Below are 72,089 nucleotides of genomic sequence, written 5' to 3'. Positions count from 1 at the left end.
CCAAATTTGAATTGAATCACCATCTGAATCTAACAAGAACACCTCTTCCCATAGTTCCTAATACAAAGACTTAACCAGTTGTATTACTCTATTCTCATGCTGCTGATAAAGACTTACACAGGACTGGGTAATTTATTTTTAAAAAGAGGTTTAGTGGACTCACAATTCCATTTGGTTGGGGAGGCCTCACAATCATGGCAGAAGGTGAAAGCCATGTCTTTTGTTTTTGTTTTTGTTTTTTGAGATGGAGTCTCACTCTGTCGTCCAGGCTGGAGTGCAGTGGCACGATCTTGGCTCACTTGCAAGCTCCGCCTCCCGGGTTCACGCTATTCTCCTGCCTCAGCCTCCTTAGTAGCTGGGACTACAGGTGCTTGCCACCACGCCTGGCTAGTTTTTTAAAATTTTTTTTTAGTAGAGACGGGGTTTCACCGTGTTAGCCAGGATGGTCTCGATCTCCTGACCTTGTGGTCCACCCACCTCAGCCTCCCAAAGTGCTGGGATAACAGGTGTGAGCCACCACTCACAGCCAAAAGGCATGTCTTACATGGTGGCAGACAAGAGAGAATAAGAGAGCCAGGTGAAAGAGGTTTCCCTTTTAAAACCATCAGATCTTGTGAGATTTATTCACTACCAGGAGAACAATATGGAGGGAACCGCCCTCATGATTCAATTGTCTCCCTCTGGATCTCTCCCACAACACATGGTAATTATGGAAGTTACAATTCAAGATGAGATTTGGGTGGGGACATAGCCAAACCGTATTGTTCCATCCATAGCCCCTTTAAAATCTCATGTCCTCACATTTCAAAACCAATCATGCCTTCCTAACAGTCCCCCAAAGTCTTAACTCATTTCAGCCTTAATTCAAAAGTCCACAGTCCAAAGTTTTATCTGAAGCAAGGCAGGTCCCTTCTGCCTATGAGAGCTTGTAAAATCAAAAGCAAACTTGTTACTTTGTAGATACAATGGGGGTACAGCCATTCCGAACAGGAGAAATTGGCCAAAGCACCTACCAGCCCAGTCACTGCTTGATGTCAAGAAGTGAGTTATAAAAAAAATGGCTGCTTCTTCAATTTTGCCCTCCAAATCTCCCATAAAAATCTCTCCTGTGGCCCACCCTAACTGGAAGTGTGCAGGGAAGAGAATTTCAGGAAATGTTGTTCAGTCTTGGCAAGGTGACATCTTACAAAGTCACCACAGTAAGTTCTCAGTCAAGACTTATTATATGATTGCATGAGTAAATAGATTGATACTCAGGTTTCCAGGTTTGTCACAAAGGTCAATTTAACTTATAACAAAGCTATACCAAAGTATTTTTAAATAAAAACAACTTCAGATTTAGGTAAGGAGAAATTTTATTTAAAGCAGTGTTGCAAGAGGGGAGAAAAAGACTTCTGCGATAGGAAGAGGGAGACAATTTCAATAGGGAGAACTCAGACCATAAGATCAAACATCTAAAAGGTCAGGAAGAAAAGAACTGTTCTTATATGGTGAAGAGTAAGCAAGGTCTATGGAGTGTCTTTTGTTTGGAGTAAGGAGGCTCTTTCTGCATGCTATTGTTGGCTCTGGCTCTGGCTGAGGGTGGGTCAAAGTTCAGGGTCCCATAGGGAGGACAGAAGGTTAACTAAAGTTTGGTCAAGTTGGTTAACAAGCACTTTGTTCTTATGGATCAGTGAGGATGAACAATTTAGTTAATCATTTATAAGGGAGGAATAAACAGGGCTATGGAGAACACCATGTGAGGATGTAGGATGAATATTTTATCCTGAGTTCAATCTATTCTTGCTAGGGGCTCTTAAGGAAGGGTTCTATGCTGACTTGGCCTTGGGGAAGAAGAGAAAATTGACCAAATTAAACAAAACTTAGTTAACATTTCTTAACTTCTCATTTATCAGTGGCGATAAGCAGTTCAGCTAATCATTTATGAAGCAAAATTGGGATTTTGGAGCTTCTGTGCCTGGTCTTGTCATAAGTAAACAAGGAGGACATCTGTGAGCCCTAAGTCAGACAGGGCCGGATGTCAGAAAAGGGGATTGATTACAAAGGGACACACAGTTTTTGGAGCATTGGAAATGGTCTATATGATAATTTTGGTGCTAGTTACACAAATATATGCATTTATCAAATCGCATAAAATTATCCACTTAAAATTAGTGAATTTTATTTTATCTAAATTATGACTCAAAAATCTGAACAATAACACAAAAAATTGCAGAGCTTTTTTAGAATACAGATTTATAGACTGCATACCCTCTCACCAAGTCTTCTAAATAAAGAATAGTAGAAGCAGGGTTAAAATATATACATATATATGTGTGTGTGTGTATATATATATACACACATATATATACATGTAAACTATAAAATATATGTAAATATATACATATGTGTGTGTGTATATATATACACACACACACAAATACACATATTTTAATCCTCAGATTGTTCTAACACATAATCAAATTTGAAAATTTTGCACTACATCATTTTAATGTCTTCTATATAAGGGCTCATAAGAAAAGTTTTTTTGTTTTTCTTTTTTGCAGGATGGGAGTCTAGTAGCAATAAAATATATGATTTATTTAAGGGATAATGCTAACAATAATTAAAACAGCTGACACATATTGAGTACTACTCAAGCCAGGCATTCTACTGAATACTTGAAACATTAGCTCCTTTACCGTATGCCAGATTGCAAAGATTACTCTTACTTAATATTTTTCAGTTTGTTTCAAATCTACAACAAATTGTTGTGCAGAAGAAAAGTCACCCAATAGACTTTTTGGGTGTGGGTTAGCTGCTGCTTTTCCCAATGACAATAATATAAAGAGTATTAATAATCATAATCACTCATGGGAGGCTTACTATGTCCCAGATGCTATTCCAAGCACCTTATAGGTCTTGATTTATTTAATTGTCTCAACTACTCTATGCAACAGATACTAAAGTCATTTCCATTTATAGATGAGGAAACCAAGGCACTGAGGAAGTAAGTAACTTGCTCAATGTCATACAGCTTCTAAGTGGCACAGTCAGACTTGTCTCGGATGGAAACCTAATTCAAAAGATGCTTGTGCATAGAGAATGTATTTGTTAATCTCAGTGCACCCTTGATTATTGGAATTCTGGGCAATATAAACATTTTGTAAGTATTTTTAAAAGTTTTAAAAATGATATTAAAATAATTTATGAAAGAGGCACCTGTACTTTCCACCAGTCTTATTTTTTCTTGGAGTTTGTGAGAAGTTTAGTGAATAGGGCACCAATAAAATAGTAGGAATGGAGGCCAGGCCATTCACTAGAACTGCCTATTGTGCCTGTGTATCTTCCAGCTCTTCTCATTCCTTGATGTTTTTTGATCCTCTGTTTAGTTAAGGTACCTGCCAAGATGTTCCATTTGCAGAGTCCCCATGTACTGCAGATGCTAGAGAAATCCATGAGGAAGTGCCTCCCTGAATCCCTAAAGATGAGAGTGGAACAATTTTAGGGAAGAAAGGACTAGTAACTACCTATTAAAAATGTGGGAAAGAGAACAAGCATTCACTGAGCACCTATTCTGAATTCCAAACATATACTGTCAACAAATTTTTGACAAGGATACTAAGAGGACACAAAGAGAAATAAAATAGTCTCTTCAATGAATGGCATTGAGAGAACTCTGGATTTTCACACCCAAAAGAACAAAATTGGATGCTTATCTTACACCATATACAGAAATCAACTCAAATGAATTAAATATATAAATTTAATACCTGAAACTATAAAATTATTAGAAAAGAACATAGGAGAAAACCTCCTGGACATTGGCTTTGGCAAGGATATTTTGAATATCACACCAAAAGTTTAGGCTACAAAAGCAAAATTTAAATAAATGGGACTATATTGAACTGAAAATCTGCACAGCATTTGCAACAATCATCAAAATGAGACCGCAGCCTATGAATTGTGAAAAATATTTGCAAATTATAAATCTAATATGGGGTTAATATCCAAAAGTTATGAAGTACTCATATGATCTTACAACTTAGTAGTAAAAAAAAAAGCAAACAAGAAATATAAAAACGACCTGAACAGACATTTCTCCAAAGAAGACATAAAAATTGCCAAGAAGTATATGAAAAGTACACAACATTATTAATCTTCAGAGCAATGAAAATTAACCTTACTATGAGATACTACTTCAGATATTAGGGTGGCTATTATCAAAAAGTCAAAAGATACAGTTTAATGAGAGCGTGAAGAAAATGGAAGCTTTGTTGGAACAAATGTATATGGGGCAGTCATTATGTAAGACAGTATGGAAGTTTCTAAAGAAAGTAGAAACAGAAATACCACATGACCCAACAATCCCTCTTCTGGATATATATGCAAAGAAAATGAAATCATTACTTAGAAATGATATCTGCACTCCCATATTTATTGCAGCATTATTAAAAATAGCCATGATATGGAAACAATCTGAGTATCCATCAATGGATGAATGGATAAAGAAACTGTGGTATATCTATAAAAAAATAGAATATTATTTCAGCCTTAAAAAGAGAGATGTTACCATTTGCCACAATATAAATGAAACGAGGGAACATTATGCTAAGTGAAATAAGCCAGACACAGAAAGAAAAACAGTGTGTGATCTCACTTATATGTAAAATCTTTTAAAAAAAAATGTCAAATATACAGAGATAGAGAATAACACAGTGGTTACCAGGGGTAGGGCAGGGGAGAAGACATGTGAGAAATCTGGGTCAAAGGATACATAGTATCAGATATGTAGGATAAATACGTCTAGAAGTCTAATGAAGACTATACATAATAAAATTGCGCTGTATTTGGGATTCCTACTTAATGACTAGATTTTAGCTGCTCTTGCCGCAAAAACAAAACAAAAGTTAACTATGTGAGATGATGGATATATTAATTTACTTCACTATAATAACCATTTTACTATCCATATATGTCCCATATCATGTTATATACCTTAAATATATATAAAATTTATTTTTAAAAAAATCACCAAATAAAACAATATAAAAATGAAATATTTCAAATTAATTATTAAAATCTAGAAATGGAATAATATTAGATCTTAACAAACACAAATTGTTACTGGTATTCTTGCTGAGTCGTGAGTGCCTATCTGTGCAAAATTTTTCCACTATTCTACCCTAGCTGGGTAGTTGTCCTCTGGGTCTTCTTTCATCTTCAAATCATCCTACCTTATATTTGTTAACTTTGAGAAGACCTTTTTGGACAAATTTTATGTTTTGATTTTGTTGGATATGTAATTTTTTTAACAATAGTGCATTGTAGTCTACGTTTTAAAGACATCATGTGTCTTCATTTTTGTATAGCTTTATCACATATAGATGAAAATTTTGATATTTTCACATTAATAATACATTTGTTCTGAAACTCTTTGAAATAGAATAAAATTTATTCTTGCAACAGAAGCATGACTTTGACAATAATACTTTTCTTTGTCCTGAAGATTACAGAATTAGAGAATAACGTTTTGTAAGCCAGTGCACATTTAGTTGACCTAAAATTGTAATCCAACTTATAAATATTTGACTCAGCAGGATTTTTTTCCACATAAGTTGAATAATCGATCTCCCAACTTAGTTTCATGACATACATAATTCAGAAATAATGATTGCACATCAAAAATTGATATTTAAGTTTGCAAATAGCAAAGTATAATAAAATACTGAATACAAATATCGCAATCACTTGGTATAAGCAATTTGATTTATTCCATGTTGCCCAAACAGGAGATGACAGATGACTTTGATCACTACACCAACAGCTACCATATCTATTCTAAAGATCCCGAGAACTGTCAAGAATGCCTTGACATGTCAGGTATCATCAACTGGAAACAACATTTGCAGATCCAAAGTAAGATGACTAAGATATATTCTGGTTTCTGGGACTACCTGTGTCTACATTGCAGGTTCACTTTCACCTGGAGAGAATTATCTTACAAACTTTACTTTCTTCTAACAATCTCCAGACTCTTAGCTTGATGTTCATTCCTTTTATCAGCTGCCACCACCTCTTCAGTAGAGCAGGATTCAAATATTGCAAACTTTGGGGTTGATATAAGGAACTATGAGTAATATTATTTCTTGTTAGCTGAGGACTCATGATACAGTTTGCAGACACATTCAGAATCTTTTAGGGAGATTAGATGTGAGAGCTGAGCTTCTTCTCTGGCCTTCCAGTGCTGGAGTAAGGACCATAGCTCATTGTGTCACACAGCACCTCCCAGGTCAGCAAGGATGACTATGGTTACAGTTATGAGCATGCCTCCTAGAGTCAGACACCCCAGGGTGGCATCCTTGCTCTTCTTCTTACTTCATTTGTGATCCTTTGCAAGTGTCTTAACTATTACTCAGTTTCCTCACATATAAACATGAGGATAGTAAAAGACCCTAATGCATAGGGTCAATGTAAGGAATAAAAGTATTAGATCAGTACCTGGGCGTGTAGTATGGGCACAATGAAGGTTGGCTACAGTTTTTTCTTTAAAAAATACTACTTCTCCTTTGATTTCACAATGATACAGTCAGGGTTTCTAGTACTATCTCTGGCCTAAAAGAAAATTTGCTCAGGGAGTCACTTACTTATAGTCACACAGTTAGTGGCAACATCCAAAGCAAGACTGTCTCACTCTAAATTCCATCTACTTCCATCAGGCAACTTCCTGTAGCTTCTAAATGGGCATTTACTTCACTCTTGTCTAGGCTCACAGTCCAGACTGAATGAGGTAATACAAAGTCTTGTAGCTGCTAAATTGGTCAAAGTCAAAAGATCACAATGCCAGCTTTATGAAATGCCTGAGACAGCAAAGAAACTGGTTCCCTTTCTGCTAGAGACAAAGAACTTATGTTATAAATCTGAAATACTTAAGGCCATGTAAGTTTAACAAAAGATGCTCTGCACTACTCACATCTTTTTCTACTAAAGTAGCCTCCAAGATTCTCTTCCTGTGTTCACTCTTGCCTTCCTAAATTCCATTTCCATGGTGATTCCTTTAGTATGTATTGTAGATTATGTCATTCACTTGCTTATAAGCCACCAATATTTCTCAGCTCACTTTGAATAAAATCCAAACTCCATTATGGGTCTTGAAGGCCCCACAAGAACTGCACCCATCACCTCTTGAACTTCATCTTGTCCTTATTGCTCATGCTCACCAGCAGCTTGAACCTTCTTTCTACTACTTGATTCTCATGCACTCACACATACCTTTGAGCCATTGGATTTGTTTTTCATCTGCCTATAAAATTATTCCCTCTGATCTTCTTTTCTCTTTGCCTTTCATAAAAATATCATTTCCTTTGACACTTCTTTTCAGAGCACCCTATCTAAAACTACCCCTCCCATAATTCACCATTATAAAACCCAATTTTTATTTTCTTTATTGCACTTATAATTACTGAAATCAGCTTACTTGTGTATTTATCTACCTATGTGTTTTGTAAATTCTCCTCCACAATATTTCAAGTCCCATGAGAGCAGAGATCCTCTCTATACTGTTTACCGATAGATCCTCATAGCCAGAACCGTGCCTCACACATAGTATGTGCCTAATAAGTATGCACTTAATACATTCATTTTAACAAAAAGTGTTTTTAGTAAAAATAACGTAAACCAATTCTATATTTTCCCCATTGATTTATAGTCAAATACTCAGTAGAATTTCAAATTGCTGACAAAGATTTCATTTAGAGATGATTAATCTCATGGTCCTCTGTGTGTTAATGTACCTGGAAGAGCTTTATTCACTTTGTAAAGCACCTTACAGCCTGAAAAGCACCTCTACATCCAGAATCACTGTATCCTCTTGTCCATCCTATGAGATAGATAGGATAGGAGACATTCTCCCCATTTCCTGACAGAAAGCAGACTCTGATGATGAAGTGGTTTGATAACCACGTACTTGGTTAAGGGTGTAACTGGGGCCTGAGTCTAGATCCAGTTCCACAGCTTGGGCTCTTTTCAGAAAGACACCCAATCCTACTCCCAATCCCCTTTACACCACTTCAGGAGCCTTCAGACTTCAGTCCTCTTTAACACGGGTCATCTGCATTCCATATCGTTGCCCCTCTCTATACTTCAGCTTTCCCATTTGTCTAACACAGTGGCCAAGGATGCTCTGACACCAACATTCTAAGATTTCATGATTCTAAGCTCTGGCTTTACTGCCTATTAGCATGTACTTTGAGGAATCATTTATTTTCTGTTTACCCATTTTTTTCATCTATAAAATGGGGCTGATATCATCTGCCCCATCTTACACAGCAGGCCACAGAAACATCAAGAAGAACAATATTTAACTTTTATAAAATTTTAATTTTTTATGCCACTGTTATAGCTCCTTGTCATGCAGTAGTTCTTATAATATCCATGTCTGTCTTTGATGGAGTCTTTTTTATTATTATACTTTAAGTTATAGGGTACATGTACACAATGTGCTGGTTTGTTACATAGGTATACATGTGCCATGTTTGTTTGCTGCACCCATCAACTCATCATTTACATTAGGTATTTCTCCTAATGCTATCCCTCCCCAAGCCCCCCACCCCATGACAAGCCCTGGTGTGTGATGTTCCCCGCCCTGTGTCCAAGTCTTCTCATTGTTCAATTCCCACCTATGAGTGAGAACATGTGGTGTTTGATTTTCTGTCCTTGTGATAGTTTGCTGAGAATGACGGTTTCCAGCCTCATCTGTGTCCCTACAAAGGACATGAAATCATCCTTTTTTATGGCTGCATAGTATTCCATGGTGTATATGTGCCACATTATCTTAATCCAGTCTATCATTGTTGGACATTTGGGTTGGTTCCAAGTCTTTGCTATTGTTAATAGTGCCACAATAAACATACGTGTGCATGTGTCTTTATAGCAGCATGATTTATAATCCTTTGGGTATATACCCAGTAATGGGATTGCTGGGTCAAATGGTATTTCTAGTTCTAGATCCTTGAGGAATCACCACACTGTCTTCCGCAGTGGTTGAACTAATTTACACTCCCACCAACAGTGTAAAAGCATTACTATTTCTCCACATCCTCTCCAGCATCTGTTGTTTTCTGACTTTTTAAGGACAGCCATTCTAATTAGCATGAGATGGTATCTCATTGTGGTTTTGATTTGCATTTCTCTGATGACCAATGGTGATGAGCATTTTTTCATGTGTCTGTTGGCTGCATAAATGTCTTCTTTTGAGAAGTGTCTGTTCATATCCTTTGCTCACTTTTTGATGGGGTTGTTTTTTTTTTTCTTGTAAATTTGTTTAAGTTCTTTGTAGATTCTGGATATTAGCCCTTTGTCAGATGAGTAGGTTGCAAAAATTTTCTCCCATTCTGTAGGTTGCCTGTTCACTCTGATGGTAGTTTCTTTTGCCATGCAGAAGCTCTTTAGTTTAATTCAATCCCATTTGTCTATTTTGGCTTTTGTTGCCATTGCTTTTGGGGTTTTAGCCATGAAGTCCTTGCCCATGCCTATGTCCTGAATGGTATTGCCTAGGTTTTCTTCTAGGGTTTTTATGGTTTTAAGTCTACCATTTAAGTCTTTAATCTATCTTGAATTAATTTTTGTATATGATGTAAGGAAGGTATCCAGTTTCAGCTTTCTACATATGGCTAGCCAGTTTTCCCAGCACCATTTATGAAATAGGGAATCTTTTCCCCATTTCTTGTTTTCATCAGGTTTGTCAAAGATCAGTTGGTTGCATATGTGTGGTGTTATTTCTGAGGGCTCTGTTCTGTTCCATTGTCTATATATCTGTTTCGGTACCAGTACCATGCTCTTTCGGTTACTGTAGCCTTGTAGTATAGTTTGAAGTCAGGTAGCATGATGCCTCCAGCTTTGTTCTTTTTGCTTAGGATTGTCTTGGGTATGTGGGCTCTATTTTGGTTCCATATGAACTTTTAACTAGTTTTTTTTCCAATTCTGTGAAGAAAGTCCTTGGTAGCTTGATGTGGATGGCATTGAATATATACATTACGTTGGGCAGTATGGCCATTTTCATGATATTAATTCTTTCTATCCATGAGCATGGAATGTTCTTCCATTTCTTTGTGTCCTCTTTTATTTTGTTGAGCAGTGATTTGTAGTTCTCCTTGAAGAGGTCCTTCACATCCCTTGTAAGTTGTATTCCTAGGTATTTTATTCTCTTTGTAGCAATTGTGAATGGGAGTTCACTCATAATTTGGCTCTCTGTTTGTCTGTTATTGGTGTATAGGAATGCTTGTGATTTTTGTATATTGATTTTGTATCCTAAGACTTTGCTGAAGTTGCTTATCAGCCTAAGGAGATTTTGGGCTGAGACAATGGGGTTTTCTAAATATACAATTATGTCATCTGCAAACAGGGGCAACTTGATTCCTCTTTTCTTAATTGAATATCCTTTATTTCTTTATATTGCCTGATTGCCCTGGCAGGAAATTCCAACATTATGTTGAATAGGAGTGATGAGAGAGGGCATCCTTTTCTTGTGCCAGCTTTCAAAGGGAATGTTTCAACTTTTTGCCCATTCAGTATAATATTAGCTGTGGGTTTGTCATAAATAGCTCTGATTATTTTGAGATACATTCTATCAATACCTATTTTATTGAGAGTTTTCAGCATGAAGCGCTGTTAAATTTTGTCAAAGTCCTTTTCTGCATCCATTGAGATAATCATGTGGTTTTCGTCATTGGTTCTGTTTATGTGATGGACTATGCTTATTTATTTGCATATGTTGAACCAGACTTGCATCCCAGGGATGAAGCCAACTTGATCGTATTGGATAAGCTTTTTTATATGCTGCTGGATTCGGTTCGCCAGTATTTTATTGAGGATTTTTACATCAATGTTCATCAGGGATATTGGTCTAAAATTCTCCTTTTTTGTTGTATCTCTGTGAGGCTTTGGTGTCAGGATGATGCCAGCCTCATAAAATGTGTTAGGGAGGAGTACCTCTTTTTCTATTGATTGGAATAGTTTCAGAAGGAATAGTACCAGCTCCTCTTTGTACTTCTGGTAGAATTTAGCTGTGAATCTGTCTGGTCCTCAGCTTTTTTGGTTGGTAGACTATAAATTATTGCCTCAATTTCAGAGCCTGTTATGGGTCTATTCAGACATTCAACTTCTTCCTGGTTTAGTCTTGGGAGGGTGTATGTGTCCAGGAATTTATCCATCTCTTCTAGATTTTCTAGTTTATTTGTGTAGAGGTGTTTATAGTATTCTCTGATGGTAGTTTGTATTTCTGTGGGATCAGTGGTGATAACCACGTTATAATTTTTTATTGTGTCTATTTGATTCTTCTCTCTCTTTATTGGTCTTGCTAGTGGTCTATCAATTTTTTTGATATTTTCAATACACCAGCTCCTGGATTCATTGATTTTTTAAAGGGTTTTTTTTGTGTCTCTATCTCCTTCAGTTATGCTCTGATCTTAGTTATTTCTTGCCTTCTGCTAGATTTGAATTTGTTTGCTTTTGCTTCTCTAGTTCTTTTAATTGTGATGTTAGGTGTCGATTTTAGATCTTTCCTGCTTTCTCTTGTGGGCATTTAGTGCTATGAATTTCCTTCTACACACTGCTTTAAATGTGTCCCAGAGATTGGTGTGTTGTGTCTTTGTTCTCATTGGTTTCAAATAACATCTTTATTTTTGCCTTCATTTCGTTATTTACCGAAGAGTCATTCAGGAGCAGGTCGCTCAGTTTCCATGTAGTTGTCTGGTTTTGGGTCAGTTTCTTAATCATGAGTTCTAATTTGATTGCACTGTGGTCTGAGAGACAGTTTGTTGTGATTTCTGTTCTTTTACATTTGCTGAGGAGTGTTTTATTTCCAATTATGTGGTCTATTTTAGAATATGTGTGACGTGGTGCTGAGAAGAATGTATATTCTCTTGATTTGGGGTGGAGAGTTCTGTAGAGGTCTATTAGGTCCACATGGTGCAGAGCTGAGTTCAAATCCTGGATATCCATGTTAACTTTCTGTTTCATTGATCTGTCTAATATTGACAGTCGGGTGTTAAAGTCTCCCATTATTATTGCGTGGGAGTCTAAATCTCTTTGTATGTTTCTAAGGACTTGCTTTATGAATCTGAGTGTTCCCATATTCAGTATATATATATATATATATATATATGTGTGTGTGTGTGTGTGTGTGTGTGTGTGTATGCATATATATGTACAAGAGCTATCATATATATGTGTATATATGTATATATGTATGTATATGTATACATATACATACATATATGTGTATATGTATATATATAAACATATATATGTGTATATATGTATATATGTATGTATATGTATATATACACATATATTTGTGTGTGCATGTATATATACATATATATGATAGTTAGCTCTTCTTGTTGAATTGATCCCTTTACCATTATGTAATGGCCTTCTTTTTCTCTTTTGATCTTTGTTGGTTTAAAGTCTGTTTTATCAGAGACTAGGATTGCAACCTCTGCTTTTTTTGCTTTCCATTTGCTTGGTAGATCTTCCTCCATCCCTTTATTTTGAGCCTATATGTGTCTCTGCACATGAGCTGTGTCTCCTGAATACAGCACACTGATGGGTCTTGACTCTATCCAATTTGCCAGTCTGTATCTTTTAATTGGGGCATTTAGCCCATTTACATTTAAGGTTAATATTGTTATGTGTGAATTTGATCCTGTCATTATGAGGTTAGCTGGTTATTTTGTCATCAATTGATGCAGTTTCTTCATAGCACTGATGGTCTTTACAATTTGGCATGTTTTTGCAGTGGCTGGTACCGGTTGTTCCTTTCCATGTTCAGTGCTTCCTTCAGAAGCTCTTGTAAGGCAGGCCTGGTGGTGACAAAATCTCTCAGCATTTGCTTGTCTGTAAAGGATTTTATTCCTCCTCCACTTATGAAGCTCACTTTGGCTGGATATGCAATTCTGGGTTAAAAATTATTTTCTTTAAGAATGTTGAATATTGGCTCCCACTCTCTTCTGGCTAGTAAGGTTTCTGGTGAGAGATCCACTGTTAGTCTGATGGGCTTCCCTTTGTGGGTAACCTGACCTTTCTCTCTGGCTGCCCTTAACATTTTTTCCTTCATTTCAACTTTGGTGAATCTGATGATTATGTGCCTTGGGGTTGCTCTTCTCAAGGAGTATCTTTGTGGTGTTCTCTGTATTTCCTGAATTTGAATGTTGGCCTGCCTTGCTAGGTTGGGGAAGTTCTCCTGGATCATATCCTGAAGAGTGTTTTCCAACTTGGTTCCATTCTCCTTGTCACTTTCAGGTACACCAATGAAAAGTAGATTTGGTCTTTCACATAGTCCCATATTTTTGGAAGCTCTGTTCATTTTTTTTTTTTACTTTTTTCTCTAAACTTGTCTTCTTGCTTTATTTCATTAATTTGATCTTCAATCACTGATATTCTTTCTTCCACTTGATCAAAACGGCTATTGAAGCTTGTGCATGCATCACGAAGTTCTCGTGCCATGGTTTTCAGCTCCATATGGTCATTTGAGGTCTTCTCTACACTGTTTATTCCACTTAGCCATTCACCTAACCTTTTTTCAAGGCTTTTAGCTTCCTTGTGATGGGTTAGAACATGACCCTTTAGCTTGGAGAAGTTTGTTATTACCGACCTTCTGAAGCCTATTTCTGTCAACTCATCAAAGTCATTCTCCATCCAGCTTTTTTCTGTTGCTGGTGAGGAGCTTTGATCCTTTGGTGGAGAAGAGGAGCCCTGGTTTTTAGAATTTTCAGCTTTTCTGCTCTGATTTCTCCCCGTCTTTGTGGTTTTATCTACCTTTGGTCTTTGATGTTGGTGAACTGTTACAGATGGGGTTTTTGGATGGATGTCCTTTCTGTTGATGTTGATGCTTTTCCTTTCTGTGTGTTAGTTTTCCTTCTAACAGTCAGGTCCCTCAGCTGCAGGTCTGTTGGAGTTTGCTGGATGTCCACTCTGTGCTCTATTTGCCTGGGTATCACCAGCGGAGGCTGCAGAACAGCAAATATTACAGAACAACAAATATTGCTGCCTGGTCCTTCCTCAGGAAGATTTGTCCCAGAGGGGCACTTGCCTGTAGGAGGTGTCTGTCGGCCCCTACTGAGAGATGTCTCCCAGTTAGGCTACATGGGGGTCAGGGACCCACTTGAGGAGGCCATCCGTCCATTCTCAGAGCTCAAACTCCATGCTGGGAGAACCATTGCTCTCTTCAGAGCTGTCAGACAGGGATGTTTAAGTCTGCACAAGTTTCTGTTGCCTTTTTTTCAGCTATGCCCTACCCACAGAGGTGGTGTCTATAGAGGCAGTAGGCCTTGCTGAGCTGTGGTGGGCTCTGCCCAGTTTGAGCTTCTTGGCCGCTTTATCTACTCAAGACTCAGCAATGGCAGACACCCCTCTCCCCACCAGGCTTCAGCCTCACTGGTTGATCTCAGACTGCTGTGCTAGCAGTGAACAAGGCACTGTGGGTATGGGACCTGCTAAGCCAGGCACAGGAGAGAATCTGACAGTTGCTAAGACAGTGGGAAAAGTGCAGTATTTGGGCAGAAGTGTCCCATTTTTCTAGGTAGAGTCTGTCATGGCTTCCCTTGGCTAGGAAAGGGAAATCCCCTGAAACCTTGTGCTTCCAGGGTGAGATGATGCCCTCCCCAGCTTCAGTTTGCCCTCTGTGGGCTGTACCCACTGTCCAACCAGCCCTAATGAGATGAACCAGGTACTTCAGTTGGAAATGCCAAAATCACCCATCTTCTGTGTCGATCACACTGGGAGCTGCAGACTGGAGATATTCCTATTCGGCCATCTTGAAACAGACCTCTATGGAGTTGTTATTAATATATCCATGTTATGTCAGAAGAAATGGTGGCAGAGAGATACTAAGTTACCAGTTCAAGATCACACAGATAGTCAGATTATGAACCCAGGCAGTCTGGCTGCAGAGACTATATCCCTTATCTGTGTTCCTATTTGCCTTTCAAGACAATTTAGGGGAATACAAATATCCATCACAGTATGTGTGATATTTTGGGCTTTTCTTTTCCCCTTCTATCAATAGTAACCAGAGATGTTTAAACTCTCATCTCTGAAAACCACCCATGCTTCCTTGATGAATAAATTCTGGCATTTTGGTGGCAATGAGAGGAACCACATATTCATTGAGTGCTGTATTCAGAACCTCCCATTCTGCTGTCTGCTGGGGCCTGAAAGGACCACTGTGTCCTGGTTTGTAATGGACCATACTGAAGAGCTGTGGATGGCAGCCATCATGCCTGAGTCCCGGGGCCAGGGCCTCATGTCCTATCTTATCTGGTCCCAGTTCCAGATTCTGGACAAACTTGGCTTCCTCCTATATTACCATGCAGACAGAGCCAACAAATGCATACAGGGTGTAAGTCATGCTCTGCATCATATTTTCATGCCCTGTGACTGGAACCAATGAAACTGTGTTTCTCTGTGAAGCTAGCCCTGAACATAAGACAGTGTTGTGTGGAATGTGCATGCGAGTGGAGGAGTGTATGGTGGACAGAGAGAAAGGATGAATTTTAATAAACAGGAAAGGAGTGGATGATATTTGGGCTCTGGGGAAGCAGTGTGAATGGTCATTAGGTCTTCCTTGGTCCCTGCACTTGAATTCTCCTTCCAATCTAGCAGACCTGGTATGGCCAAATCTTCCTGTAGTGGTCTCTGATTTTGTTCAATTTCCTATACCTCTAGATCTCTGTGACACTTTTTATTCAGCTGCATGCTGCCCTGGTGCCTCTCTTGGAACTCATGTCTTACATGTGGATTGTTGACAATGGGTAGATTTTGCCAATTTTGATGAGATATGGTATTATCTTTTGGGTAGTATAATTTTTCCCTGTTTTTCTATGACCTCTTTATTTAGTAGCCAGAGTGTGTCCTTTGTCTCTCAGAGGTATTTTGAAGTGATTATTTTATGGCTAGCCCTTTGATCTGCTTAATAATCACATTAACATGTATGAAAAATATGTGACAATAGATGTATATGACACCTGAGGAAGTTATTAAGAGAAAGACTAGCTGTTGGTAGGATTTTTTCTCACTCCCACCCCAGGAAAGTGAGACTGGTATTACCTTTCTAAAGTTTGGTGAAATTTCACCCCCATGATCACCTTACTATAAAGAAATCTTATGTTTGATTGTGGAAGTTAAGATAGAGTGTCCATCAGTTAGAGGCCATGGAGATGGGTTAGTGGGAAGAGAGAGAGATACATATATATCATTAGTGACAAGTATTCAATTAGACTAATATAGCACACTTATACAACCTTTATTTAATGTATATATTTTGGGGGCACATGTGATATTTGGTAAATGTATACAATGTGAAATCATCAAATGACAATAATTCGGATATCCATCACTTCAAACATTCATCTTTTCTTTGTGTTGGAAACATTACAATGCCTCTCTTCTAGCTATTTTGAATTATGCAATAAAATATTATTATGTATAATAATGTTTCTTTTCTTTCTTTTTATTCAATCCTCTGTTATTTCTTTTTTTAAAATTTATTTTCTTGAGGAAAATTCTAGGGACTGGAAGTAGTGACATTGAAATGAGCCATGATTATTCTGCTTGTTGACATGACAATTTTATGTCCTTTCTGCATGCTGGCAATATCAAACACATGTACCTAATTCTCAACAATTTAATTGTTTCAATAACAGCAATAAATATTAACTGATTGCCAAGCACTGTTCTGTGCATTTTGGATACATACTGAACAAAATATAGATCACTTGCAGGGCTTACATTCTAGTGATCACCTACTAATATAAAAATAAAACATACCAGTAATATGATATAAACACTGAGGGCGTGGGGCAGCATATTACAGTGATTAGGATGGAGCTAAACTCCATGGATGAAGATCCCAGATCTTCCTTTTATCAACTATAAAGTTGGGCAAATTATTTAACATCACTGTGCTCATAGCTTCTTTACGTATAAAATGAAGCATTATTTATTGAAAGGATCAAATGAATGAGAAAATATAAATAAAAACTTAGAACAATGCTTGGCACATGTTAAACATTCCAAAAATGTTACTTAAAATATTTGTTATAAAATATCAGGACAGGTGCAATATGAAGTGAAGACTATTACATAGTGTATCCGTGAGAAGAGCAGTCAACAAATTCAAACTAAGCTATAAGATTTCCAGATTATAATTTATAAATCGGATTCAAAATAGTCTTGTACCAATTTATCATCTACCAGCTGTATATGTTCTGTAATCCTGGAGTCAGAAAACCTAAATTTAAAAACATGTCCAGTGTTCTGGGTCCACCTTTAGGATACACCTTTGTCTGTGGGGCAAATGGCCAACCGTGAACCTATAAATGCATAGACAGCTGGTGCATAGGAAGTACTTGTTTGCTTGGGCATTTAGTCGCTCATTTCTGTGTCCATAACTCTAGTGATGCCTGGCAAAGAACCAGCTTTTTAGAAGTTTTTGCTAGAACAAAAAGATTGATATTAGGTCCTTTCCAAGATAAATATTTATCAGGCAGCCTACCATATGGTGTAGGATATTTCACTGGGTGAATTATCTTGTCCTGTGGTGAATTATCTTGTGGGGACTTGCCATGCATGAACATATGATTAGGAACCTTTCCATCACCCTAAGAAGTTTTGCCAATGAGACTGCATTGGTCATAGTGGCTCAACAGAGAGTGATAGATTCTTTGGCTTGAGCAGTACTAGATAATTGAATTGCTCTAGACTGTACCCTGGCTGAACAAGGATGTATTTGTGTTATGGCTAATACATCATGCTGTGTTTACATTAATACTTCTGCAGAAGTTGAGACCCATCTAGATAAAATTAGACAAGAAGCTGCTTGGTTCCAGGAAGTGTCCCATAACAAACCTGGATAGAGAGAGTCTACTTAAACTAGGAACTACAATTCTATGTGTATTGGGATTTCTTTTCCTTCAGGTCTGTAGCTGCTGTCTATCTTGTACTTTTAAATCAATTTCCTCTGCTAATGGAATGATTATATAATCTATTAGTTCATTTTCACACACTGCTATGAAGATTGTACTCAAGACTGGGTAATTTATAAACAAAGGAGATTTAATTGACTCATAGTTCCACATGGCTGAGGAGGCTTCAGAAAACTTACAATCATTGTGGAAGGGGAAGTAGTCATGTCTTACATGGCAGCAGGCAAGACAGAGAGATAAGTGAGAACACAGGAAAAAAACTGCCATTTTCTCATCAGATCTCATAAGAATTCACTCGCTATCACTAGAACAGTGTGAGGGAAACTGCCCCCATGACCCAATCACTTTCCTCCCCCTACATGTGGGGATTACAATTCAAGATGAGATTTGAGTGGAGACACAGAGCCAAACCATATCGCATGATATGCAAAAGTTATCTGACCCATCTGTTTGACTATAACCTGGGATCTATGAGTATTTACAATTATATGCAAACAATTTCATTCCTTAGACCCAGACCCACACCTCCTTTCAGCAGGAAATAACTACAGTGGTTGTTGCCCAAATCCCTCAAGATTAAGGAATGAATTAAAAAATGAAGGATTTGTAACCAGCCCATACTGGCCCTACTCCATTGATAACAGAATGTCAGGTTATCTTGTAGGTATGACAGAGCCCAAACTGCAAGTCATACAGAGGAGGCATGCACAACTGAGAAAAAAAAAAAAAAAAAGCTGTGACCTCTAACAACACCAGGAACCAGTGTTTCCTCTCTGTGGAACAAAGACCAGGACATGACCAGAACCTGAATACTGGAAGCCTTTAAGAAGCAAGGGGTCCATTGGCCAGAAAGCTTGGGCTAAAATCTGCCTCAACATACCTTACCATATATGGTCAGATTTGAAGCCTTTCACTCAGACCCTGCCAAGCCAACATTCCTAATATTCCCCAAACCCTTTGATCCCTTAAAACATGCCCAGACCCCAAATCAGGAAGACAGATTTGAGCCACACCTCCTATCTCCTTGATTGATGGCTTTGCAATAAAGCCTTTCTTTTCTCAAAAGCCAGTGTCATAGTGATGGCTTCTGTGCACACTGGGTACCGAGCTCATTGTTTAATAAAAATTCTATGTGTGTGTTTATAGCTAAAGATACAAGATACAAGACCCAACTATATGTTAATTTCATATACCTAACTATATATACCCAACTATATGAAGGTAGTGTATATTTGGGTCTTGTATCTTTATCCATTCAGCCACTCTGTGACTTTTATTTGGGGAGTTGAGGCCATTTACATTTAATGTTATTATTGATAAGTAACGACTTACTGTTGCCATTTTGTTGCTTGTTTTCTGGTTGCTTTTGAGGATCCTCTTCTTTTCTTCCTTCCTTACTGTCTTCCTTTGTGGTTAAGTGATTATGTGCAATACTGTATTTTAATTTGTTGCTTTTTATTTTAGTGAATCTATTATAGGTTTTTGAACTGTTGTTACTATGAGTCTTACGGAAAACACAGATATAACAAGTTATTTTACAGAGATAACTTATCTTAGATCACAAATAATAGAAATAAAGACAAAATATACACATAAAAATTCTGTACATTAACTTTGTCTCCCCTACATTTTAACTTTTAGTTCTTTCAACTTACATATTTTTATATTACCTATTTCTGAACAGGTTGCTGTAGCTATTATTTTTTTTGATAGATTTGTCCTTTGGGCTTTATACTAGGGTTATGAGTGGATTGCACACCACACATGAAATAGCTGAGTATTCTGGGTTTCTTCATGTACTTAATTTTACCAGTGGGTTTTTTACCCTAAAGAGATTTCTTGCATATTAGTGTTTTTTTCTTTCAGACTGAAGAACTCCCTTCAGCATTTCTTGCAAGATGGGTCTGGTGGTGGTAAATTCTCTCAGCGTTTGTTTGTCTGAGAAAAATTTTATCTATTTCAAATTTCAATGACAATTATTCTAGGTACAATATTCTTGGGTGCAGTTTGTTTTTCTTTGAGCATTTAAAATGCCATTTCTCTGCATCCTGGCTGGTATAATTTCCATTGAGAAGTATGTTGGCAGGCAAATTGGAGTTCCTTAATATGTTATTTTCTTCTTATCTTTCACTGCTTTTAGAATCTTCTCTTTTTCCTTGCTCTTTGAGAGTTTGAATACTAGATAACTTGGGGTAGTGTTATCTGGGTTAAATCTATATGGTGTTCTAAGATCTTCCTGTACCTAAATATTTATATCTTTCTCAAATTTTGGAAAGATTTTTGTTATTATTTCTTTAAATAAACTTTCTATCCCTTGCTCTTGCTCAACTCCCTCTCGAACACCAACAATTCCTCATTTGGTCTTTTGAGTCAATTTCTATATTTTGTAGATGGTCTTCATTACTTTTTATTTATTTGTTCTTTCTTCTCTCTTACTGTGTATTTTCAAATAGCCAGTGTTTGAGGTCAGTGATCCTTTCCTATGCTTGGTTTATTCTGCTGTTGAAAGCCTCTAAATACGTCTTCAGTTCAGCAAATGTATTTCTCAGTTTCAAGATTTCTGCTTGATTTTGTTTTTATTATTTCAATATCTGTCAAATTTATTTGATACATTTCTTAATGGCTTTTTTGTGTAATTGATGCAGGATTTTTTGCTCCTTGGTTCAGCTAAATCTGAGTTCTTGTCTCACAACTAGGAAAAATTAGGCATGAGGACAAATTAGATTAGGAGGACAAATTGAAATTAAAATTAAAATTAATTAATTTAATTGATTATTTAATAATCAAATAATCAATTAAATAATTAATTAAATTAATTAAAATTAGGCATGAGGACACATTGAAAGATGTAGATTAAAATTAAAATTAGGCATGAGGACACATTGAAAGGTGGAATTTATTAAGTGAAAGGAAAGCTCTTAGCAAAGACTGGGGTCTTTCACACAGGTTTCCACCTCACGAATTGAATACCAGGCCACCATACATGAGCTTAAGAGGCCAGGCTTCTCCCCTGCATAAGGCATGAATTTCTGGTGGCTGCATCCCATTTCCCCACTGCATGTGGGCAGGAACCTGTGCAGGTTCCCTTATCTGCACAAAGGATCAGTGTGAATACATGTGGGGCAGGTTGGAGATTCTCCAGGGAACCTTCCTTATCTGTCTAAGCATTTGTCTGCTTCCCACCTCTGTCACTCTCTGCTGTAAAGAGGTGCATCTAACTGCTACTGGAATACGGATAAAGACAAATCTTAACTGCTTCCTGCTGACAGGGGGCGCTGTTTTAGGAAGAAGGCAGTCAGATCTCCCTGAGAGACCTGTCTAAGAGTCCCCAGTAAAAGGGGCCATCATCTAAGGCTCTGGTTGCATGACTATTTGGAGTCATGGCCTGGAAGCAAGAGGGAACAAACTTGGTTATTATAAAACATGTATCAAAGCAAAACAAGGGAGGGGGTAAGGACAGCTAAAAAATCCCAATGCTATCAACATGTCCACATAACTGGTGGCTATAGTTACACCTGCTAAGATTTGGGTACATGGGGCTCAGCTTTTGTTCATTCTCTTGGTCTTATTTTCCCAAAGAAAGAAACCTCTGGGTTATGGGCATTCTATTTACTCCCATCACCTGGCAAGATTTGCAGGATAATTGTCCAGAACTAGAATATCCAGATTTTTACATTATCCATACTTTTTCATTTCTTCTGGGCTGAAATTGGAGATTGCTGGTTGGTTCACAGGAGTAAGCAGGGTTAGTTTAAAATGTGGGCAAGAACTTAAAAACAACCAATGAGTCTAGAATTTAATAAAAACTGTATGATAAGTTTTGAAACATAATTTCTCTCTCTCCAGTCCTCATTTTTGTTAAAAACAAATTATGATAGGACTGACTTGTTTGAAAAAGAGACTTTAGTCTTATACTTGGACTGATTATTTGCATAAAGTGCAGCAAGAATAATTATTTTTACATAACTTGGGTATCCACTTTTAGTTAAACTGAGCACTTATTAAGAAAGCCCTTTTAAATTCCTTATTACCCAACTTTAGCCACACCAAGCAGCCGATATTTTTGGCTTTTGAACTTTACCAGAAGTAACCTCAGAGGTGAAAACAACAAACCTCAACTAAGGTTATGACTTAACTGCGAGTGTGTAAGACATTCTCAAAGAGGTGGCAAGCAGTTTTTACAAAATCTAGAAGCTTTAAAGGTAGCTCAGAGAAGGAAAGATTCAAGAAAGGAAGCTAGAAATGGTTCATGGAGGGGAATAGAATCAGCAAATGGCAAAAGTCACACAGGTATTAACTAGTAAGTACTCATTCCCTAAGCCAGGAATGAACCCAGGCTGCTATTGCAAAATGGCAGAGGCTAAAACAAAGTACTGCCATGTCATTACAGGTCATGCTCCCAAGGAAGTAAAACAAGATGGAGGCCTGCAGCAAAATTTGTTGCTGACCAGTTTGCCAGGCTGACTTGAACAGTGGGCTTACAGGGTCCTAGGCCCACATCTTATACTAAGATACCAGTCTTTCTGACAGAACTATACAGAAGGACATACAAAGCACACCAGATTGGCTATAGCTTAAGACAAACCTCATAAATCCATTTTCATTAATCAAAACTTTACAGCAAATGTAAACAGTGATTCTTACCATTCCTTTTACTGGTTTGCACAGGAAGAGGCAGGCCAAAATTCCAACTGGTAAAAAAATCTTTTACCCTTGTGCTGGCATGTCAGGCTTCTGGGTTCCCTTCCTCTGAGCCTAATTCTAACCCAACCAGTTTAAGATTTGGGAAATTAACTTTTCCCAGTTTGAGGGATGCATTCAAGGGGAATGTCCTGTAGTACAGTAACACGATTACCCATCTGGGAAGAGAGGACCAAGGGGGAAAAAGGAAAAAAAAGACATTTTTTCAAAAGAGCCCCAGGACTCAGGATGCATTTGAAAGGGGTGCAGACAGAAGATAAATGGCTACTTATCTACAAAGAGGGGAGCCATCTGTCCCTAATTCCTTACTCTTCCTAGCAAATACCTGGAGTGTGTGAGGGAGAGAAGGAAAATGTGCCCTCTTTCCTTCTTTCATCCTTATATACTAAGTCCCTGTGACCTCAACAGGATGCCACTCATGGGTGCCAATGTGACTTTCACCCATGTTAACAGGGAACCTAGGAGGTGGGATTATGGGCTCTTACCCATGCACTGCATTTCCCCCTGCTGTCCATAGGCTTCAAGTCCTTAGACCTCATTTATGCCATGGATACTAGCATGACCTCTATCCATGAAATGGGAAACTTGTGATTTGGGGTCTGACCTAGTAAAAAACCTTTCAAGAAAAAAAAAATGAAACAAAAAACACTGGCATAGAGAAGCCTCCTCTACTCACAGGGCTGTGTTACTAGGTTGGTGCAAAAACAATCATGGTCCCCACCGTTCTAAGTAATGGCAAAAACTGCAGCTACCTTCACACCAACACATTAACTCTTGACCTAGGGGAGAAAATTAAAAAAAAAAAAAAACTGCTGGCAGGGTAGAGAACGGAGGAAAAAATCTTAAGTGCAGGGCTGTGTAAACTGCTGACAGGTTGGAGAAAAGATAAAGATGCCTGGGAGAAGAAGCCTATTATTCTTATGCAAATGGATTTCTCCACAGGGAGAGAAACTTTTAATTGCTTTCAATTAAAAGTTCAACTGAGCTGGACCCCTCAGCCAGGGAGGAGAAGACTCCTGTGGATGCGTGACAGGGAATAATGGCCAGCTGGTCGCTCAGGGCTTCTGGCCCCTGAGACCACTCTGGGGCTCTGGCAGCAGCTGTGGCTCAGTCCTGCCCTGCATAGCAGTTGGATGTTGCATGCACATGCAGCAGACATGGCCATGTGCCCCAGTCAGAAGGGAAGTAGGGCAGGAAGCCGCCACTCACCAGTTCTTCCCATGTGCACCTGTGGCCATTGGGGTTGGGGTGGAACACTCCCAATGTTGTAAAAGAAAAGATAGGTGCCATTACACTCCTGGAAAAACAGAAGGAAGATGCCTAGAAAACACTGGGTTGCACTGAGGCTGACATTCCTGATCCCCGAGAGCGACAGGGGTCGGGGTGGGGGCTGTTTCCCCTGACTTCAGAAAAAGTCTGAGGACAAGAAAGCTCAGAAAACAAAGTGAAAGAGATTTTTGAGTTTGCATTGTTTTCACCCTTCTGATGTATTCCTGTACTGGCCACAAAAATGTTGCAGGATTTTTTGCTCATGAGTTCAGCTAAATTCAGGTTCTTGTCTCATGACTAGGAAAAATTAGGCATGTGGACATATTGAAAGGTGAGGAGGGTGGAATTTATTACGTGAAAGGAAAGCTCTCAGCAAAGAGAGGGGTCCTGCCTGCAGGTTTCCACCTCACAAATTGAATACCAGGCTACCACACACCAGCTGAAGGAGCCAGGCTCCTCCTCTGCATAAGGTGTGAATTTCTGGTGGCTCCATCCCATTCCCCCACTGCATGTGGACCTCCTGTCTTTTGTGGGAATGTTCAGGCAAGACCCTGTGTGGGTTCCCTTATCTGCACAAAAACATCTGGTGTAAATACTTGTGGGGCAGGTTGGAGATTCTCCATGCAACCCTCCTTATCTGCCTAGGCATTTGTCTTCCTCCTGCCTCTATCACTATCTTGGAGATCACTGAGTTTCCTTAAAACTGCTCTTTTGAATTCTCAGTCAAAGAGTTCACAAATCACTGTTTTCTTAGAGTCAGTCACTGGATTTTTGCTCTGCCCTTTTGGGAAAGTCATGATTCCTTGTTTGCTGTTGTTTATTGTGGCTATAAGTCTATGTCTTTGCATTGAATGACTAGTTATTTATTAGTTTTCTCTGTCTGGCTTGGTTTAGTTTTTATTGAATATATTTGTTTACAGAATCTCCACTACTAGATCTCTGCCTCCTTTTCAACTCTACATGGTGCCTTAAGTCCAGGTTTACCTCAGCTCTAGTATTAATAATTGGCCCAAGCACTGCCTGTCCCAAATAGAAGACCTTCCAAAGGGATTATCTGGCAGTATGGGAAGGCTGACTAGGCTTTTGCTCTCAGGAGACTTGTGGAACAAATCTCCTATAGCCACTCTGACTTGGCATCTCCTTTGGCTGAGTTACAGAGCAGAGTTTCCAGGGCCATGGATGGTAGACACCCCCTGTTCATCTCTGCCTGTCCTCATGGATATTTCTCCCTTTAGGAAGTTATGGTGCCACTTGTCACTTGAAACCAAGGACATGCCTGCTGCCAGGGAATCCAAGAAGGTGAGGAAGCTGGTTTACCATCTCAGTTTTAATATTTCCAGTGCTGAAACCATGAGTTGGTAGGAGATTTTCTGTGTGCCTGGCAGAATGGTGGGGAGGGGCATTGTGGATGTGCAAGTCTGATTCTCCTAACATCTTCTCAAAGTCTTTCTACTTCTCTGTTGCCCCAGGAACTGTCTCATCCTCATACTTGAGCTCTGGGTTGTTGCTAGTGTAGTTCCTGGTGCTGTATATTTGTTTGTTTGTGTGTGTATGTGTGTGTGTGTGTGTGTGTGGGTAGGGTAAAGAAGCCAGCTTGCCTCTACATTGCAATTTTGGAACTAGGAGTTTTCAGAAGTTCTCCATTTTCTTATTAATCTTCTGTCTGGATGTTCTATTTATTATTGATAGTGGGATATTGAAATCCCCTGTTATTATTGTTTTGCTATTTATTTCCCCCTTTAGTTCTGTCAATGTTTGCTTCACATATTTGGGTGCTATGATGTTGGGGACACAGATATCCTATTCTGCTATCTTGCTAACTCTGATTGTTATTAAGATTTTCATTTTATCTTTGGTTTTTAGAAATAATTAAATATGCTAATTAAAGCATATTTCTAGGTTTGTGTTTATTCTGATTAAGATTTGTTGATATATTGGGATCTGTATGTTGATGATATTAATTAAATAATTTCATGTGTTGCTAGGGGTCTATTATTATTTTATTTAGAATTTTTGAATATTAGAACAGGAATTAAATTATCAGACATTTGTAAATTTCCTTGACCTAAACTACTACATTTAGCTCTATGGCCCTTCATTACTCTCTTTCACAAAGTCACATAGTATCAACCTATTAGCTAGTCACCAACAAACAATTTATCTAGAAATATCTCTAACCATACTTAATTCCCATGACATAAACTGATGTAAGATAACTAGCCCAATATACTCGGCCCCAGCATCAACAGGCATGAGATGGATTTTCTTGTTAACCATTTATTTAGCCCTGACATCACCTGAAATCAGGTGGAAAATGCATTAGAAAAAGACAGCCCTTGAGCTTTGATGGAAGTGGCCTTATCAGGGTAATTTTTCCGTAAGTATGGCTGTTAAACTGCAATTAAGTAATCCCTAAATACATGTTTCTCAACTAAAATGACATTATCCTCCATGAAAAGTAATTGGAAAGTTACATCAACTAGAAATCTTAATATAAGATTCTCCACAGAATCTCTGAAAGAGAATAGTTCATAGAAATTGACTGTAGACCCAAGATTTCCAACAACAGAAAGACACCGTCATTGAAACTGACAGATTTCACCCAGAATCAGATTATTCCAGTTGTGCAGAAACACTGATTGTCACACTCTCCTTTACATACTTTGTTGTGTATTTTTTTAATTTTTTGAGTCTTTTAAACTTTTTACTGATTTGAAGTCATACAATTTTTATTTTTTTACAACGTTATACATACTAATATTAATGACCTCAATATGAGCAGTCTGTAATTTAGATATCCCAAACTATTGCAAATACAGCCAATTTAGAAAATTATGGAATAGGACAACAATGGGAAAAAACAATTAATGGCCATATTTGCAACTGATGCTTCTAAAATAAATTTTGATTAAGAATATTTTAATCAAAAATTGCCTTAATATAACTATAGATAAACATCTAGGGTAAGGTTGCTACAACTCTATTTATGCAAATAACATGACTCAACCTCATCATATGAATCACTTCAACCTCAATAGATATTTTTCTTTTGTCAGTTTTTAATGATATTTTTCTTTTTAGAGATACTGTAAGTCAAATAATGAAGAAACTCATACATATGAACCATTAATAATTTTTAACAAAATAAATAGAAGTGCAACATATTAAGCATAGAAAACCCTGAGAATGAAATAATGGCTGTTATGGACTGAATATTTGTTTTTCTTAAAATTTATATGTTGTAATCATAAACCCCAATAAGTTGGTATTAGGAGGTGGGACTTTTATGAGGTAATTAGGTCATGAAGGTGGAGTCCTTGTGAATGGAATTAGTGGACTTATTAAAGAGACCCCAGAGCTCTCTCTCTCTCTCATTCTTTCTGTCAAGGGAGAACACATCAGGAGGATGGCAGTCTATGAACCAGGAAGCAAACCCTCACCAGACACTCAGTATTGTGACCTTTTGATTTTCAACTTTTCAGTTTCCAGAACTGTGAGAAACAAATGTTTGCTGTCTAAGCCACCCAGTTTATAGTATTTTTGTTACAGCAGCCTGAACAGACTAAGACAATAGTATATTACACTAACCTTACCAACAATGCACCTTTTGTAACCAATATAAGTACAGGAAATGTCCTTGTGCGAGAAAATGAGATACAAATATTCTTGGGATGTAACTGAGACTGTTTGTCATGTCAAAACCCAGAGAAAATAATCTTGCAGCCCCACTAAAGTTGATTACTCTCTTGTGAAGCATCTGAGATCTTCTTTACAATCATGGGACTCTGGCTCTTCTGTGCCAATCAAGGATAATGACTATTTGTCCTCTGAGCATCTCAGACCATTCTGAGTGTTTGGCTGTTCGATATCTTTAATAGATTTTTTCTCCTTACAAAGAACCTGAAGTGAAAAAACCTTTAAGTATGCAGTATAACTGGCAGAATGGATTCATGATAATGAATGATCCTACACATAGAAAGTGTCCCTGTAGGATGGTCATGTTATTTTATCCTTTAATTTAGTTGACAAAATAAATAACTGAGACCATAAACTGTCCCCTTACCGATCAGAATAATCAGTGTAAATTATATAGTCTAACCAGTTATGAGTAATTGAACAATTTTTTCCAATCGTTGCTAACCCTTCATGTCATACCTGGATTAATGGCACCAGTAAGATGGAAGAATGCATATCTCAATTAAGAAAATACAGCCTTAATACTGTTTCTTCCTAGGATTTAAAAGGTGGAAAAAGCATTGTTTTCACCCTAATGATAAGACAAGTCTGGACGAACTACAAAAAACACACATGTTCTGAAACTCTTTAGGTATAAGAAGGTACAGGGTAACCAAGTTTCTAAATTTCAAAAAAAAAAAAGGCAGGAATTTCTGAAATAAGAAAGGAAACATGTACTTTCTCAACTGTGGTAGAGTACAAAAAGAAGGTGGCTTCCATGCAAGTAAATTTTTAAAATTAGTTAAAATTTTATTCAATTGCTGAAGGCCAAATCTTAGCTACCATGAGAATACAGAACTTCTGGGAGCCTCAGACACAAGAGCAATTCCACCTACTCATGTATTTTTGCATGGACCTTCCCCAGGTGCCAATATTAAGTATTAGAGACAAGCAGAAAACCAGAAAGTGCCTCCCTTGGTTCTGGAGGGAATGTCATTAGAAAAAGACATGAAGTCCAACTCCTGCCTGGATTCTCTTCTCCTATAAAGTAAAACCCTTAGTCTGCTGGTGAATGGGCCACAAACCCTGCCACCTTCAAAGCACAAGTAAAGACCCAGTATTGCTAGAGATGGGTAAAATAAATAAAGGTTTTCTACCTCTATAGGGGCAGGAGACTGTCCTCAGCTCAGGATCCTATTCTAACATTAATAAGTGTATGCCACCATGGGGGTGTGGTGGTGTCTTAGACCATTTGCTTTGCTATTAAGGAATGCTGGAGGCTGGATAATTTAGGAATAAAAGAGATTTACTTGTCTCATGGTTATGCAGGCTGTACAAGAAGTATGGTGACAGCACCTTCTTCTGGTGAGGGCATCAGGCTACTTCCACACATGGCATAAGGTGAAAGGGAACTGGTGTGTGCAGAGATCACATGGGAGTGAGGAAGCAAGAGATAGAGACGGGGGAGGTGCCAGGCTGTTTTTAACAATCAATCAGTTCTGTGGGAACTAATAGAGTGAGAACTCACCTGTTACCACAGAAATGGCACCAAGCCATTCATGAAGGATCTGCCCCACGATCAAACACCTCTCACCAGGCCCCACCTCCAACACTGGGGATCAGATTTCAATGTGAGATTTGGAGGGAACAAACAAAGCATATCTAATCCATAGTATTCCTCCTCTGGCCTCCCAGGTCAAACGTCCTTTTCACATTGCAAAATATAATCATTCCATCCCAATAGTTTCCAGAAGTCCTAACTTGTTCCAGAACCAACTCAAAAGTCTAAAGGTCGAAAGTCTCATCTGAGATTCAAGGCAAGCTATTTCCACTTATGAACTTTTGAAATAAAAAACAAATTATTTAGTCCAAGAGGCAATGGTTATACAAGCATTGTGTAAATGGGTAGATAACACTCTATTATGTGATATCTGCCATAGAGACAAGGCTGAGATTGGTTGTCATGGGGATCAGAAATAGGGATGCTGAGAAAGCCCCACCTCAAGTATACAGGGCCTGTTTAACCAGGACAAGAGAGAATTTTCCCTTCTGTCACACCATCAGCCTGAAAAGCACTAAGTAATGCACTTCTCTTTTAGATACTAAGTTGCAGTCACTTCCTTCAACAAGTCTTCAAGAAATAATATACTTTGGGATTTTTGTTATTTTCACAGTTTAGAACTCTTTCTCTCCAGGGTAAGAGGGGAACAACTTTTGAACATTTTGAAGTAAGCCTGGTGGGGTTTTCTCATCTCTGGAAACTTCCATGTTGATTACCAGCTCATACAATAGAAGTTCTTCTTTTACACTCCAAAATCAGCTTCTGAGAAGATGGAGGTGATTTGCTTCAATTCCTTTGATCAGCTATCAAGTTATGTGTTAGTATTTGACTATGTGGCTATATGTTTATTTTTTATTTTTAGAGACAGGGTCTTGCTATGTTGCCCAGCCTGGTCTCAAACTCCCAGGCTCAAGCAATCCTTCTGCTTACCATCCTGAGTAGCTGGGACTAACAGGCATGCACCACCGTACCATGCCTGGCTCATTTGACTATATTTTAATATAGTGTTATCAGGTATAATTTCTGAGTAACAGACGTTCCATATGGAGGCAAACCTTATCCGACACTGTGATGCAAGTATGTGTGCACTAATATATAGAATAAACTAGTCTAAAAAGTCCAAAATAGATTTTTGACATGTAATGAATTAAGGGAGTTATTAAGAGTCTTTTTGCAAGGGGCAGGGGCAGTGTACATATATTTCTGCAATATAAATTTTTCTCTCCACTGTCTCATGAGTCTTATGAAAACTGACTTGACCTAGAACCTTAGGGAAAAAATATTCACTAAATATTTCATGCACGCATTTGTATATGCATAATGCACTGTATTAAATAATTCTTTACTAAATAAAGCATTTCTATGTGCTTACCATGTATCGGGAAGTTGTCTAAGCAATTATGGCTATATGTATCTAAATTAAGAAAAGACAATCTTAGTTGTGATGCTACTTAGGATTTATAAAGCTGGAAAAAGCATTGCTCCCACAGTAGTGATGAGAAAAATCTGAATAAACTACAAAATCATTCACGTTCTGAAATTCATTAGGGATCTGAGGGCATGGGCAATCAAGTATCCTGAATTCCAATTAAGCAGAGGCCCTGCTTAGGTAAGAAAGGACACAGGAGGACCACTTAATTTTTCTTTAAGACCCTACAAAGATTCCTAAGGGGAATTATTTAATTGCCTTTATTGATACAGAAATGGAGGCAAGAAAGGGTGAAATCATTTGCTCAAGGTCACACAATAGGTAAGTCGTACAGTCAAGATGTCAGCCTGTTAGCTTGGGGGTAGTCATGCTTGCTGCAAGCCACTCTGCTATGCCACCTCTGTCATCATTGCTAGCACTTCAATTCAGACCCCAGAGAAAAACAACTTAGAATACTAAGACTGATGCTGGAGCTCCCGAACCTTTTCCCTTGTAGCTGATCCCAAAGTGTGTGAGGTTTATGTCTGTTATCACATATAACATAGTAAGAATAAGAACCACAGAGTCAAACAAAAGCAAGAAAAATCCTTGGTTACCTAGTACAACACACTTTTTACAGCTAGGGCAACAGCCCAGGGAGGTTAAGAGACTCTAGTCAAAGATTTGAGGGTGAGAGACACCACTGAATCCTGGTCTATTGCCTGGCTGTGAGTGTAGGAGCTAAAGAGACAGAATAGGAGGGGTCTGGTTTCTGGGCTTGGGATAAAGGAGTACCCCACTCTTTTGTTGCAGTTAGATATATCCTTCGTGAGATATGAACGCTATTGGAGTCAAGAGATCCACCGGGTTAATAAATGATAGAACAATCTCAGTGGCCTTGAAGAAAGAGTAATGGAAGGTTATAATGACTGCAATCTCAGGGGAAAAGATGGAGAATTAATGTTCTAGGAGTGGCAGGGCTCCTAGACGGTACAGAGAAAAATATGTGAAAACTTGCTCTGTGCTGATCCATTAAGTGAAGGAACACACACACTTTTTGTCCCTCTTTCTCAACCTAGCCTCTTGTGTCCCTGCTCCTCTGATTAGATTATCTGTTGCTCCCTCTACAATAAAGATATTTACTAACCTGGGAATGAGGTGGTGAGAACAAGGACCTGGAGAGTGTCAAACTCCCCATCTTGGCTGTTTTACACAGTGAGATTGAGGCTCAAATTATCTTTGCTGTGAACCCTCCTTTCTTTTCTGAGCAAGTGGAAAGTATAGTAATTAGGACTTCGGAGTGAAAAAGCTCTGGGCTTAACATCTAACCAGTTCAACCATGCTGAGATCTCAATGGTCCTTCTCTATAAAAGTGAGACTAAGAAGTGCCCACATTGAATCATTGTCAGAATGTTTCACTGCAGCTTCAAAATGGGCATGGGAGGGGGCACAACTTGTCTTTAAAAAGGAAGATTCTAACAGCTTTCATCACTCCATGCAACTAATTTGCTATTTTATTGCATTCTGCAAATCAGATATCATGCATATCTTTCCCACTGCCTTGCTTCTATTACAGATACTTGAATGGGAAAGAGGTGAGGGTAGTGCCTACATAATCTGACCCTCCTTCCAGTATCATCTGGCCTGTTGGTTTCACACAGCTTTGGTTTTCATGGTATTTCCATGACCTGTGAGGACAAAAAGCATTATGATGTTTTAAAAAGAGAAGCTCAGGGGCATACAGCCAGCCTCTCAACCATGCAGAGCCAATTACTTCAACATGGGCCCGTGAGAGGCAGGGCTGAATTCCACTAGAACTGACACCAGATTCTTTTGCCAGCCTAGTACAAGGTCCACATTACAAGCCAAAGCTCAGAAATTTCTGGAGGTGGTGTATCAAAGTTTACTCTGCGAGACTCTGCTGAACTGGCTGCATCAGGGAGAAATTTCATCTCCCAGAAGGGTGTTGCTCATCGTTTCTTCCCGGAAACATCTTCAGAGACTAGCTTTTCAGGTGAGGACTCATTACAAAGTATCAGATACATAGGATGAACAAGTCTAGAGATCTAATGTACAACATGAGAACTATAGTTAATAGAATTGCATTGTATATGGGATTCATGCTACATGAGTGGAGTTTAGCTGCTCTTTACATAAAAACAACAACAAAAAATAAGTAACTATGTGAAGTAATAGATATATTAATTTGCTTCATAATGGTAATGTTTTCACTATCTGTATGCTCTCATAACATCATATTGTATACTTTAAATATCCACAATAAAATTTATTTTTTAATGTAATTATTGCTTTGTGACACCTCTTCCACTTAAGTGAGTCAAATTAAAGTGCCCATATTATGTTATGCTCAGAATATGCAGACAACTATGCTCAAGGAAAAGGAGTAACTTCCACTTAAGAAACACATATCTGACAACTATTTTGTCAATGGCAGTTTGCTAGCTACCATGAAAATCCTTAGAAGTTTGTGCTCTGGACTAATAAATGAATAAAGAAAGATCTGAGAGCTTCTTGGAAGCAGGTGGATGAATAGAATACTGAGTGTGTGGAGACATCAGAAAAATTACTATTTTTAATCCTGGTCACATTATAAGGGAGGCAGTTTTTTCCTTACACTACTAATAAGAAGTTTGTTGCACTGAAAGTGAGAGAGGAAATAAGTAGATCAATAAGACAAGAATACAGACAAGATTTATTGTTTATTAAAATTATACAGAAAACAAATTTTACTTTAAAGATTTAATCTACAATAGTACTACCACCATTTACTTATTTATTCCTGTTTGCCTTTGTTCTCTCTTAAATTTGAACTTTATGTGTTGTATGTGAACTGTTTTGTGTCCTATATTTTCTCATTTTATTTGAACACTCTCCCATGTGTCTATACATATTATATATTATGTCTGTAGGCATTATGTTAATGCCTTAGGGTTGCATCACTCTGTTGGATCATATTTTATGTTATCTTGCCCTATTGAGGCACACAGAGATTTTGTTCAGACTTGCTTATGTTCATGTGACTTTATAAAATTCTGCTTAGAGTTTTTGTTTTGTTTTGTATTTAGAGACACTCTGTTACCCAGACTGGAGTGCAGTGGTATGAACATAACTCATTGTAACCTTTAACTTGCTGTGGGCTCAAGTGAGTCCAGGGTTAGATTCCACTGGAACTGACATCAGAATTTTTTGCCAACTTAGTACAAGGTCTGCATTACAAGCTGCAACTCAGAAATTTCTTGAAGAGTTGTAACAAAACTCACTCTGTGAGACTGTGGTCAGATTATGTAGGCATAATCTTCCTCTCCTTCCCATTCAAGTAGCTGCAGTAAAAGCAAGGTAGTGGGAAAGATCTGAATGAGGTCTGATTTGCAGAATGTATTCTTTTTTTCTGCTTACACAAAACAGCAAATTACTTGCATGGCATGATGAAAACTATTAGAATCGTCCCACCTTAGCCTCCTGAGTAGCTAGGGCTACAGGTGTGTGCCACCATACCCAACTAATTTTTATTTTTGTAGAGATTAGGGTCTTGCTGTGTTGACCAGGCTTGTCTCAAGCTTTTGCCCTCAATTAATCCTCCCTCCTTGGCCTCTGAAAGTGCTGGAATTACAGGTGCAAGCCATCATGCTCAGCCTAGAGTTGTTTTCTTCTTTTAAATTGTTTTCTTTGGATTAATTTCCATTTCTGTAATAACTGGACCAGGATCAAAGATTCTGAAGTTTATGCCCAGGAATGCTACTCATTGCCCAGTGCTGCCAGCTACCATGATTGTGTCAGATTTCTTGGAAGAACCTCAGTGTCAGTAGCTTTCAGTTTACCCCAACCAAGCATGAGAGCCATACCTGGTTGTTAGTTTGTAAGTACATCCTTAGAGGGTGGTTCCAAACTCTACTCTTCAGAAAATATAGTAATATCACACCCCACAGACTTGACATTAAGCTCTACTTTAACTCTACTTTGTTACTTCCTTCTGAGTTGCATCTAGAGAAAAGACAAGATTAGCCTTTAGGAATGTTATACTTTTATCATCCTAAGACCCTTAGATATGAGATATGGTCTGGAGTTTTCTTCAAGATATAATGTAGTACAAAATAGCTGGAAACTTTTCTCATGTCCAGAATATATTATGCATTTAATACATATGTGTTTATTGAATGAATATATTAATGTCTCTATACTTTTGGAAAGTGGAGTGATTAGACAGACAATTAATACAAGCATTTCATGTACTCAATCATTCGTTACTTATGTATTGAGGGCCTACTATGTGCCAAATACTGTGATAAGAATTACTGATAAAAGAATAAGTAATATGAGCATCCTGCCTCAGAAGAATTCAACATCTAGAAAAGAAAACGAAATTCAACTTTAAAACATCATGTTGAACAGCATAAATATATACGATATTTATCAATTGAAAGAAGAAAACTTTAACCCAACATAACAAGTTATATAATTAAAATATGCATAAACACTTATGAGAGCACAGAAAAGGGAGTGACTTATTCAGACGGACGTAAGAGACAGTGAAAAGAGCACTAGGGATAATAGGCTATTCAGGTAAACTTGAAGGGGTAAGTGGAAGCTTAATTTAGAAGGCAGAACTGAAGTAGGAAATTTCAAACTGAGAATAAATGTAGAAAGACCAGAGGTGCTAAGCAGACACTGTATTGAAGAAATCCACTGTGGTCTTACATGGTGGATTGTAGCAACAGCAGAGGCTAGAAGGGTAGACTAGACTCAGATGGTAGAGGTAGAATCCATGGGCTAAGGTATTAAGGTAGTTTCTTTTTATATATGCTCAGATCAGTAATTAGCCAGACTCTAGGAACTTCCTTCCTTCCTTTCTTCCTTCCTTCCTTTCTTTTCTTTTATTCTCTCCTTCCTTCCTTCTTTCTTTCTTTCTTTCTTTCTTTCTTTCTTTCTTTTTCTTTCTTCTTTCTTTCCTTTTTTTCTTTTTCTTTTTCTTTCTCTCTCTCTCTCTCTCATCTCTCTGTTTACTCTCTCAACGAAGCTCCACCTTGGCCTCCTTAAGCTCCAAAACCTCCATAAGCTCAATCAGTGACAGTCCTTGTGCTCTGGTTAGATTCCATATCCCTGAACTTCAACCTGAAAACTTCCATCAGTAAGTAAGCTGGTGCAATTCTAGGACTCACCTTTTCTGTTTTCCTTTTCTCAGGGATCATAGTTCTTTCTGCATATCCTGATGTTCAACATATGAAAATTGTTATTGTTTTAGGTGGAAAGGTAAATTCAAGTTCTGTTATCCTATCTTGGCTGGAAGCAATATTACTGGTAGTGAATTCTTATGGGTCTGCAGCAACCTCAATTCTCTCCTTAGAAGAAAGAATTCAACTGAGGGGCATAAGGTGGAAGGACAGACCAAGGCAAGTTTTGGAGCCACAGTGAAAGTTTTTTAAAAAGCTTTAGCCAGGCGCAGTGGCTCTCGCCTGTAATCCCAGCACTTTGTGAGGCCCAGGTGGGCAGATCACAAGGTCAAGGGTTTGAGACCAGCCTGACAAACATGGTGAAACCCCATCTCTACTAAAAATACAAAAATTACTTGGGTGTGGTGTTGCGTGCCTGTAATCCCAGCTACTCAGGAGTCTGAGGCAGGAAAATTGCTTGAACCTGGGAGGTGGAGGTTGTAGTGAGCCGAGATTGCACCACTGCACTCCAGTGTGGGTGACAAAGCAAGACTGTGACTCAAAAAAAAAAAAAAAAAAAAAAGCTTTAGAGCAAGAAGGAAAAGAACTAAAGTGCACTTGGAAGAGGGCAAAGTGGGTGACCTGAGAGACCAAGTGAGTAGTTTGAACTTTTGCCTTGGGGTTTTATATGTTGGCTTATTTCTGGGCTCTTGTGTCCATTCTCCCCTGATTCTTCCCTTGTGGTGGGTTGTCCACATGTGCAGTGGCCTGCTAGAACTTGAGAGGTGAGCATGTGCAGTGTGTTTACTGGAATTGTATGCATGCTCACTTAAGGTGTTCTTCCCTTACCAATCAAATATCCCTAGAAGGTCACATACCAATTAAACTTCACCTTTTTGTCTCTGAATGCACATGCTTGAGCCCACTTGCCCAGCTCCTGAGATCTTATCAGGAAGCTGCTGATCACCAGTTTTAGGTTCTCTGTCTACTGAGAGACTACCTGATAGGTGGCTTGTGGGAGTGGGAAGGACCTTCGGGTCTGCACTAAGCAGAAGTAATGAACTAATGGCCCTCCTGAACAGGAGGTTTGTGAGAGTGATAGGGCTAAAGCCTAAAACTGCAATGCCTGGGATTTCCTCTGCTTTTTCAACTAAAAATGGCTCTTTCACAAGAAGCTGCACCCTGTATCTCCTGTTTTCTCTGTGTGATCTGAAATTGTCTTGCACACCTACCAAACTGTCTGGCTTGAAGACAAGTCTGCCTCTTCTTTTACTTCACATGCCATGTGACTTCTTAAACACACACTTCCTGTTATTCATGCACCCATGGCTCTTATTGCATTTGTGCAGCAGCAAAGATAAGAGCTCCCTTGCAGACATCCCCCGAAATTTATAGGTGTTTTTATCCTACAAGCTTGGATGACCTCCAATCCTCTCCCTATCTGTTGGTACATTGCCAAAAAAGACACTAATTGAAACCCCAGCTCTGCCAGTGCTTTATGATTTAACATATGCTTTTTGTTCCTGTCACAACCTAGGGCCAAGTTTTTCTGGGGTTTTTGAAACAGTTTGCCCTCCTACATAAGGCTATGACACTTTAAGGATCTCACCTACTTGCTTTTTTTTTTTTTTTTTGAGTCAGCACTTCTTAAGGGAAGGGGAAATTCTTCCTTTACCATTAGCAAGTTCTTGCCCTAAGTCCCAAGGCTTCCAGAGGTTCCTCCTTTATGTCGAGGGCAAATAAACATTGCTCTCTCAAATCCAAGCAATGCTGTTTTTGTAAGCATATGAAGGCTTTTCATGAGTGTTCTTCTCACTTCCTCCTACTTCCTCCTGTAGTCTCCATTTCTCTAATCACTCCTACTCCCTTTTCAATATGCTTCAAGACCTTCAAGGTCATATTTAAAGGGAGGGAAGTCCAGCCCCCTTATGGCAGTTATTTTCTTTGCAATACTTGGCCTAAGAATGGAATGAGAGAAAATTACAAAAGTCAATCTTGGAACCCAGTGCCCTTATGCAGGAAATTCTCAAATTAGCCTTCTCAGTCTTTTATAATGAAGAACAGAATAAGGAGGACAGGGCTAAGAAAAAGGAGAAATGCAGGGACCAGAGGCAGGTATATTGTCCTCTCAATACTCAAGAGTCACCCTTCTACAGGGGACCCCTAGGCTGCCAATCAGTGAGACATGACAGAATTGAAATCCTCCCCCTGTCCCCCTTGAACCTGGCTGGCTACTACTGCCCTGACAGCTAGCAAGAGGCCAAATCCACAGAACAACCACTACTACCCCTCTGTCAGCAGGAAGCAGTTATAGAAGACTGACCTTTGTCTATTTTCCCCAAATAATTGGGGTCTTGAACTCATGGTGGGGGAAATGTTGCACAAGGTAGATAGTCAGGCATGAGTAGGGCAGGAGAAGGCTCCATGCCCCACACCCCACACCCAGATATGTCAGGCAACCATCAGGTGATGGTCCAGTGGTTGTTAACTGTCTCTCTAAAATAATAATTGGTCACAGCCAGTGCCAGCCAGATTCAGTCTCTGAATACAAAAAAAAACCAAACCTGAAAATGGTGATCAGCAGCTTCCTGACAAGACCTCAGGAGTTGGGCAAGCAGGCTTAAGCATGTGCATTCAGAGGCAAAATGACAGAGTTTAATTATGATATGAACTTCTAGGGACATTTGACTGGTAAGGGAGAATGCCTTAAGTTAGCGTGCATACAACTCTATGCTCACACTACACATGCTCACCTCCCACATGCTAGCAGGCTGCTGAACATGTGGACAGCCCACCCCCATGGGAAGAATCAGGGGAGAATGGACACAAGACCCCAAAATTATGCCTACATATAAAACTCAGTCAAAAGGTCCAACTGCACACTTGATCTCTCAGGTCGCCCACTTGGCCCCCTTCCAAATGCACTTTACTTCTTTTCCCTCCTGCTCTGATGTTTTTAACAAACATTTACTGCTACTCCAAAACTTGCCTTGGTCTCTCCTTCTGCCTTCTGCCCCTCAGTCAAATTCTTTCTGTTGAGGAGGCAAGAATTGAGGATGCTACAGACCTGTACAGATGCACCACCAGTAAAGGCAACGGTCTTTTCACTGATGTTCTAAAATCACAAGGTTACCTAGTTATGGAATCTTGCATCAGACCAGTTTTAATGCAACACTGTCTCATAGCCCTACCTTCACTTAGAAGTTACTTTGCTCTCTTCCAAACATCACAGTTCCAAAATAGAACACAGTGACACAACATCTTTCTTCATTTTTCAGGTAGTTGTGATGTTATGAAGTGTTTAGGTAATCCCAATTTGATGCAGCCAATCAAATATGTAAAAATGCTATTTTTGTATTACTTAGTAATTTCTACAAAATGTACCACAGATCCTAGTCTAAGACTTAAAGATGGAATTAGCCTCAAAGTGTGAGGCTTGGTGAGAGTACAAGTTTTGAATACAATGCAGTAATAATTTTTGAAAGGTTAATTGTTTATATTTAGACCATGTCAGAATGCCCTTTATTAAAATGCCTATATCAAAACATCATGCAATATATAGGACTTTGGCTCAAGTGGGGAGAAAGAAGAAAAGGAAGAGGAGGAAAAGAGGAGTGGTGGTAGTAATCAAATAAATAACAAATGTTCAGTGCTTAATATAAGACCGACAATCTACTAAGCACATTGCAGGTATTCATTCCTTTAATCCTTACAAAAATTCTGAGTGATATAGTGCTATTATCCCAACTACCTTTGAGGAAACCAAGGTACAGAGAGACTAAATAACTTTCCCAAGGTTACACAGCTCGTTCTCAGAGGAGTCAGGAGAATCACTAATAGCAACTAAAATTCAAAAGATATTATGTGTATTTAAAAATGTACTTTTTAAATCTAAAATGAAATTAATGGCTGGAATTCATCAAAGGGTAAGAAAAAAGAGCTGAAAAACTCAGAGAAAGCTCCTTGTGTTTTCTACGAGTCTCATTTTCTCTTGGATTTGCTGAGGACTGCAGTTGAAAGGCACTAAAAAAAAAACCTGGTCATTAATAAAGAACTTGCTACTCTTGTTTCAGAATCTCCTCTAGCTTTTCTCAATCCTGTATGTTCCTTGGTTGTCTTTCTAGGCTAAGGTATCCTCCATGATGTTACCATTGCAAGGTGCCCAGATGCTGCAGATGCTGGAGAAATCCTTGAGGAAGAGCCTCCCAGCATCCTTAAAGGTGATAATGGAAAATTCTGAGAGGAGTAAAGAAGACAAACTTGATGTGAAAGAGGAGGGAAAGGGACTGATATTTATGATGCACCTATTTTGAGCCAGGCACTATTTCATGTTTTCTCTCATTTAGTATGCCTTACCTCTCTACGAGATGTTTACTGTCATGTCCATGTTGCTGTTAAGAAAATGAAGACTCAGTTAACTGATTTTCTCAATATATCACAAATACTCAGTTGCAATGCTATGATATGAACATAGTTATGCCTTAGTCTAAACACTGCCTTTTGCTCTGTGCTAACTCAAAAAATTACTTCCTTGCTCCTTTCCAAGAAGCATTTTATAATAACATTTGAAATTTTCCCAGAGTTCTACAAAGTTGGCTGAGGCTGCATATTAATGTTTAACTTGTTTATTACAAAAGGACACTTGCCAGTGAGAGGTTAACTAGAATGAGTCTTCTTTGAAATTAATAACAGATCAATTTCTATTTTAATGTAAATTTCCCAATTGCTCTGAATTTAAGGCAGGTCGAGTTACTTTAGGGCTAGCTCCCAGTATCTCTCTTAACCTGGTATTAATAATTAGAGGTCTAAGAATTAAATAAAACATATATAAATATATATATAAATGGATATATATAAATGCCTACATCCAGAACTATGCAAGAGCAGTTCCAATGATAGAGTCAGATTCTTGTCTGTATGTATATATTTAGCAACCAAATGGATATGGCTCACTCCAATGGAACCCAAGTACAATAGTTCATGTATATGTGTGTGTGTATCTCTTTCGTGGACAATTATTTTTACATTTGTATTGTTTTAGAAGACATTCCTATATAGTGCATACATTTCAGGTAAATACATTCAAATTACCCATTCCCTAAATGATTTGTTATTCCCTTCTTTCAGTATAAAGGAGAAAATATTAGCATTCTTTTATTTGTGATTATATAGTTTTTTTTCATTCATGAGAGATGCATTAATGAGACAACAAGCTTTATTCTTTATTTATTAACAACACAGTATAGCTTCAAGTAAACTAATCCAAATCTAAAGTTACCCACCTTGAAGCCCCTACTAACATTAATCAAAATTACCTAATATTTAAGTGGCTTCACATGACAATCCTTAAGATATAAATAACCTCCCAGAGAGACAGAACATTTTTTTTGGAAGGCTTATTAGTTAGACACTGTATGTATAATTAGTTGAGGTATTTTTATGATTAGTGGCTACTCTTAAAAATTCTCTAGGCTAAACATTTTTTTAAACACTCTGTGATGTAGAATTTTGTGCTTCAAATTTCTCCTTATTCCTTGTGTTAAGTGGATCCTAAACATTTTGAGAAAACTCTAGGTGTTTCCCAAGGATTCCTTCTTGGGACCCCTCTATGGTGAGATAAGGAGGCCCTCATGACTCCTCCCTTTCATGAGGAAATAGCATTCCTCCTCTTTTGTTGCATACTAAAAGACATACATTTTCCCCTAATGGAACTCTAAAATTTTTTATGCCAGTTGCTTTTAATGGAGGTGTCTAACCTAGAATTCACTGTTACTCAACAATTACTTGAGGCCTAGTTAAGAAAATGTCCATCCATTCTTCTGAATGTTAGATATAAAATGCATAAAGATGTCCACTACAACTGATTCAACTGATAACAGCTGCCTCACTATGTTCTGTTCACTAGTGTGAAAGGAAAATATCTTGGGCCCCCAAAATCACTAAAGAAAACTCAAGCTGGAAACTGCTTAGGGCAAACTTGCCTCCCATTCTATTTATTCAAAGTTGCTAAGAGAGATGCATATCTGATTGCCTCTTTGGAAAGGCTAATCAGAAACTCAAAAGAATGAATTGTTTGTCTCACATATCTGTGACCTGAAAGCTTTCTCCCTGCTTCAAGTCTTCCTGCCATTGCTTCAAAATGTCCCTTCTTCAATATGTCCCACCTTTCCAAACCGAACCAAAGTACTTCTTACATATATTGATTGAGGCCTCATATCTCCCTAAAATATGTAAAACCAAGTGTGCCCTGACCACCTTGGGCACATGGCATCAGAACTTCCTGAGGTTGTGTCAGTGGCACATCCTCAACCTTGGCAAAGTGAACTTTCTAAATTAACTGAGACCTGTCTCTGATTTTCGGGGTTTAGATTTTGGTAACCATGGGAGCATTCTGAGTGGAGATGCCCCTGACCTTTGACAAATCTCCTATCGGTGCTTGGTACCAGTATGGCTGACTTTATGGCTCAAACTAATAGGACAATTTGCCGAGGTCTGTGAGCATCCCCTCCAGAGAATCCCTGATCTCCCCAAATTTGGTCAAATTATTAAGTTTATTTATTCCTAATTAGATGGGGAGGAAGGTCTCTTTGAAGAGGAACCTCTACTTTACTTTTTACACAACTAAAGTTAGCATTTAACAACTACCTGGTGTTAATTTCTGCTTACACTTACGGTGCTCAGAAATCATGTAATTTGGGTGATCATTGTTTGTTTTGCTTAACTTTTTTGTTCTTTGTATTTTTCTTGGTCAAATTGAAAGGAGAACTCTAAATTATGAGGAACAAGACCTCTGATGTGGGAGGAAAATGGCTAGCAAAAGAGAAAAAAAAATTTTGAATTTTAACTACTAAAGGGGCTTTATTTACATTATAAGGTCACCTTTTTGCCAGCCAGAACAAACTGAAAGAGCAATGGCTGTACTTCTGAAAAAGCATTTGGTCCTAACTGAAATATGGTAATAAGATTTTTTTAAAAAAATTAAGGAGCTCAATTGTTAAAAGTCAGCTTAATTAAAAGGCTAACATCCAAGATGTATGTGTGTATGTGTTCATGTGTGCATGTTTGTATTTGAAGGCCTTCATGTTTTTATTTTTGTTTCTTTTTCTCTCCTAAGACCTTGTCTATTTTCGAGCAAAAGTTTTTTTGTTTTGTTTTGTTTTCCTTCTCAGTTGACTGAATTCTGTTTTCACCTGATTTTTTTTTAACTAAAATAGTTATTGCAACAAAGGCTACTTGGGTATTTAAGAAAAAAATGAAGTTTAATTTTATTTTTAATTTGGCTAAAAGAAAAATAAAAACATCTCCTTCTATCATCACCAGACTTTTTTCTCTCTGTACCTTATGTTGTAAATTTTACTATTTGATTTTCACCTGAGTTGTTTCCTTTAATGTGCAAATTTAAGGCTATTTTTCTGACAACTGCCTAGGGTTTTGAAACAGGTTACCAAGAATCTGAAATTCTAAGATAGAAAAAAAAGTGGGGTGATCTTTATAAATCTATAAAATGTACTTCCGTTGGCATGCCTAATTCATCTTTATATGTATTTATGTATTGTATACAAAATATTTCACTACTAAAAATATATAAAGTGTTCTAATTAATTGACTTAAAGAAAAAACAAAAGTGCTTAAATGTGATACTAAAAAAGAAAAGACTATTAAAATCCTTTTTCAAGTTTATGTAACTTAAATAAAATCTTTAATAAATAAGCTAGCTTTAAAATTTTTGGTAAAGTAATAGTAGAAATGTCTTAAGAATTACCAGCATACATTTTGTTTGCATTTATTAATCAAGCAAATTTCATACTTATCCCTGCCAAATACTATAAGTTGTCAAAGTTTGGCATACAGGTTACATAACTATGAACCCAGCCCCAAACAGGATAATCATTGCTTGTGTAATTTTTAATAAATAAGGCATTGATATGGGTTTAATGAAAATAGCTGCATCTTTAATTTAGTAAGATCACCATAACTTCTAATCCTGTGGGTTTAGGCAGTCTGGTCCACAGTCAATAGGGAGGTTTGTTTGGGGAAAAGACTGTTATCCTCTTTGTTTCAAAGCTAAACTATAAACCAAGTTCCTCCCAAAGTTATTTAGGCCTACGTCCAGGAATGAATGAGGACAGCTTGGACGTTAAAAGCCAGATGGAGTCAGTTAGGTCAAATCCGTTTTCACTGTCTCAGTTATAATCTTGCAATGTCAGTTTTATAACTTTAAATCATGAATATCACAGTTTTCATAAATAATCCAGGTAAACAATTAAAATAATTGGGGTAATGTAATTGGATAAATATTTGTAGGCAAATTGGTCATAATTTAGAGTATGAAATTATATTAAATTAAATAATAGACATTTCATTATTTGGGTATCTTCCCATAAAAATATATTGTAGGAAAATATTCTTGCTAAAAAATAAACAAAACTGTGTGTGTGTTTTTTAAAGAGGTGAACAAGTTTTTTTCCAATTCAAAGCTTATTTAAAGGTTATGTATAAAACAAGGTAAAAGGGACTAGGACTAAAAAAAGATATGAAAAAGCTATTTTTAACAAAGGTTTTTTTAGGTAAAAAAGCTTAAAGAGAAATAATTTTATATAAGACAGAATCTTGTGTGGTAAATTTAATCCTAAACTAAAATAAGTGGTTGTTTAAAAAAGAGGGATGTTAAGGACAAACCAGAAATTCCAAGCATGTCATGAACAGTCGGTGTAAGTCACAATAAGAGGATTTCTATATTTAAAAAGTTTATATGATCAAGTTATCATATTAAGTTTTCATTTGCTTAGAAAAAAACTGAGATAAAATTTTTTAATTAAGATTATTACATCCATGTATCTTCCTATATATGCTTTTAAAGTCCTTCTAACATTGAATCACAGAGCTTTAACTCCTGCATCTATAAAGCATACCAAGTCCTGCTAAATTCTAAACACTGACAGCAATTAAAGCCTCATCTTCAGGCCCTGTAGAAAATGCCAATCAAAATAAACTGCCTTCCTGAGACACAGGGCAATAAATTAAAGCTATTCAACTCCTCAAGGCCCAGGGACTATCATGGAGGAGTTGGGCATGTAAGAGTGTAATGCCTGATTTTGAAAGATAAAATAAGTTTCATTTCTCCGTAAATTAATCATTAATGTCAAAGGAACACTGATGAAAAACCAGCATATAGACCCCTGTGTCAGATTAACAAGGCTCTCTTGAAGCATTAACCAACTCTTTAATAAAGGTTATAAGAGGCTTAAGGAAGTTACATTTTATAATATAGATTAAATTTTATAGATTGTTTACAAATTTTGAAAAACAAATGTAATTAGCTTCATGCTGTTTTTATTGGGGCTTCTTGTTTAGAAAATTAAATTTCCTTTCTCAAAAAATTAAGGTTTTCACTGTGTTTTGAAGTCTTTGACTTTCACATTAGTTAAATAAATGACTTTAAAATGACCTATAATCCTATTTTGTAATTTCAAGTGTTTTAAACTTACATTTGACAACTTCCCAAAATTGAACTATAAATTATGTCTTTTTCTGACCTGATTAATTCTTTAAGACAGTAGGTTCCCCTAAGTACAAAAATGACACAATTTGGCTTATTTGGTATAAAAATTATACAGAAGGCATTGCCAAATATGAATTGGTGTTTGGTTTTCTTTGGGCTGTCTTTGTATAAATATGTTATTGGTATGTGTTCCAAAATTATGGGAAACTCCTGTAATTATAATATAATTTAGTATACATTATCAATAATAATCATATTGTGTGCCACAGAGGTAATAAATTTTCTTGTCAATTGTATCTTTTGACAATGGCTGCCTTAAACCTTTTTTTAATCCATGGAAAATTATTGTCTTGTTTTGGTCATCTTTAGAAGGTGGTTTTATAATCAGCTATAAAACTCCAACAGGTGCTCTTAAATGTGGGTTTCTGATACTGTGTGCCACAGAAGTAATAAATTTTCTTGTCAATTGTGTCTTTTGACTATGGCTGCCTTAAACCTTTTTTTCATCCATGGAAAATTGTTGCCTTGTGTTGGTCCTCTTTAGAAGGTGGTTTTGTAATCAGCTATAAAACTCCAACAGGTACTCTTAAATGCAGGTTTCTGATAACTTTGGAGATTGTGACATCAGAATAGAGAAAAAACTTTCAGGACTCATAGAGAGATAAAATGTTAATGAGTATCAAGCAAAATAGGAATTAACTACATGGACTGAACCAATCTTTTTCACATTTTACTTAAAATGTTTGCTGATCCTTTGATTTTCAGTCTTAAAACTTTTCTTTTGAGCTATTGACAGCTTTTAACAATTTAGTATACTCCTATGAACAAACTTTGGAGCATATTTGTTTCTCTCTACCTCACTTCTCCAGAATTTGGAAATTGTGAGTATTCTTAACTTATGGTAATACATTTATTTGCATAAGTGCAATAACAATCTGTTTTCATTTGTAACAGGAAACAATTAGAGAAATTGGTTATTTTACTAAGGCTTTAACTGCTTTCCTTTAAGAAATCAAACTTGACTTCTGGAGCCAATAAAGCCCTTGAAAAAAATGTCCATATATTTTGTGTACACAGTCCCTGTACAGGGTTTCTGACTGTGGTAAGTAAAGAATGTCACTTTCTAACAGACACAGAAGCCCCAGATTTAACATGGAACCTCAAGAGGAGAAGAAATTCATCCAAATCATAGATATTTGATGGCACAAATTCATGGCTAGGTTTTGCTATAAAAAGTCTTATCTGAGACTCCTCCTATGGAACAAAGTTTCATCAAAGCCAATTTAAAAGCCTATTTAAAAAATAATTATTCTTGCTACACTGTATACAAATAATTAGGCCAAGTATAATAAAGCAAACCAGTCCTACCATAATTTGTTTTTAGTAAAAATGGGAAACTGGAGAGAGAAAAAAACTATATTTCAAGACTATAGTACACCTGTTGTTAGATTCTAGTCTCACCTAATGTTATTTTTCAATTTTTATTATTTTCTACAATTTGAACTGAATTCTATTTTTCTTGGCTACAAGTCTTCAAAATAATGTTTTAAATTTATTTTTCTTCTTTTTTTTTCATTTTTCCTAATTTGAAATAACTGAAAACTAAGCTGTGCTTTCTTAAAACCCTGCAAACTGAAGCCAAACAACTTAAACTTCAGAAAAAAATAACAGCAACCTGTTTACATACATAAGCCACTTTCATACCTGCCTATTAATGTATGGATTTTAGAGTAATGTGGCCTATATCTATTTTTCCAGGATTGTTCTTTTGTTTGTTGTTGTTTTTTCTCCCTTTCACCCTATTTTCTCTTCATAGGACATGAGACTTCACAACATGCTAAAAATGAGATTTTGGGACCTACCCATCTAGAAATAAACTGTCCTAGCCGTAAGACATTAAATGAAACCTGAGACCAGAGACTCATTTTATTGTTAAATGCTTTCTCCAAAAGATTTTACAAAAATGATGGGGGGCATATAAAAGGAAAATATCTTGGGCCCCCCCAAATCCCTAAAGAAAACCCAACCTGGAAACTGCTTTGGGTAAACTTGTCTCCCATTCTATTCAAAGTTACTAAGAAAGATGTATATCTGATTGCCTCCTTTGGAAAGGCTAATCAGAAACTCAAAAGAACGCAACCATTTGTGTCTCACCTATCTGTGACCTGAAAGCTTCTTCCCCACTTCAAGTATTCATGCCCTTGCTTCAAGAAGTCCCACTTTTCCAAACTGAACCAGTGTACTTCTTACATATATTGATTGAGGTATCATATCTCCCTAAAATGTAGAAAACCAAGCTGTGCCCAGCCACCTTGGGCATGTGTCGTCAGGACTTCCCAAGGCTGTTTCACGGGTGTGCACTCAATCTTGGCAAAATAAACTTTCTAAATTAACTGAGACCTGTCTTAGATTTTCTGGGTTCACACTAGGTTTGGGGTTCAGTAGGACTAAAAAGGATTTTAATAAATTAGGCCACAACAATAAGAAAAAATAAGAGTTTCACATATTTTCATTTTTGCAATGGATAATATTATAGTGTAAATACATTTTAACAGGCCCCAGGTACAAATGTGTAAAAATGTAACCACTATATTTTTCCAAAACTGTACTAAATTTCTATATTAAGCCTCCACTCATGGCTGAAAACAGAATTAATTCAGATAAACTCAGACTTAGTCGATTTAGAGTTTTTTTCACCTTCATTCCCTAGTCTAACATCAGTATTTCATGTGGGGTAGGGGGCAGCAGGAGGGAAATATACTGGTATAGTTCTATCATCTATCCTTGATGGAAAGCATTCAAGTGCACAGCACCTTTTTGGTGTATTTCCATGCTGGTATCAGCTGAAGCTTCATGTTCACAATGGTCACGAGATCTATGCTGACATCTACTACTGCATACCACAGCCCCAAAATCATAAGGACACTTATTGTCTGTGGGGTTTACTCTCACTCATTCTCACCTCCTACCCTCTCTTTCACCCCTCTCTCTCATTAGTTTGTCCAACAGGGAAAGGGTGGGGATCTAAGAATGGACCCAGGCTAGGGGAGCCCAAGCTTATTCTCTTGAGCAATAGGCTATAGTCTCTGCTGACTGATAAGAATTCAGTTAAGCTCTCCAGAGAGTTATATGGAAACAATGCTAAAGAGTTTTAAACATGTATATAGCCTTTAAACCAGCAATTACTCTTCTGGATATTGTAAGAAAATGGTAGGTACCCATGCAAAGATTCCTGTGAAAGAACATTCTATAAAGAATTATTTATTTGAGTGAAAATTTGAAAACAGCTGAGATGTCATCAACTGGCAAGTGAATAAATTAACTGTGATGCATCCATGTAATGAAATTTTATTCAGCCATTAAAAGTAATTGAAAATTATTTTGTATGCTTGTGAATAGAGAAATAGGTACACAATATGTTCAATGATGAAAAATAGTAAATATCAGTAATTTTATTATTGAACAAAAATCTGTTTAATCTAAAGGCTCTGATGGACAAGTGGCCTGATTTTAATACAGTGGTTGTCTGCCCTCTGTGTACAGATTAAAAAATAGCACACAGAGATTCTTTGACTTAGATTCTCCATTTGGCTACTTTGTGTCATAAAATGTCATGATTTTATAGAAATAATTTTTGTCCTAATCAAGCAAGAAACTTTACTGTTTTTTTCAAATAAACCAACCCTCTCAATTTCTTGGGATCCTGCAGGTTTATGGAACTGTCTTTCACATAAACCATGGAAATCCATTCAATCTGAAGGCTGTGGTGGACAAGTGGCCTGATTTTAATACAGTGGTTGTCTGCCCTCAGGAGCAGGTAAGTTTCCATGTGTGAATATTCTTCTATATTTATATTAGCTGTGTGCCTATTACATTCTTAGCAATATGGTAGAGCCAGGGCATGCAGAAGTAAATCATAGTAATAGTCAACAAGTCCCCATCCTCAAGAAGCTCAGAGTCTGAAAGACAAGATAGATCAACCAATAAAGTGTGAAGTATACAAGAACAGAAGATAAACAGGATACAGAAATAGGCCAAATAAAACTTGATTAAACTATGGAAGTCAAAGGTGGGGCTACCCGATAAGTTCAGTATACTTCTTGGTGGAGATTTCATCTGAACTGGATTTTGTAGGAAAAATATGTTTTTGTCAGGATTACAAGGAAAAGTGGACATTCTAAGCAGAGAAAATAGCAAGAGCACAGATATAAAGTTGTAAAAAAAAGGACAATGAGTTAGAGTGACTATTGTTTTAGTCCGTTCTCATGCTACTAATAAAGACATATGTGAGACAGGGTAATTTATCAAGGAAAGACGTTTAATTGACTCATAGTTCAGCATGGCTGGGAAGGCCTCAGGAAACTTACAGTCCTGACAGAAGGGGAAGCAAACACGACCTTCTTCACATGGTGGCAGGAGAAAGAATGACAGCCGAGCAAATGGGGAAGCCCCTTATAAACCCATCAGATCTCATGAAAACTTACTATCACAAAGACATGGTGGGGGAAACCACCCCAATGATTCAATTGTCTCCATCTGGTCCCTCTCATTACACGTGGGGATTATGAGAACTATAATTCAAGGTGAGATTTGGGTGGGGACACAGCCAAACCATATCAACTATGAAAAGCAAAACTATAATGATAGAACTTCTATACACATTTGAGGAAACACTTAAAATTATTGAAACTAAACAATTAACACATTTCAAGATAAAAATGCATAAACTTATTTCAAAACATCAGAAAACACAAATATACTTTTAATGCTAATAAAGTTATTTAAAAATCACTTTGTTGTGAGAACACTTAAAATCTACTCTCTTAGCAATTTTCAAGAATACAATACATTGTTATTAACTATAGTCACCGAGTTGTACAATATGTCTCTTGAACTTATTCCTCCTATTATAACTATTATAACTGAAGTTTCATATCTTTTGACTAACAACTACCCAATTCCTCTACTTTCCCCCACCTTACCTGCTGATAACTACCATTCTACTCTCTACTTCTATGAGTTCACCATTTTTACATTCTACATACAAAGGAGATCATGAGGTATCTGCCTGTGTTTGGCTTATTTCACTAAGTATAATGTCCTCCAGGTTCAACATAGGGGAAGCAATATGTATGCTAATTACCCTGATTTAGCCATTTCAAAATGTATACATATTTCAACACAACATATTGTTAATAAATATATGCAATCTTTTATTTGCCAATCAAAATAAAAAATAAACAATATATGAAATGAATAAATTTATGGTATGAAAACTAAACTGAAATAAAATTATTTGATCTTTTATTAAATGTGGTCTTAAGCAACAAAATGTGTCAGTGGTATCATTGCTGACTGGTGAGTGTGTTTTTTGTGCAACATTTTCCAACTTTTTAAAAAGTTTTTTAATTCTATAATAGTTGTGGTAATATTTTCATCCACCTTCTTCCTGTAAATAATTGTATCTGTCATTTACTAATTTGAGAAGCTCTTTCCGCGTAAGTGGATTGTTTGTTTCTCTGGAACTGCAACTGGTTTAACCAACATATTTTTTAAAGAAGGCATTTTGAATTAGTTTTTAATCTTCTTTGGTATCAATATCAAGTTTCATACTGCCATGGTCATAGTTTGTGTATTCTGCAAGTCTTTGAACTGTAGTAAAATTTATTCTTGTGACATAAGCTTTCCCTTGTCAATTGCCTTTCTCTTCTTCCTGTTGAGGATGATGGTGGTAAGAAGAATGCTTTCTAAATGGTTATGTCTTTTATTTGAAATTTTAACGTGATATGTGGATAATAAATAGTATTGTTCTGGAATTTTCCAACATAAATTGAATCTTTGATCTTTATCTCATTATTTAAATAATTCAGAAATAATTATATGCATACAAACCCACAGTTAGATAAAGGAAATAAGTTCTAATGTTTAACATAGGATGACTATAGTTAACAGCAATGTATTGTATATTTCAAAGTAGATTGAAGGAGGACTTGAAATGTTCTCAACACATGGAAATAATAAATATTCTGGATGATGAAAACTATGACTTGATCATTAAACATTCTATGCACATAACAAAATATTACACATACCCCATAAATTTTTACAAATATTATGTATCAATAAAAAAGAAATAATTGTGATACACCAGTAAAACTACCAATATTTTATTACTTAGAAATATCACAGTATAAAATTATATGTAATCATAAAATATAAGGATGTGTTTCATTTCCTTTTTCCTAATGATAACAGGATATGACAGATGACCTTGATCACTATACCAATACTTACCAAATCTACTCCAAAGATCCCCAAAACTGTCAGGAATTCCTTGGATCACCAGAACTCATCAACTGGAAACAGCATTTACAGATTCAAAGTAAGTAAGAGGAATGGGATGTGTGCTGACTCACTTATGTGTCCTGAGCAAGTTTTCATATGACTTATACCTCCTTCCTCCAAGCTCCAGACTCCCAGCCTGCTGTCAATTTTGTTACTGTGTGGTAACTATATCTGTAAAAGGTGGTGGACAGCGTGGGAAACCCTAAAATTTGCAAAGAATGGGCTTCATAAAGGGAACCATAGTATAATTCCTTGGTACCAAGGATTTATGACATATTTTGCAGCTGTATCCAGACCTTTTAGGGTGATTGGATGCTGAAGAAGAGCCTTCCCTCTGGACTTCTATTCCTGTAATAAAAATGATAGCTTATTTGGCCATAGAATACTTCCCAGGTCACCAAGAACAACTATCATGGTTCCAACTATGCTCTCTGGAGATTCTCTAGGATGGCATTCGCCTACTACTTGCTGTGTAATCTTAGTTAAGTGATTTAATCTCTCTGAGATTATGTTCCTCATATATAAAAATGAGGAAAATAATGTTACCTAAAACACAAGGCACTGAAAAGATTAAATGAAAGTGACTAGGAAGTGCTTAGCATAATACTTAGACATGTTAGTTAACGTTTGCTGCATAGCAAACTTAATAATTCTGTGAATCAACCATTTGGGCTGAGCTTTGCAAGGCAGTTCTTCCACTGGTCTTATCTGGGTTTACTCATGTAGCTGTAGTTGATGGGTGGACCATGGCTGATTGCTCTTACACGGCCTCACTCACATGCCTGAATGAGAGTTCTGCTGTTAGTTCATGACAGCTGGTGACTGTGGTGACAGCATGATGGCAACATGTGTCTCTAGCAGGCTGGCCCAGGCCTATCTTAATGGTATTGGTCTTAACATAATTGGTCTTAACCAGGAGCAAAAACAAAGGGAAAGCCCCAATGGGGCAGGCACTTTTAAGCCTCTCCTTGCATTAAATTTGCTCTTTCCATTGATGAAAGATGGTCAATGTGGCCAAGGTAAGTTGCAGCAGAGAAGGAGACTATCCTGGCGAATGGATTCCAGGAGATATGCGCAAATCATGGGTCATTGCCTCATATTATTACACTAGGAATGTAGCTGAGTAGATGTTAGCTACCATTTTTTAAATTTACCTACTAGGATTATCAAAATTGCTACATAATTACACAGCCCAGAAAACTTGGTTCCAGTGCAGATACTGCTGTTAATAACACAATCATAACTGAATCCATCCCTAAGCATGTTTTTGCTTAGGTAAAACAGAAAAAATTACACAAATCCTTACTGTTTGAAATGCTTCTTCCCCGGTGCTGTAAAGAAATAGCACTTGAACATAAATTTAATTTCCTCAGTAAGGCCATTTTTACTTTCTGCAGAAAGGGTACACTCACCAGCAATTTTGCCATGAGAACTGAACCAAGGGGACAGGGTTATTTATAACCTGACATGTCCACCCTACTGTTGTGTCTGGTTTCCATTGGCTGGAACAGGACCTCACATTCTGCATTTGTCCCAACTGGCTAGCAACTTAAAACCTTTTAAAAGAGATAAAGGCAGAGGAGAACAAAGGAAGGGGCAAGTAACTTGTGGAATGCTGAGAAAGGTAAAACATCTCCAAGTAAGGAAGAGGAACAGGCTATGGCCTAATGCTTGCTTGGACCAGTATAAGTATGCCAGGGTAAATATTTAGGCTAAATTGTGGGAGCTAAGAACACAAAGTACATTGATTTCTTTATTATCTTCTAGCAGTTATCTAAGAATGCTAGCACAGGTCTTTGAATAAATTTTGCTTCTAAGAGGGAAGTTACTATTGATTCTTAATTAAATGGGGAGGGAAGTCTTTTTGAAGAGGAATCTTCACTTTTTAAATTACTATTGACATGGGTCACACAGTGGTAGCACCAAGCCCAGAACCAAGATTTTATGATACTAAATCCCAGACACTTCTTACTCCACTGCAGAACTTCAGTCTAGAATATACCTAAACCATTTCATCTCTGTTTATTATACCATCTAGGTTCACAGCCTAGCCTGAATGAGGCTATACAAAATCTTGCAGCCATTAAGTCCTTCAAAGTCAAACAAACACAACGCATTCTCTATATGGCAGCTGAAACAGCCAAGGAACTGACTCCTTTCCTGCTGAAATCAAAGATTTTATCTCCCAGTGGTGGCAAACCCAAGGCCATGTGAGTTTGATAAAATCCACTCTATACCACTCACACCTCTCAAGTAACGTCCCAACTTCTCTCCCTGCATTCACTCTGGCTTTCCTACAATCAATGTTGTACAAAGAAATCAGAATTACATTTTTAAAAAATGTAACTCAGAACATGTTTCTCTGCTGCTTAAAAGACTCCACCATCTCCCTTCTCATCTAGAATAAACCAGGCCTCTGGCTACCACTTGGACCTTTATTGCCCTTCCTGCTTTCTTCCTCCAACAGCTCTGACCTTCACTCTGTTGCTCTTTCATCACAAGCTCATCTATATTCCAGGACTTCACATTTGTTATTTCTTCTGTCTACTCTGTCTCTCAAGACAATAGAGGTCACAGCAAATACAAACCTTTATACTAATGGATTTTGTTTTCTTCTTGGACCCTCCATAGCAACCAAGAGATGTTTAAACTCTCATCCATGGATGTTACCCATGCTCACTTGGTGAATAAATTCTGGCATTTTGGTGGTAATGAGAGGAGCCAGAGATTCATTGAGCGCTGCATTCAGACCTTTCCCACCTGCTGTCTCCTGGGGCCTGAGGGGACCCCTGTGTGCTGGGATCTAATGGACCAGACTGGAGAGATGAGAATGGCAGGCACCTTGCCTGAATACCGGCTCCATGGCCTTGTGACGTATGTCATCTATTCCCACGCCCAGAAATTGGGCAAACTTGGCTTTCCTGTCTATTCTCATGTAGACTACAGCAATGAAGCTATGCAAAAAATGAGTTACACACTGCAACATGTTCCCATTCCCAGAAGCTGGAACCAGTGGAACTGTGTGCCTCTGTGATGCCAATCCTGAACATAAGACAGTGTTGGGCAGGTCTGGGCATATAATTTGAGGAGTGGATGGTGGATGAAAAGAAATAATAAATTGTAATCAGCAGTAAAGGAGTGGGCACTGTTTGGACTCTGGGGAAGCAGTGTGATGTTCAACAGCATCGCCATGGTCCCTGCATTCACAGGTTTCTCAGTGGGAAGCAGGCCCAGGTCCTCTTACATTTGACATAAGCAATTTACATCCCCACATTTCCAGGACCTCTATGACACTTCATCAGATACATATTGCTCCAAATTACTTCTCCTGGAATCCCTGGTTCCTCAGTTGCAAGACCCTTGCCAGTTTTTCTGGGAGCTAGGAAGAGGTAAATTAAATTTTCTGAGCACTATGACTTCTTTCTTTCCCTTTCTAAAGCCTTTCCCTTATGATCAACAAGTGGACTCTCCTCAGTAGGTCTTTAGAGATTATCCTCTCCTGTTATTGCTACTTTATAGGTACATTAAATATACTGGACACAAATATATATGGGATATTAGGCTAAATACAGTATACATGATATAGCAGGGAATGTTACTAGAAGAAATATCAACTGATGATATCCTATCCTCTCCAAGCTCCTATTCCAGGAAAAAAGATCCAATGTTTTTTCTAAAGATGAGCTTCCAAAACCCACCACAATCCTAAATAATACAGAAAGTTTTGTGTTTGACTGTATACAATTTTTATTGTGTTTGTTCAAGCTAAGTGGTTCATCATGGTGACAGCATGAAAGGAATGAGTGTATGAAAAGGGGAAGGTGGGAGCACCTTGACCCAGGGATGTGATGGTTTATTGAGGAGAGATAGGAGTTGAAGGGAGAGGAGACAGCATGAACACCTGCTTGTCCAATTAGCCTCAGCACATTACTAATCTCAGTTTGTTCCTGCTGTAACAAAATACCTGAGACTGGGTAATTCATAAATAACAGTCTGAACTTATTTGTTTATTTAAAATAATAATAAAATAATTAAAAATTTATTTATCACAGTTCTGGAGGCTGGAAGTCTAAAATCATGGTGCCAGCAGATTTGGTGTCTGTGAGAATCCAGTCCCTGCTTCCAAGGTGGTGCATTATTGCTGTGTTCTTTGTAGGGGATGAACACTGTGTCCTCACATGGCAGAAAGACAGAAGAGCAAAAAGGAGCCCAGCTAATTTCCTCCAGTCCTTTTTCCTTCAGGCACAAATCCCATCCATAAGGGTGTAAGTTCTTGTGGCCTAATTATCTCTTAAAGACTATCTCTTAATACTGTTACATTGAGGATTAAGTTTCAACATGAATTTTGGAGGAAACACAAACATTCCAATTATAGCACTACTTCAGAATGCCTGAACTCTATTAAAAGTTTAGATAATTGTCTCAAACAAGAGTCAGTTGAGGGGGAACAAGAGAGATAATCTTTCAGGTTGCAACAGGTTAGGACAGTTTTCTATTTTTTTTTCTTTTTTTGAGACAGAGTTTCGTGCTGTCACCCAGTCTGGAGTGCAGTGGCATGATTTTGGCTCACTGCAGCTTCCACCTCTCAGGTTCCAGCGATTCTCCTGTTTCAGCCTCCAGGGTAGCTGGGATTACAGGCATGTGCTATTGTACCCAGCTATTTTTTGTATTTTTAGTAGAGATGGGGTTTAACCATGTTGGCCAGTCTGGTCTAGAACTCCTGTGAAAGGGGAACAATAAATGTTAATCACCTACAGATTGTGTTTGCTCCAGGCTTTTGGCATTGTGCTTGTGCTGAATAAAAGCAAGCAGCTCCAGCTTCTCAGGGCTGCATTCTGGCCACTTGAGCCAGGCAGTTACCTAGCTGCTCTTACACCGCATATCTGTGTCTGAGTACTCATTTCATCCATCAGTTGTCTGTCCCACAGACCCAGCATTGAATGTTTAACCTATTCCCAGACATCTTGGAGGCTTTGTTCATTGTCAAAAATTCTTTGTTCTTTGCCTTTGACATATTGGGTTATTCCAAAGCCTTGTCTTCAAGCTCTGAAATTCTTTCTTCTGCTTGTTCAATTCTATTGCTGAGATTTTCCAGTGCATTTTGCACTTCTCTAAGTGTGTCCCTGATTTCCAGAAGTTGTGATTGTTTTTTATTTATGCTATCTATTTCACTGAAGAATTTTCTTTTCATATTATGTATCGTGTTTTTTATTTCTTTCTCTGGTGTCTCCTTGATTAGCTTAATTATTGACCTCTGAATTCTTTTTCTGGAAATTCGGGGATTTTGCCTTTGTTTGGATCCATTGCTGGTGAGCTGGTATAATCTTTTGGGGGTGTTAAAGAACCCCGTTTTGTCATATTACCAGAATTGTTTTTCTGGTTCCTTCTCATTTGGGTAGACTATGTCAGAGGGAAGATCTGGGATTCAAGAGCTGCTGTTCATATTCTTTCATCCCATGGGGTGCTCCTTTGATGTAGCATTCTCCCCCTTCCCCTGGGAATGGGGTTTCCTGAGAGCCAAACTGTAGTGCTTGTTTTTGTTCTTCTGAGTCTAGCCACCCAGTGGAGCTACCAGGCTCCAGCCTGGTACTGAGGAGTGTCTGCAAAGAGTCCTCTGGTGTGAACTGTCTTCCAGTCTTGCAGCTATAGATATCAGCACCTGCTTCAGTGGAGGTAGCAGGGTAGTGAAGTGGACTCTGTGAGGGTCCTTGGTTGTTTTTGTTTAGTGCACTCGTTTTGTGTTGGTTGGCCTCCAGCCAGGAGGTGGCACTTTCAAGAGCACATTAGCTGCAGTTCTATAGGGAGGATGCAAACTTGCCCTAGGGACACCTGGTTAAGTATTCAGGTTTCTCAGGTGGTGGTCAAGGCCATAGAGCTCTCAAGAGATTATGAGAGCTCTCATAATCTTGTCTTTGGCTACCAGTGTGGTTAAAGAAAGACCACCAGGTGGAGGCAGGGATAGGCATGTCTGAGCTCAGCCTCCCCTTGGGCAGGGCTTGCTGTAACTGCTACTAGGGATGAAGGTGTAGTTCTCAGTCCAATGGAGTTATATTACCAAGAGGATTATGGCTGCCTCTGTTGAATCATACAGGTCACCAGGGAAGAAGCCAGCAGTCATAGGCCTCACCCCACTCTCTGCAACCCACAGTCCCAAAGGCCGGTCTCACTCCCACCATGCCCCCCAACAGCACTGAGTCTATTTCCAGGTAGCCAGTTACCAGGACTCAGAACTTGCCCCAGACCACAAGCCTCCCCATTGAGAAAGCAAACAGACTCACTGTTTTTCAGTGTCTCGGGGAGCCTGCAGAGGTAATCCAGTTTCTTCAAATGGTCTGTGGATTCTCTCAGCTTTCCTGGTATGGACCCACGGTAGTTCTTGGAGCAGAATTTCAGGATGTGAGTCTTCATACACAGCTCTGTCCATCCGAGGGGGAGCTGCAAGCTAGTCCTGCCCCTTATCTGCCATCTTAATCTCAATTCCTAGGTTGTTAATTTGAGATCTTGCTAACTTTTTGCTGTAGGCAGTCAGTGCTATAAACTTTCCTCTTAACACTGCTTTGGCTGTATCCCAGAGGTTTTGGTATGTTTTGTCTCTATTTTCATTAGTTTCAAAGAATATTTTGATTTCTGCCTTAATTTTATTGTTTATCCAAAATTCTTTAGGAACAACTTCTTTCATTTCTGTGTATTTGTGTGGTTTGAGAATTCCTCTTGGTATTGATTTTTATTTATATTCCAGTGTGGTCCAAGAAGATGCTTGGTATGACTTTCAGTTTTTTTAAATTCAGTTTATGACTAAACATGTGGTCAATCTTAGAGTACATTCCATGTGCAGATAAAAATAATGTATATTCTGTGGTTGTTGGGTGGAGTACTCTGTAGCTGTGTATTAGGTCCATTTGGTCAAGTGTTCAATTTAAGTCCAGAATTTGTTAGTTTTCTGCCTCAATGGTCTGTCTAATGCTGTCAGTGGGGTATTGAAGTCCCCTCACTATTATTGTATGGTTTTCTCACTTTTTTGTAGGCCTAATGGTATTTGTTTTATAAAATTGGATGCACTGGTGTTGGGTGCATATATATATACACATATTTACATATGTATATATTTAATTTTTATCTTAAGTTCAGGGGTACATGTGCAGGATGTTGTTAAATCTTGCTGAAGTGAACCTTTTATCATTATGTCCTTTTTAATTATTATCATCCATTTTTATTGTTATTGGTTTAAAGTCTCTTTATATGCTACAAGAATAGTGACCCCAGCTCTTTTGTGTTTTCCATTTGTGTAACAGATTATTCTCCATCCCTATACTTTGAGCCCATGGGTGTCATTACATATGAGATGAGTTTCTTGAAACAGGAGACTGTTGGGTCTTGTTTTTTATCCAACTTGCCATTCTGTATCTTTTAAGTGAGTGTTTAGGCTGTTTATGTTCAAGATTAATATTGATATGTTAGGTTTTTTTCTTGCCGTGTGGTTATTAGGTATCTGTGTTGCATTTCTTGATTGCATAGTTGCTTTATTGAGTTTGTAAGTTTTGTACTTATGTGTGCTTTCCTGGTAGCAAGTATTGTTCATTCATTTCCATGTTTACAACTCCTTTGAGCATTTCTTTGTATGTCCAGTCTGATAGTGATGAATTCCCTTAACATTTGCTGGTCTTGGAATAGCTTTATTTCTCTTTCCTTTATGAGGCTTGGTTTGGTGGAAAATGAAAATGAAATTCTTATCTGGCATGTTTTTTTCTTTAAGAAGACTAAAAATAGGCTCCCAATCTCTTCTGGCTCTATTGACCTTGGATAGCTTTATGACTATATTCCTTGGGGATGATTGTCTTGTATAGTATCTTACAGGAGTTCTCTGAACTTCTTGTATCTGCATATAGACCTGTCCAGCAAGATTGGGGAAATTTTCCTGAATTAAACCCTCATATATGTTTTCCAGGTTGCTTGTTTTCTTCTCTTAGGAATGTCAATAAGTCATAGGTTTGGTCACTTTACATAATATCATAGATCTTGAAGGCTTTTTCATTTTTATTTTTTATTTTTTGTCTGACTGGATTACTTGAGAACCCTTGTCTTCAAGCTCTGAAATTCTTTCTTCTGCTTGGTCTACATTATGGTTAAAGTATACAACTGTATTTGGAAATTTCTGTAGTAAATTTTTCTGTTCCAGAAGTTCTGTGTGGTTCTTTCCTAATATATAGCTATGTTGTCTTTCATGCTCTGAATCTTTCTTCTGTCTTCTTTGTATTTGATTTCAACTTTCTCTGGCAGATTGTTGAGTTTCCTTGCCATCCATATTCTGAGTTCTATATCTGTCATCTCAGCCGTTTCAATCTGGTTAGGATCCAGTGCTAGGAAGTGAGTGCAGTCCATTGGAGGTGATGGAACACTCTTGTCGTCTGTACTGCTGGGGTTCTTATGCTGCCTTCCTAACCGAGGAAGCTGATGCTTCTTTTATTGAATTTGCTTCATTTGGATGGGGATTTTTTTAAATTTTTTCCCTTGAGGATATGACTCTGGTGTATGTTGTATATAATCAATTTGCTTTGTTTCTGGGGGCTTTCAGAGGGCCAATATTCTGTACATGTTCCTCAGTGGCAAATAAATTCATGAGGTGACTATCACAGATGTTGTTTGTAATAGCAATTTTTTTGTTTGTTTATGCAATTCAGGCTACACTCTTTAATAGTAAGAGCCAGCAGGTAGCCTGGTGCCCAGTGTATGCACCAGCACTGCTGAGGGTAGCAGGAAGAAATTGTGATGGGCAAGTGCTGAAGTCTCAGGGGAAGGGGAAGGGAGTGGTCACCCTCTCCTTATCCTAAGCCAACAGGATTGTGCTCCATTTCCTTATTACACCCCTGTCTTGGGTCTCATGACCTTCTGTTTATAAAGATCATGAGACTTTTGTAAGTCTCATGTGTAGCCGTTGGTCATAGATCTGTCTCTCCGATGGCTACCACTAGGATGGGGGCTGGGGCAGAGCTTCTTCCCACAGTCCAGGTGAGGCAACTCCATAGACTTCCCTCCATTGCCAGCGTGCTGCTGCTCTGTACAGGGAGAGGAAGCTGGATCCTACCCTTCAAGAATGCTTGAGAAGGCACAGGTTCACTTTCAGTGGGAGTAGATCTGCCAGAAAATGGTGTTCTTCCTGCAAATGCTCACCAGGCCCCAATGAGAAGAACTGTTGCTGCATCCACAAGAGTGCACTTGGGTACAGGGACAGGGGCAGAGAGATGACTCCTCTCTCCGCATCTGTTTCTGGCTTTGGCAGTGGTTCCATCAGCAGTTGGCACCATGCCTATGTTTTCTTTATCCCAAGTGGAGGCCATGCTCCATCCTCCCTTAGGGGAGATCTGGGCTGAAGGTTACATTTCCAGGGTACTACAATTCCCAGGGGACCCACCAGTCCCCTGTGCTTGCCAAAGTCAGAGTGGGTTGTAGAGAATGCCTGCAGGTCATCTGGTGGTGCAGAGGCTCAAAGGCAAAGGATCCCCAGGCAGGGGGTGGTACCACAAATGCACAACTCATATGGTACACACTGTCTCAGCCTGTGTCTGAGTGGGGTGTGGTATGGCTCTGTGAGCTGGCCACCCTGTTCTCTATTCCCATGCAATTCACCAATCACCAGTCATATTGTTGTCCTGTATTGGGAGGTGAGAGAAGCTCCCTGACCATTTAGCATTTAGCAGATTGTCAGAGGGGTTTGGGGAGCAGAAAAGCCCTCCCATCTATACTTTCCACTGGGCTCTGAGTTCCTTTGGGTTGATCTCATCCAGACGTTTGCTGCTTTTTTTCTGTGCACCCCAGCTTCTTCCTGACTGGTCCTGGCTCTCTTTTTCTCTGTTTTCCATTCAAATCTTAATGATTCAGTGGTAACTTTATCTTCCTTCTGAGGAAAACTTGCTTGTGATATCCCTAGACAGCCATCTTGAAGGAAAAAAAAATTGGCTAATTAAAAATAATTTTTTTGTAGAGACAAGGTCTGGCTACATTGCTCAGGCTGGTGTCAAACTCCTGTCCTCAAAAAATCCTCCCACCTCAGTCTCCCAAAGTAGTGGGATTATAGACATGAGCCACTGTACCTGCCTTATGAATGAATTTATACCTGCTGAAAAGAAGAGAGCAATCAGAAGATTTTCAATATGTATAACTGTGATTTCCTGTATTACTTGAATAAAAATGAATCAAACAGAGATTCTAAAAATTAAATATTAGAACTCTGAATTAAAATCTTAATATATGAACTGAATAGCCAAGTGGACACAGCTCATAGATAATTAGAAAGCTAGAGGCAGAGTGCCATGGCTCACACCTGTAATCCCAGCACTTTGGGAGGCCGAGGCAGGAAGATCACAAGGTCAATCCTGGCCAACATGGTGAAACCCCATCTCTACTAAAATACAAAAAATTAGCCAGGTGTGGTGGCACACGACTGTAGTCCTAGCTACTCGGGAGGCTGAGGTCGGGGAATTGCTTGAACGCAGGAGGCGGAGGTTGCAGTGAGCCAAGATTGTGCCACTGCACTCCAGCCTGGTGTTAGAGCAAGACTGCAAGACTCCGTCTCAAAAAAAGAAAAAAAAGAAAAGAAAGCTAGAAGATCTAGCAGAAAGTATGCTGTGAACATAACACAAAATGAAGAAAGGTTGGAAAATATGACGGAAAAGATAAGATAAATGAGTAACAGATTGACAAGTTTGAATGCCCATTTAAATGGCATTCCAAAAATAGGAGAACAGGGCAAACAGAGAGATGAAAACAATTTAAAGGGAGGAAAAGAAAAAAGAGGTGAGGGAAACAGTAGATCTGAAGAGTGACTTATGCTTCAAAAAACCAACTTAAGACTGAATGGAGAAATCACTCATTCGATATTTCATATTGAAATTTTAGACCACCAATGGTGAAGACAAGCATTTACAAGGTTTCAGAGTCACTGGTTTTGATCAGAAAACTAAGAACCACATTGATTCAGGCTTCTCATTAGCAACCTCACATACTTAGCAGACAGAGAAGTAATGTACTAGAGGTGCGAGAAGTGTTCTTGGATCTAGAATAACAAGCATAGTAAAATAGCCTTTAATTAGAAGGACAAATTAAATAAATTTGTGGACCTCCAATAACTCAAAAGTTTCATAGAGAATCTTTCTTTTTCTTTTCTTTCTTTTTTTTTTTTTTTTTCCTTTTTGAGAGAGTTTCACTCTTGTTGCCCAGGCTGGAGTGCAATGGTGCAATCTCAGCTCACTGCAACCTCCGCCTCCCAGGTTCAAGCGATTCTCTTGCCTCAGCCTCCCAAGTAGCTCGAATTACAGGTGCTCGCTACCACGCCCGGCTAATTTTTTTGTATTTTTAGTAGAGAAGGGGTTTCACCATGGTGGCCAGGCTTGTCTTGAACTCCTGGCCTCAAGTGATCAGCCCGCCTCGGCCTCCCAAAAGGCTGGGATTACAAGTGTGAGTCAACGTGTCCGGCAAGAATCTTTCTTTTTCTTTCTCTCTTTAATGAGATATATTTTATACACACAGAGATCTTAATTTACAGTTCCATGGGATTAAAACAAGCTTGCATTTATGTAATTCGCATTACTTTAAAAATTACAACAACATAATCTCTGAAACTTACTTCAATCAATTCACATCCCTACAACTGTTAAGATTTATTTTGTGATTAGCATCTTATAGTGGGTATTCTTTTTAGTGTCCGATATTTCTATTCATTAAAATACCTGTGAAACACATCCATGCTGTTCAATATATCAGTATTTCATTCAATTTTTTTCTGAGTCTTATGCCATTATATGAATACACCTGTGATCTGCTCACCAGCAGGCCCACATCACAAGTGACAGCTCCACCAATGCTGGATTCTAACATCTTATAATCTGATGTAGATAAATATTTTAAAAGACTAACCCACTGCACTCTATTATTTTTCATTCAGTACAGCCTGTCTTGTCCCATTAGACAGAGGATTAGTTCCCACATAACCTAAAAGTAGGTAATTCTAGGAAAGAAATCTGAGACAGATTGCTCAGGAACCATGCTGGAAAGGATCCTACCAGGTAATCCTCACTGCCAGAACAGGTATAAACTTGCAGACTTATCCCTAGAAGACAAGATACCCATAAAAAAACTTAAAAGGTGGATCTCTCAGCAGAAACTCTACAAGACAGAAGAGAGTGGGGACCAATATTCAACATTCTTCAAGAAAAGAATTTTCAATCCAGAATTTCATATCCAGCCAAACTAAGCTTCATAAGTGAAGGAGAAATAAAATACTTTACAGACAAACAAATGCTGAGAGATTTTGTCACCATCAGGCCTGCCCTAAAAGAGCTCCTGAAGGAAGCACTAAACATGGAAAGGAACAACCAGTACCAGCCGCTGCAAAATCATGCCAAAATGTAAAGACCATTGAGACTAGGAAGAAACTGCATCAACTAACGAGCAAAATAACCAGCTAACATCATAATGAAAGGATCAAATTCACACAGAACAATATTAACTTTAAATGTAAATGGACTAAATGCTCCAATTAAAAGACACAGACTGGCAAATTGGATAAAGAGTCAAGTCCCATCAGTGTGTTGTATTCAGGAAACCCATCTCAAGTGCAGAGACACACATAGGCTCAAAATAAAAGGATGAAGGAAGATCTACCAAGCAAATGGAAAACAAAAAAAGGCAGGGGTTGCAATCCTAGTCTCTGACAAAACAGACTTTAAACCAACAAAGACCAAAAGAGATAAAGAAGGCCATTACTTAATGGTAAAGGGATCAATTTACAAGAAGAGCTAACTATCCTAAATATATATGCACCCAATACAGGAGCACCAAGATTCATAAAGCAAGTCCTGAGTGACCTACATAGAGACTTAGACTCCCACACGATAATAATGGGAGACTTTAACACACCACTGTCAACATTAGGCAGATCAATGAGACAGAAAGTTAACAAGGATACCCAGGAACTCAACTCAGCTCCGCACCAAGCGGATCTAATAGACATCTACAGAACTCTCCACCCCAAATCAACAGAATATACATTTTTTTCAGCACCACACCACACCTATTCCAAAATTGACCACATAATTGGAAGTAAAGCTTGCCTCAGCAAATGTAAAAGAACAGAAATTATAACAAACTGTCTCTCAGACAACAGTGCAATCAAACTAGAACTCAGGATTAAGAAACTCACTCAAAACTGCTCAACTGCATAGAAACTGAACAACCTGCTCCTGAATGACTACCAGGTACATAACGAAATGAAGGCAGAAATAAAGATGTTCTTTGAAACCAATGAGAACAAAGACACAATATACCAGAATCTCTGGGACACATTCAAAGCAGTGTGTAGAGGGAAATTTATAGCACTAAATGCCCACAAGAGAAAGCAGGAAAGATCCAAAATTGACACCCTAACATCACAATTAAAAGAACTAGAAAAGCAAGAGCAAACACATTCAAAAGCTAGCAGAAGGCAAGAAATAACTACAATCAGAGCGGAACTGAAGGAAATAGAGACACAAAAAACCCTTCAAAAAATTAATGAACCCAGGAGCTGGTTTTTTGAAAGGATCAACAAAATTGATAGACTGCTAGCAAGACTAATAAAGAAAAAAGGAGAGAAGAATCAAATAGACGCAATAAAAAATGATAAAGGGGATATCACCACCGATCCCACAGAAATACAAACTACCATCAAAGAATACTACAAACACCTCTATGCAAATAAACTAGAAAATCTAGAAGAAATGGTTACATTCCTCGACACATACACCCTCCCAAGACTAAACCAAGAAGAAGTTGATTCTCTGAATAGACCAATAATAGGCTCTGAAATTGTGGCAATAATCAATAGTTTACCAACCAAAAAGAGTCCAGGACCAGATGGATTCACAGCCGAATTCTACCAGAGGTACAAGGAGGAACTGGTACCATTCCTTCTGAAACTATTCCAATCAATAGAAAAAGAGGGAATCCTCCCTAACTCATTTTGTGAGGCCAGCATCATCCCGATACCAAAGCCTGGCAGAGACACAACCAAAAAAGAGAATTTTAGACCAATATCTTTGATGAACATTGATGCAAAAATCCTCAATAAAATACTGGCAAAACGAATCCAGCAGCACATCATATCCATCATGATCAAGTGGGCTTCATCCCTGGGATGCAAGGCCGGTTCAATGTACACAAATCAATAAATGTAATCCAGCATATAAACAGAACCAAAGACAAAAACCCACATGGTTATCTCAATAGATGCAGAAAAGGCCTTTGACAAAATTCAACAATGCTTCATGCTAAAAACTCTCAATAAATTAGGTATTGATGGGATGTATCTCAAAATAATAAGAGCTATCTATGACAAACCCACAGCCAATATCATACTGAATGGGCAAAAACTGGAAGCATTCCCTTTGAAAACTGGCACAAGACAGGGATGCCCTCTCTCACCACTCCTATTCAACATAGTGTTGGAAGTTCTGACCAGGGCAATTAGGCAGGAGAAGGAAATAAAGGGTATTCAATTAGGAAAAGAGGAAGTCAAATTGTCCCTGTTTGCAGATGACATGATTGTATATCTAGAAAACCCCATTGTCTCAGCCCAAAATCTCCTTAAGCTGATAAGCAACTTCAGCAAACTCTCAGGATACAAAATCAATGTACAAAAATCACAAGCATTCTTATACACCAATAACAGACAAACAGAGAGCCACATCATGAGTGAACTCCCATTCACAATTGCTTCAAAGAGAATAAAATACCTAGGAATCCAACTAACAAGGGACGTGAAGGACCTCTTCAAGGAGAACTACAAACCACTGCTCAAGGAAATAAAAGAGGATACAAACAACTGGAAGAACATTCCATGCTCACGGGTAGGAAGAATCAATATCATGAAAATGGCCATACTGCCCAAGGTAATTTATAGATTCAATGCCATCCCCATCAAGCTACCAATGACTTTCTTCACAGAATTGGAAAAAAAAACTACTTAAAAGTTCATATGGAACCAAAATAGAGCCCACACACCCAAGACAATCCTAAGCAAAAAGAACAAAGTTGGAGGCATCATGCTACCTGACTTCAAACTATACTACAAGGTTACAGTAACTGAAACAGCATGGTACTGGTACCGAAACAGATATATAGACAATGGAACAGAACAGAGGCCTCAGAAATAACACCACACATATACAACCAACTGATCTTTGACAAACCTGATGAAAACAAGAAATGGGGAAAAGATTTCCTATTTGATAAATGGTGCTGGGAAAACTGGCTAGCCATATGTAGAAAGCTGAAACTGGATCCCTTCCTTACACCTTATACAAAAATTAATTCAAGATGGATTCAAGACTTAAACGTTAGACCTAAAATCATAAAAACCCTGGAAGAAAACCTAGGCATTACCATTCAGGACATAGGCATGGGCAAGGACTTCATGTCTAAAACACCAAAAGCAATGGCAACAAAAGCCAAAATTGACAAATGGGATCTAATTAAACTAAAGAGCTTCTGCACAGCAAAATAAACTACCATCAGAGTGAACAGCCAACCTACAAAATGGGAGAAAATTTTCACAACCTACTCATCTGACAAAGGGCTAACATCCAGAATCTACAATGAACTCAAACAAATTTACAAGAAAAAAACAAACAACCTCATCAAAAAGTGAGTGAAGTATATGAACAGACACTTCTCAAAAGAAGACATTTATGCAGCCAAAAAACACATGAAAAAATGCTCATCATCACTGGCCATCAGGGAAATGCAAATCAAAACCACAATGAGATACCATCTCACACCAGTTAGAATGGCAATCATTAAAAAGTCAGGAAAAAAAAGGTGCTCAGGTGCTGGAGAGGATGTGGAGAAATAGGAACACTTTTACACTGTTGGTGGGACTGTAAACTAGTTCAACCATTGTGGAAGTCAGTGTGGCGATTCCTCAGGGATCTAGAACTGGAAATACCATTTGACCCAGCCATCCCATTACTGGGTATATACCCAAAGGACTATAAATCATGCTGCTATAAAGACACATGCACACGTATGTTTATTGCAGCACTATTCACAATAGCGAAGACTTGGAACTAACCCAAATGTCCAACAATGATAGACTGGATTAAGAAAATGTGGCACATATACACCATGGAATACGATGCAGCCATAAAAAATGGTGAGTTCATGTCCTTTGTAGGGACATGGATGAAATTGGAAATCATCATTCTCAGTAAACTATCGCAAGGACAAAAAAACCAAACACGGCATGTTCTCACTCATAGGTGGGAATTGAACAATGAGAACACATGGACACAGGAAGAGGAACATCACACTCTGGGGACTGTTGTGGAGTTGGGGGAGGGGGGAGGGATAGCATTAGGAGATATACCTAATGCTAAATGACGAGTTAAGGGGTGCAGCACACCAGCATGGCACATGTATACATATGTAACTAACCTGCACATTGTGCACATGTACCCTAAAACTTAAAGTATAATAATAATAATAAAATTTTAAAAAAGAAAAAAATTCATGAGTTTATATACTGATCTTTTTAATTCAAGTTTCATATTATATAACTTTTACTTAATTTCTTTGTTTTTTACTTATAATTTTTCTATTTTACAGTAAAAATCTTGGTTCCTAATGACATTAATACAATTGTTTAAATTATTAACATTTTTGCTTAATTACCTAATCATGTGTATAAATACATAGTATTATACACATAGTATTTCCAAACAATAACAATATTTTTATTAACAGTGTTATTACTGACAATAATATTTTAGTTTTCTTTTTATTTATTTTTATCTTTAAGATATATCACACTAGGGACATATATTAAATTTTTGTGCTTTAAATTCAATTGTAATAATTTATTTCTGTATCATTCAGTCATCAACTTAAAACACAATTTTTTTAATCCTGCTCCTTCTGTATTAAAACACAATTTCTTTATGTTTCATTTTGTTTTAGACTTGAAGAGATTGATTTTTAATTTATTATTCTTAATTTTTAATTATAATGGAAACCTGATAGTTGTATATATTTACAAGGTACATGTGATATTCTGATACAAGCGTATCATATGTAATGATCATATTAGGGTAATTGGGATATCCATCACCTCAACCATTTATCATTTCTTTGTGTTAGGAACATCCGAGTTCTACTTTTCTTATGTGTTTTAAAATATACAATGAATTGTTTTTAACTATAGTTACCCTATTGTGCCTCTGAACACTAGATCTTGTTCTTTCTAATGGTATTTTTATACCCATTAATATCTCATCTAATTTTATTTTATATTTAAGAAAAACATTTATATTGTTTCAAAGTCAAATCTATAAGACAAGGTATAGCCAAAGAAATCTAGCCCTTATACCTATCTCTTTTATCCTTATTCTCCCTCCCCCTATATTAAGCATTTTTATGAGTTTTGGCTTATCCTTCCACTTTTTAATATGATGCTAAGATGAAGCAAAATATACACACTGCTCTGTACTTGTTTTGTTCCTGAAACATATATCCCTGAAATATGTCTTAACAGTAAACATATTTCTCATTTCCTTTTCTTTTTATATCCCATCATAAGTATATGCCAGAATTTATTCAACCAGTTATCTATTGTATTAGGGTTCCCCAAAGGAAAAAAAGCAATAGAAGAAAGATAATTCTTTATTATAAATCTATACATACCTACATCTATGTCTTTATTTATATCATCATAAAGATATAGATGTAGGTATGTATAGATTCATAATAAAGAATTGGCTCATGTAACTATGGAAGCTGAAAATTTCCAAGATCTGCAGTTAGCAAGCTGGAAACAGGAAAGCCAAACAAGGAAAGCCAATGGTGTAAGATCCAATCCAAGGTCCTGAGAAGACTGATGTCCCAGCTCAAGCTGTGAGGCAGGAGAAGTTTCCCTCTTATTTAGCCTTTTTGCTCTATTCAGATGTTCAGTTGACTGAAAGAGGTCCACCCACATTCGGGAGAGCAATCTGCTTTACTCAGTCTGCTGATTAAAATGTCAATCTCATCCAGAAGCACCTTCACAGACACATCCAGAATGTTTCACTGAACATCTAGGCACCCTGTGATCCAGTCAGGTTGACATATAAAATTAACTCACTCCACTACTGATGGGCATTTTGGTTGTTTCCAGGTGTTCAACTCCACTTTATATGCCCTTTAAGCTTGCTCATTCCTTGTGCCTTTATTCATGCTAGTCCCTGCTCCAAATATCTTTTTTTACTCTGCAGTATCATACCCTTTCCCACTTTTCAAGTTTTATCTAAGAGCTGTCCCTTTAAAAAAATTAAAAAAAAAAAACTTCTTAGATTTAGATGTCCCCAGCTGGACATTGAAAGCACCAGTTCCTGAATAGAAACATCCACCTCCCTCTGACCTCCTGCAATGAAGAGCATCCCGTTGATTCATGTCTTTTATGATCATGGCCTCTTTCAGTAAGACTTAGATAGGGAGAATACCTATAAAGTAGTCAGAAGAATTTGAGATGTAGCATTACCAGTAGGTTAAATATTTATTTCTTTATTTTTGAGACAGAGTCTCGCTCTGTCGTCCAGGCTGGAGTGCAGTCGCGCAATCTCAGCTCACTGCAACCTCTGCCTCTTGGGTTCAAGCAAGTCTCACACCTCAGCCTCCTGAGTAGCTAGGACTACAAGCGAGCACCAACACGGCCGGCTAATTTTGTATTTTTAGTAGAGATGGGGTTCACCATGTTGGTGAGGCTGGTCTTGAACTCCTGACTTCAAGTGATACAACCACCTTGGCCTCCCAAAGTGCTGGGATTACAGGCATGAGCCACTGCTCCTAGATGCCAGTAGATTAAATATTCTGCCTACAGAAGTGAAAACTGTTGTTCTTGAAGGGAACTTTAACTTTTAGTTTCTAAAATTACACAGCTTGACGTTTTCTGGGAGTTTACATTAAAAAGACTGGCATGACGAGGGTATATGAAGACGTAACTACAAAGGAAAATGTATGAATAAAAGAGTTTTTCAACATCCTTGGTTTATGTTGCCACTTTTGACAAAGTTGTCACTCCTATGAAAATGCTTTCTGCCTGTTTCTCTGGAAGTGAAAATAAAATTAAAAGTTCCCCTGGTTAGGAGACAGTCTTCTTTTAAGAAATGAGCAGAGCTCCTTTTTGTGTTTCTTTACCCTCTAGGTGGTAAGAGATACCCATCTGTTGCACTCTCTATTCTGGAATGTCTGAGTGACGTACACAGAGAAATATTCCTAGACTGGCTGTTGGTAAGAATGACTATGTTTGGCTTTTACATAATATGTAAAGTGTACAGGTTTGCTTTTACTTGCTTAGATGGTCTCCTGGTATGTTACGGCCACCATTTTTGCAACTGAGGCTGCTGTCTCTCTTCAATTCCTGCTTACACCAGCCACATATATGCATCTTTCTAAGAGTTGTCTGCTCAATAAATGGCGTTAACTTAATTCTGAGGAAGTGGCAGGAAAGTGACAAACTCATTCATTGAGCAGAATCCATGTGGAGGGCACTTAGGCCATATGGACTGAGAGCCATAGTGATGTTCATACTCGCCTGGCAACGCAGAGAGCCTAGGTCTTGGAACCCAGTACAAGAAATTATTTGAAGAGAAAAAATCTCCACTTAGAAAAAATTTAGAGCAGTACTAATTTGTAACAGGAAAGAGCTATAAAATAACATCTAAGATTAGAGAATGGCTAAGATTAGAGAATGGCTAAGAACACTACAGTGTCTTCTGTAATTAACCCTGCACATTGTTTTATACATCTTCAGATGCATTGTGAAGTGATTGTAGCATGGGTTGAGAAAGAAGAAGAACACAGAATCTGTGATATCTTTTAACTTCAGCAACATGACATAAGCAGTTAAAAAGGGTTTGTCTTCCTGGGTAGTAGCCCAGTTCTAAGCCAGGGACTTTGGGATCCTCATAGAATGATGGCCCCAGGACTTGCCTGCTTACCCAGTGGTAAATGGATTCTGCCTAGATCCAGAAAATCCAGATTCAGTGACTTAAAATCTCAGAGACGTACAGCCACAACGATTTATTTTTCTTGCTCACCGGTCTGTGGGTTCACTCTGCTTCAGGCTGTGAGCTGAGTCTATATCTATTCCACAGTCTCCTCATTCTGACATGTATCCACATTCCTCACATAGTAGATGGTGGAAGCACAGGAGTAGTAGGTAGCCTCTGCTTAGAGCTGGCATGCTGTCACTTCTGCCCATATTTCCATTGGCCAAAACAAATGCCCAATATGAAGAAGGTAGGAAGTGGAGTCTCCCTGCTCAAGTGGAAGGCACAGAGAAGTCACATGGCAGAGAGCATGAATGTATAATTTCATTACAGGGAAGAAATGAGAAATTGGGTCATAAAATCTCAATCTACCACACAACTTAAGATCTTGAAAGAATAAATAAATAAACCTATGAACATATCACTTTAAAGTTTTTACCCGAGAA

General features: G+C 37.9%; 1 protein-coding gene across 1 annotated transcript; it reads left to right on the top strand.

The window, feature by feature from the left end:
- The first annotated feature begins 32,322 nt into the window (after positions 1–32,322).
- On the top strand, positions 32,323–54,727 carry GLYAT (glycine-N-acyltransferase). The gene is made up of 6 exons (XM_001161154.6): positions 32,323–32,591; positions 39,870–39,965; positions 48,957–49,064; positions 51,503–51,629; positions 53,631–53,802; positions 54,224–54,727. Exons 2-6 carry the CDS (start codon positions 39,885–39,887, stop codon positions 54,624–54,626), a joined length of 891 nt encoding a protein of 296 aa, XP_001161154.2. The 5' UTR covers positions 32,323–32,591; positions 39,870–39,884; the 3' UTR covers positions 54,627–54,727.
- The last annotated feature ends 17,362 nt before the right edge of the window (positions 54,728–72,089 follow it).

The sequence above is a fragment of the Pan troglodytes genome, chromosome 9, assembly GCF_028858775.2.
Source record: "Pan troglodytes isolate AG18354 chromosome 9, NHGRI_mPanTro3-v2.0_pri, whole genome shotgun sequence".
Classification (NCBI taxonomy): domain Eukaryota; kingdom Metazoa; phylum Chordata; class Mammalia; order Primates; family Hominidae; genus Pan; species Pan troglodytes.
Note: the sequence above shows the minus strand (reverse complement) of the source record. Positions and strands in the feature narration are given on the sequence as shown.

What these genes read in the sequence shown, in the direction of transcription:
- GLYAT (XM_001161154.6), top strand. Translation starts at nt 39,885, where the DNA reads ATGATGTTACCATTGCAAGGTGCCCAGATGCTGCAGATGCTGGAGAAA. An exon ending in GCCTCCCAGCATCCTTAAAG is followed by an intron (nt 39,966 to 48,956) that starts GTGATAATGGAA and finishes GGGATCCTGCAG; the next exon opens with GTTTATGGAACTGTCTTTCA. An exon ending in TTGTCTGCCCTCAGGAGCAG is followed by an intron (nt 49,065 to 51,502) that starts GTAAGTTTCCAT and finishes TAATGATAACAG; the next exon opens with GATATGACAGATGACCTTGA.